Source organism: Myodes glareolus, chromosome X (genome assembly GCF_982192425.1).
Source record: "Myodes glareolus chromosome X, mMyoGla1.1, whole genome shotgun sequence".
Taxonomy (NCBI): Eukaryota; Metazoa; Chordata; class Mammalia; order Rodentia; family Cricetidae; genus Myodes; species Myodes glareolus.
Window position 1 is genome coordinate 52,230,639 of NC_142053.1, and position 71,732 is coordinate 52,302,370.

The 71,732-nt window shown below is 41.4% G+C and overlaps 4 protein-coding genes and 2 pseudogenes across 6 annotated transcripts; 3 read left to right on the forward strand and 3 right to left on the reverse strand.

Moving 5' to 3' along the window:
- Positions 1-1,709: 1,709 nt before the first annotated feature.
- LOC148117313 (heterogeneous nuclear ribonucleoprotein A3 pseudogene) lies at positions 1,710-2,857 on the reverse strand (annotated as a pseudogene).
- A 19,880-nt stretch (positions 2,858-22,737) lies between these two features.
- Tceal9 (transcription elongation factor A like 9) lies at positions 22,738-24,853 on the reverse strand. Its single transcript, XM_048428183.3, has 3 exons — positions 24,699-24,853; positions 24,135-24,200; positions 22,738-23,568 (listed from the first exon to the last, which is right to left on the reverse strand). The coding sequence occupies exon 3, from the start codon at positions 23,506-23,508 to the stop codon at positions 23,176-23,178; it is 333 nt and encodes a 110-aa protein (XP_048284140.1). The 5' UTR covers positions 23,509-23,568; positions 24,135-24,200; positions 24,699-24,853; the 3' UTR covers positions 22,738-23,175.
- A 7,454-nt stretch (positions 24,854-32,307) lies between these two features.
- Positions 32,308-33,058, forward strand: LOC125396418 (small ribosomal subunit protein eS6 pseudogene; annotated as a pseudogene).
- A 6,576-nt stretch (positions 33,059-39,634) lies between these two features.
- Tceal7 (transcription elongation factor A like 7) lies at positions 39,635-41,710 on the reverse strand. 2 transcript variants are annotated; one of them, XM_048428202.3, is made up of 3 exons: positions 41,635-41,710; positions 40,809-40,853; positions 39,635-40,463 (listed from the first exon to the last, which is right to left on the reverse strand). In XM_048428202.3, the coding sequence occupies exon 3, from the start codon at positions 40,447-40,449 to the stop codon at positions 40,153-40,155; it is 297 nt and encodes a 98-aa protein (XP_048284159.1). In that variant the 5' UTR covers positions 40,450-40,463; positions 40,809-40,853; positions 41,635-41,710; the 3' UTR covers positions 39,635-40,152. The 2 variants fall into 2 exon arrangements, with proteins under 2 accessions (XP_048284159.1, XP_085540526.1); XM_085684400.2 differs by having other exon boundaries at positions 39,635-40,471; positions 41,635-41,674.
- An 11,441-nt stretch (positions 41,711-53,151) lies between these two features.
- Positions 53,152-54,731, forward strand: LOC148117314 (protein BEX2-like). Its single transcript, XM_087902870.1, has 3 exons — positions 53,152-53,310; positions 53,706-53,779; positions 54,105-54,731. Exon 3 carries the CDS (start codon positions 54,110-54,112, stop codon positions 54,491-54,493), a length of 384 nt encoding a protein of 127 aa, XP_087758996.1. The 5' UTR covers positions 53,152-53,310; positions 53,706-53,779; positions 54,105-54,109; the 3' UTR covers positions 54,494-54,731.
- Positions 54,732-64,965: 10,234 nt separating this feature from the next.
- On the forward strand, positions 64,966-67,932 carry Tceal5 (transcription elongation factor A like 5). Of its 2 annotated transcripts, none has more exons than XM_048428196.3 (3): positions 64,966-65,122; positions 66,386-66,452; positions 67,067-67,932. In XM_048428196.3, exon 3 carries the CDS (start codon positions 67,093-67,095, stop codon positions 67,693-67,695), a length of 603 nt encoding a protein of 200 aa, XP_048284153.1. In that variant the 5' UTR covers positions 64,966-65,122; positions 66,386-66,452; positions 67,067-67,092; the 3' UTR covers positions 67,696-67,932. The 2 variants fall into 2 exon arrangements, with proteins under 2 accessions (XP_048284153.1, XP_048284154.1); XM_048428197.3 differs by lacking the exon at positions 64,966-65,122 and adding an exon at positions 65,181-65,423.
- Positions 67,933-71,732: the final 3,800 nt, after the last annotated feature.

The following is a 71,732-nucleotide window of genomic DNA, read 5'->3' on the forward strand; positions in this document are numbered from 1 at the left end:
ACAGGCACACACACACACACACACAAACAAAACAAAGTTGAAACAGGCTAGAGAGATGGTTCAGCTACTAAGAGCAAGAACTGAACTGCAGAGGACCAAAGTGGGATTCGGAATACCCATGTCTGGCCTGTTTCTGGGGAATCCGATGCCCTCTTCTGGACTCAGAGGGCACTACACTTATGTGTGCACCACCACTATACACATAATTAAAAATATACTCTTAAAAAAATTGCAAACACATACAAATCAGGACCAACTAAAAAAAGTTTAACATGTGAATTCTGGTGAGAATCCTAAAAAAAACTATGGATTTTGTATCTGGGAACAGAGGAAGGCCATAAACAGTTGGCAATTATGCTGGATTTCTGGTTTATCTGCCTGCAAAAAAACTTCAACTGGATGACTTTTTCTTCATTTTCCTGTCCCCCAAGTTTTCCTTATCTTTCCATCATGCTTCAGTAGCCTTTGAAATTGCACACACACAATATATGTTATACATGCACTCAGTGCAATTTTTTACATAAGAACGTCAGATATTATTAAAATTTCCCTAAATGTGACGCATTTACAATGAGCTCATCCAGAAAAATAAATCACATTTAAAAATGTGCTTTCTACAAACCATGTCAATTGCCCTATTTATTTGTATGTGTGGAGATCAACTGACAGCTTGAAAGAACTGGTTTTTAAGTGGTTTTAGCTGCTGAGCCGTCTCACTGGCCCCATAAAGTCACAATTTTTAAAACAAACTTTTCAATTGGACTGCTATGTTGGAAGGACTGTTTGACGGTTCTGATGCTTGGTGAGACCCTGCATCCAGTGGACCCTATTAGTTTGTGTTTTGGAACTAGCAAGGTGAGAAGTACCATATATGTGCATGAAGGCTGATCAGGAAGACTGGGGTTGATTTGGAGAGCACATGCCCCATGAGAATGAGATGGTTTCTGTGCACCTCAGGTCAACTGTCCTGCGGAAATTCAGGCCCAGGGTTGTGAAACATCCAAATGGAGATATCAGAAATGTAAAAGCTTATATGAAATTCATTCTTTAAAAAAAGTTACAAATTTGTAACTATGAATTGATTTCCTTACCATTTCAAATACTTCTTCAACTCTTATTTCTTTGAGGCGATCTTGCTACGTAGGGCAGGCTGACCTCATACTCATGATCCCCCTGCCTGTTTACCAAGTGCTGAAAATACAGACTGCATTACCATGTCAGCTGCCCCAAACACTCTCTTATTGATTTGGTTATAAATAGGCGTCATGATTGTGATGTGGGTGTGGTGATTTGAATGAAATGTCCCCCATAAGTCTCGGGCATTTGAATGCTTGGTTCCTAGTGATGGCTGGGGGTGGGGTGGGGTGGGGTTAGGAGGTGTGGCCCTTTTTTTGTTTGAACAGTTAAAATTTCCTTAACTTTTTATTCTTGATATCACTACCACAATTTACAGGGCAATAAACCTGATGCAATGAAAAGAAAAAGAAAGACAAAGCTACAACAGATAAAAGACCTATTAGGAATGTACATCTAATTGACACTATATTGTATTAATCAATAGCCGCACTTTCTGCAAACTGTGGCTCTGACAGTCCTGAACAAGAAGGGCCTCCTGTTTAAGCTGCGGTAACTTTTCTGACTGTGGATCACCGCTCCTTCTGTGGCAAATTTTTACAGTTCCTCTAAGGCATTTAGGACAACCGTCTCAAAGTAACCTGCAGCTTTCCTGACAACTCCTCGCTCTCTCTCCTGCTAAGAACTGTAGCCCTTTTCTGCTGTTTTTTTTAAACCTCTGCTACCATATCCACTGCTTCCACCACCTGATCCATAGCCACCACCATAGGGACTGCCTGAGCTTCTTCCACCAAAACTGCCCCCTTTCATGGGTTCATAATTTGATTGCTGTTGTCCACTATAATTTCCAGTCATTATAGTTCCCACCACCATAGTTACCTCCACCAAAATTTCCTCCTTCATTGTAACCGTCATATCCTCATCCTCCACCACCACCATACCCATCACCTTGGTTTCCATAGCCTGGTCCACCACCACCATAGCCTCCTCTACTGCTGTAACCAGGACCACCACCATAGCTGCCACCATCACCTCCAAATCATGATATCCACCATCACCACCTCCATGACTACCTCTGCTGCCACCACCTCCACCACCATACCTTCCTCTTCCACCAAAGTTTCCACCACGATCAAAATTACCTCCTCCACCTCCAAAGTTCCCTCCACGACCCATAAAATTGCCAGATCCACCTCCACGGCCTCTCTGTGATCCAGCAGACTGCATTTCTTGTTTAGAAAGGACCTTTTTTTACTTCACAGTTATGCCCATAAATAGTGTGGTATTTCTGAACAACAATTTTATCAACCGTGTCATGATTATCAAAAGTTGCAAAAGCAAATCCTCTCTTTCCCACTCTGCCTGGCTTCCATAACTTCTATGGTTTCAATCTTGCTACACTTTTCAAAGTAGTCTCTCAGGTTATACTCTTCTGTATCCTCTTTAATACCAACAACAAAGATTTTCTTCACTGTTAAATGGGCACCAGGCTTTACAGAATCCTCTCTAGAAACGGCTCTCTTTGGTTTCACCACCCACCCATCAACTTTGTGTGGCCGAGCACACATTGCAGCATCCACCTCTTCAACACAATAGTAGGTCACAAAACCAAAGCCCCTGGAATGTTTTGTTTGGGGATCTCTCATTACCACACAGTCTGTAAGTGTGTCCCATTTCTCCAAACGTTCTCTTAAGCTCTCATCTGTGATTTCAAAGCTCAGACCACCAATAAACAGTTTCCTCAACTGTTCTGGTTCCTTTGGATCATGGCCCTCCATTTTGAGACTGGACTTGCCTCTTCCAACTCGAGTCCAACATGGGACTGAGAGCAGGAGGTGTGGTCTTGCTGAAAAAAGTCTGTTACTGGGGGTGGACTCTAGGGTTTCAAAAGACTTAGATCATTTCAAGTTATCTCTCTCTGTTTCCTGTTTGTGATTTTATATGTGAGCTTTCAACTGCTGGATCTGCCCCATGCCTGACTGCCCATCTGCTGCACTGCCATGTCCTAGACATGATGGTCATTAACTCTTATTCCTCTTATAAGCTCCCAATAAACCTTTCCTTCTGTAAGTTGCCTTGGTCATGGTGTTTTATCACAGCAATAGCAACTGATACAGTGCTATTGCTTGCAGAATGACAGGTGACTCTACCAGTGACCTACTGGTGATAACAAACCACCTCAGAATTCACTGGTGTGCGTGTGTGTGTGTGTGTGTGTGTGTGTGTGTGCATGCAAACATACACACATGCACAGTCAGTGATTGTGTGGTCAAGTAGTCAGAAGTAATACAGTAACCATAGAGTGAATCATGGTTCCTAAAGTGAATCACTTTAGACTAACTTGAAAGTCCATAGATGACACAAACAGTCTGATGCTGGAAGTAAGCTAGCCAAGAGACAGAATTCATGTGTAGCATATCTAACATGGTCATCTTAGGGTTTCAATAGCTAAACTCTCCTGTGTGTAAGTTGGAAGTTATGTGGCCTTTTATGATCTGGCCTTGGAAGTCCCGCTGTGCTCAATCAATAAAAGCAGTGATAAGACCTCTTCCAAGATTCAAGTAGATGGAACTTAAATGTCACCTCATTCAAGAGAAGTGCTCAATAATTCTAGCCATGTTCACAAGCTGTCATGCCCCTTACTGTTAGAAACCTCTTACCATCCATTTCTCGACCTCCTGCTAGGCAATAGTCAATATGTTAGTAACACATGTTGGAGTATAATGGTTAGGTGCAAATCACATTTACTATGACCTAGAAGAAAATCACCACAACTTTGCTCCATTGATATTATTGGTCCATGAAGGATTTCTAAAGCATTTATAAATAATTAGCATAGCCACAGATACTCACTTGTGTACTGATTGGGAACCAATGTGTAAAGTCACTGCAGTGGGCTGGGAAAGGAAAGTACAATAAACCATGAGTTGAAAAAAATAAATTAGTGGATCTATCATTTTTAAATGAACACTGGGTTTTATAGCACTCTTTCCTGGACTTTCACCTAGTTTTAGATTTGTAGAGTAGGAAATTGTGGTCTAGAGTCTCATTCCTTCACAGACAATGTATTATGAAAAACAGAATAATCTTAGAAATAATCCAGTCCCAGGGCTTTACTTTACAAATTAAAAAACAGACGCAGGCAAATGCTCAGGTTGTCAAATAGAGTAATTGCAGGGCCAGGGAGATGGATCAGCAGGAAAAAATGTTTGCTATGCAAGCCTGACTATCTGAATTTGATCCCTGAAATCCACAGAACTCACATAAAAAGATTTGTAAACCTAGCACCCCTATGCATAATAGGAGACAGAGACAGGAACACACAGTAAAGCAGCAGGCACAAAGGAGTCACTGCCTCTGGGTTTGATATCTAGAATCACAAAAAATAACACTATTTTAAAAGGCCTTATAAAAGAGCATATACAGGACCTGAGGAGATGCCACAGTGATTAAGAGCACAAACTGTTCTTCCAGAGAACCTGAGTTCAATTTCCAACACACACATGGCATTTCATAACTGTCAGGCAAAACACCAATGCACATAAAATAAACTAGCATATTCAAGTTAACCTATTTTTCTTGCACATAAAGAGCAATGAAAAATAAGAGCTAAGAACACGTTACTATATGTGAAGCATTATTGTATGTACCTTGATGGTTCCATATTATCCTTTCTGCAGTCCTAGAAAGTAGGTGCTAATGGCACCCTCCATTTAACAAACAAAAGAATTGCATGATGGCAAAGCTAAGCAACAGATAAGAAAGAACAAAATAGGAATTCAAGTTCCTGAAGTCTAGTTCCTAATATATATTTTTAAACCACCGCTCCGTTTTCCTTTTAGCAAGTTCCAAGCTATATAATGTATTCATTCCTGTATTCGTTAAAGACTTTTAATTTGATGACATTTGCGCTTTCTTTGTGCTAGTGCCACATGCCCACATTTATCATTAATTTTCAGTACCTAATTTAGAGTTTTAAAGAGGGGTTGTGTGAGTGTGTGTGTGTGTGTGTGTGTGTGTACTATGCACATGCTGGCAGGTACCCACAGGGTCAGAAGAGGGCATTGACGGCATTGGATCCCCGGAAGCTGGAGTTTACAGTCATTTGTGAGCTGCATGATGTAAGTGTTCGGAACTTCACTCTGGTTCTCTAGAAGAGCAATGAGCACCCCTAACTGCTGAACCATCTCTCCAGCCCCTAATTTAGAGTTTTAATACCCTGGATTTAGCTCTTTGCTAAAATTATACATTCAGATCAATTACTCTATGTTTTATATTATATGTCTGGTAAGACAGTGGAAATATGAAAAGGATGAGGAAAATGTGGCACTCATATGTACATGGAGACTAACTAATGTGAGACAGTAGATATTGAGTCTGGTATGTACTGGGCCACAGAGCAAGAATACCTAACCTATATGCTACTGATGTCTTCTTGGGACAAGTAATATCTAGGAGATACTATTAGCATGGAAACATAAGTAGCTCTGAGGTCTTTCTCGCTCATAAAGCTAGTAAAGACTCTAAAATCAAACTGGAACAAAATGCTCAAATATCCCAAACCTGTTTATAGTATTAATGACATATATCAATAAAGAATCATGAATTTGACAAATTTGAGAAAAAAATTAATAAAATAGGGGGAAATCTGTGACTTGTGATCTATACCTTTCTCCAGCAACATCCTTAGCTCGGTTGTATGTGGGAGGATGAGGCATAAACAGCACTCTACCAGGCAAATGAAAACAAGCCCCTTTCAACTCCAAGACTGGAGTTTTCTTCTTGGGGAGGGAAGACTATCTGCTCTGCTCAGGATGGCAATGCTGACCCTTGACTAAGGTGAATGCTGAGTGAGTGCAATCCAAAGGTAGGAACTCCATCCAGCCGCTAAACCAATTAGAAAATGTGGGCTGTCTCTTGGATGTGGAAGTACAGAAAATGCTGGGGGCCTGCTTATCCTTTCCTTGTTTTAAAAGCATGGTTCCCCAGAATTATCAGCGTGGAAGGAAAGTTCTCCAACTGTGGTGCGTCTGTGATAACAATTCTACTGGCTGTTTGAGTCTTGTCAAAATAGAAAAACATCTTCATTGTGAAGAGATGGAAGGCTATAGGTCAAGGGACAAAATTACCTTGGTTATCTTTGTCCTTTAATGGCCACATATTTTCAGCTTCTGCGTCTGTCTTAACACCCTCCTGCTCATTAGGTAAAGCTTTTGGAATGTTATCAGGGAGCTAAGGAGACATCTAGGCTCCACTAAGTCTAAAGGTAAGACAGCTAAGAATGCCGGGAGATAATATCTGAAAGCAACGTGTTTGTTGAACGTGTTCATTTCAAACATTTTTCTTGTGCTTTAGCTATAAAAGTGCATGTAACCTCTCTCACTTTGAAACATGTCACTTAAATTCATTTCAGTCCATGTTTCTGGACCATTGTCATGCATATTTGGCCGAGAATAAGCTATTTTCTTACATTCTTTAAAGTAAGGTATTATTTTACATTGACAGAGGTAAGCTGAGAGGACTTCAGACTGCTATACATCTCCAGGAAGAGTACACATTTTAGAATAGGAATGTTGCCCAGAAAGCAAATTGCTATGCTCCTTGACCCCAGATCCACAGCCCCTTTTTAGACATTTCACCCTTGGAGATATACAAGCCGTAAGGCAAGCAGCTTCTACTATTCTCCCAGTAGAACCTAGTTCATTTTCAACTGGAGAAATTCAAGTCGTTTCCCCCAAGTTGTGGTGGGAGTGATTGGGAAGTAATTAGATAAATTTGGTAAAGAGAGTTTACTATTGTCTGGCTAGACTGTAGAAGAAAGCAAAGGAGATGACTGAGAGGAAGTGTCCTACGGTCAAAGCAAACTAGCAACACCTGACCTTCACCTAGACATGGTGGCACACACCTGTAGTCCCAGCACTCAGAAGGCTGAAGCAGAAATAATTCTATTTTCTGGAAAACTTGGTCTACGAATCAATATCCTGACTCAAAATAAAGCAAAACGAACTAAAGCCTCTAACCTTGGAATCTATTCCTTTATGAGAGGCCATATTTTACTAGTTTTCAGAGAGATTGATAACCAATGGAAGGTCTGGGAATAGACCAACCAAAACATTATTAGAGGATTCTAAAATGAGCATGGTTAGTGAAGAAGTAAGAAAGTCTTATTAAAAGCCATTATCATTAAGGTGATACTACCAGGCTGGGGAAATGGCTCAGTTGGTAAAGTGCTTGCTCCTTAAACATAAAACCTGAGTTTACTCCCCACCCACATAAGAGTCCCACACTTGTCTGTAACTCTGGTGCTGTGAGTAGGGACAGTGCTGGCATCACAAGCATGAGCCACCAAACCCAGGTTTTGCATAGGTTTAGGGGATCAAACTGCTGAAAGTGTCTTCCAAAGAAACTGAGCCAGGCTGCATTCCTACTAGCAATTACTACGAGCTCCTATTGCTGCCTATCTTTGCCAGTGCACATATCAAAATGTGGACAAAGCATAGAATAGAATAATGGCATTTGGCAATAAAGAGAAATGAGGTACTGATAGATACATTGACTGTGGATTAATGTATGTGGATTAATTAACTAATTAACTAATGTATGTGGATTAATCGTCAGAATGTTAGGATAAATAAGCCACAGGAGACCATATTTTACACATCTAAGAAACTGAACAAATAGAAGGTATATTAAGTTTTGCTTAGGACTAGGAGGACAGGGACTTAAATATGTTATTCTGCTTCTTTGAATCTGTAGAAATGTACAGAAATCAATTACAGTGGTGGTAGCACAGAACTCGAATATACTCAAAAATCATTAGACTGCATTCTTTAAGTGAGTGAATTGATGGACATTCAAATTATATTCCACTATATCCTCTATTAGTTATAGTTTCTATTGCTGTGATAAAACACCACGAGCTAAAGAAACTTGGGAGATGAAGGTGTATTTCCGCTTACAGTTCCACATCACAGTCCATCACTGAGGATAGTCAGGGCAGGAACTCCAACAGGAGAGAGGTAGTGATGCAGAGGCCATGGAGGACTGTTGCTTACTGGCTTGCTCCTCATGGCCTGCTGAACCTGCTTTCTTATAGCGCCCAGGACCACCAGCTCAGGGGTGACCCCACCCACAGTGATCTGGATTCTCTCACATCAATCATCAATCAAGAAAATGAACCACGGTCTTGCCCACAGGTCAAACTAGATGGCGGCCATTTTTTCAACTGAGACTACCTCTTCCCAGACAACTTTAGCTCTGTCAAGGTGACATAAACTCGCCAGCACACTTCCCAAAGGTATTATATAAAAAGATGCTATCTAACAAGAAGGAAAATGTACCTTGTAATAGATAGATGAATAGATAGATAGATAGATAGATAGATAGATAGATAGATAGATAGATGTTATCCAGACTAAGTATATAATGGGTTGATTGAGAGATTTTTGTTAGTGAATCACACCTAATTTATCTGCACAGTAACTGAAACTGAGTTTTTTCAAAAGAGAATAAAATTTTCACATGTTGCTTAAGTGTTGGGGTAAGACAGCTAAGTCTCAAATTTACTTTCTTGATAGGGTTTAATATCAGGTAGAGTTAAGGCTTGAAGAAATGTGATTAGAATTTTAAAGTAATCAGCAGGATGGAAAAGCATACTCAGTTTCCATGGCTCTTCAAGGGATTTATGGTCAGAAAATGATGCTGGGCTGTGTCAGCTCAGCGACATTCCTGACCAGCAAGGGGCACTGACTTCTAGCAGACATTCATCGGAGGGGTGAGTTTGCTTCTGGCCCATGGCAGAAGCCCGGCGAGGAAGAGTTCAGACTTTCCCTGACCCCCTTGATTCCCAGGTCACCCTGCAGTGGTGGCTCCACCCTGCAAAGCTCTCCCGCCTCCCATCCCAGCTTCCATCCAGGTACACCTTCCTATATTTCTCCCTTTCCCCTGGGGCCATAAAATTTCCCCAGCTCAGCTGCCTTGCGCACTGGGCCTGGGCTGTAGGCGCAACCCAGAAGGAGGGAGTGCCTGTGTTTCAATAGCCTGCCTGAGGAAAGATAGGCCTTCTGTCAGTGAAGTCCCTGCCCAACAAGGGAACCTGACCCTGTACCAGAAGATCCAATAGAGAGCATTTGAAGGAAGAGATGGGCAGACGCCAAGGCAAGACCTCCTCCAACAATCTGAAAAACGACATGAAAACACCAGATCCCAACGACCCTACAATAGAAGGTCTGGAACACCTTAATCCAGAAGAAGTGGAAAAAAGTGCCATTATGAAAGCAATAGAGTCCCTTAAACAGGATATGAATAACTCCCTTAAAGAATTGGATGAGAAATATAACAAAAAGTTTGAAGAAGTGAGTAAAGAAATGGAGGAGAAGTATAACAAAAAGTTTGAAGAAATGAGTAAATCCGTGAATGATACCCTGGGAAACCAAGAAAAAAACAATCAAACAGGTAAAGAAAACAGTTCAATAATTGAAAACTGAAATGGAGGCAATGAAGAAAACACAAACTGAAAACCAGCTGGATATGGAAAACCTAGGTAAACAAACGGAGACTACAGAATCAAGCATAACCAATAGAATACAAGAGATAGAAGAACGAATCTCAGATTCTGAAGATACCATAGAGAAAATAAACGCTCTGATCAAAGAAAATGGCAAATCCAACAAATTCTCTTCACAAAACATTCAAGAAATCTGGGACACAATAAAAAAACCAAATCTAAGAATAATAGGGATTGAAGAAGGAGAAGAACTGCAGATCAAAGGCACAGAAAATATATTCAACAAAATTATAGAAGAAAACTTTTCCAACCTAAAGAACGATATTCCTATGAAGGTTCAAGAAGCATACAGAACACTGAATAGACTGGATCAAAAAAAAACATCCCCTCGCCATATAATAATCAAAACACAAAACATACAAATTAAAGAAAGAATATTAAGAGCTGCAAAGGAAAAAGGTCAAGTAACTTATAAAGGTAAACCTATCAGGCTTACACTGGACTTCTCTATGGAAACCATGAAAGCCAGAAGGTCCCGGATAGAGGTATTGCAGAAACTAAGAGACAATGGATGCAAACCAAGACTACTATACCCAGCCAAGCTATCGTTCACTATCAACGGAGAAAACAAAATATTCCAGGATAAAAATAAATTTAAACAATTCATAGCCACAAATCCAGCCTTACAGAAAGTAATAGAAGGAAAATTGAAACCCAAGAAATCCAACATTGCCAACACTGCCTACAATAACCCAGACAGCTAGCGACCCTTCACAACCACAACTCAAAGAAGAGAAACACACAAACTCTACTATACACACACACACACAAATAATAACCGGAATCAACAACCATTGGTCATTAATATCACTTAATATTAATGGACTCAACTAACCTATAAAAAGGCACAGACTAAGAGATTGGATACGAAAACAGGATCCAACATTCTGCTGTTTACAAGAAACACACCTCAACCACAAAGATAGACATCTACTCAGAGTAAAGGGTTGGGAAAAGGTTTTCCAAGCAAACGGACCTAAGAAACAAGCGGATGTGGCCATTCTAATATCTAACAAAATTGACTTCAAACTAAAATTAATCAGAAGAGATGGAGATGGACATTTCATACTCATAACAGGAACAATTCATCAGGAGGAAGTCTCAATCCTTAATATCTATGCCCCTAATATAAAAGCACCCACTTATGTAAAAGAAAAACTTTTAGAACTCAAGGCAGTCATTAAACCACACACACTAATAGTAGGAGACTTCAACACACCTCTCTCACCAATGGATAGGTCAATCAGACAGAAACTCAACAGAGAAATAAGAGAATTACTAGAGGTAATGAATCAAATGGACTTAACAGATATCTATAGAACATTCCACCCAAATAGTAAAGAATATACCTTCTTCCTGCAGCTCATGGAACCTTCTCGAAAATTGACCACATACTCGGTAACAAAGCAAACTTCCACAGATACAAAAAAATATTAGTAACCACCTGTGTCTTGTCGAATCACCATGGAATAAAGTTAGAATTCAATAACAATTCGAACACCAGAAAGCCTACAAACATGTGGAAGTTGAACAGTCAACTACTGAATCATCCCTGGGTCAAGGAAGAAATAAAGAAAGAAATTAAAGTCTTCCTTGAATTTAATGAAAATAAAGACACAACATACTCAAACCTATGGGACACAATGAAAGCAGTGCTAAGAGGAAAGTTCATAGCACTAAGTGCCCAATTAAAGAAAACGGAGAAAGCACACATTGGCGACTTAACAGCACAACTGAAAGCTCTGGAAAAAAAGAAGCAGACTCACCCAGGAGGAGTAGAAGACTGGAAATAATCAAACTGAGGGCTGAAATCAACAAAATAGAAACACAGAAAACAATCCAAAGAATCAACGAAACAAAAAGTTGGTTCTTGGAGAAAATCAACAAGATTGACAAACCCCTAGCCAAACTAATCAAATGGAAGAGAGAGAACACTCAAATTAATAAGATCAGAAATGGAAAGGGGGACATAACAACACAGTGGAAATTCAGAGAATCATTAGATCTTACTACGAAAGTTTATATGCCACAAAGTTGGAAAATGTACAAGAAATGGATTGGTTTTTAGATAAATACCATTTACCAAAGTTAAATCAAGACCAGGTGAACAATCTAAATAGATCTGTTAGTCGTGAAGAATTAGAAGCTGTTATCAAAAACCTCCCGACCAAAAAAAGCCCAGGGCCAGATGGTTTCAATGCAGAATTCTACCAGAACTTCCAAGAACTGATACCTATACTCCTTAAGGTATTTCACAATATAGAAACAGAAGAGTCATTGCCAAACTCTTTTTATGAAGCTACAGTTACCCTGATACCAAAACCACATAAAGACACAACCAAGAAAGAGAATTACAGGCCAATCTCACTCATGAACATCGACGCAAAAATTCTCAACAAAATCCTGGCAAACCGAATCCAAGAACACATTAGAAAAATTATCCATTATGATCAAGTAGGCTTCATCCCAGAGATGCAGGGCTGATTCAACATGCGCAAATCTATCAATGTAATCCATCATATAAATAAATTGAAAGAAAAAAACCATATGATCATTTCATTAGATGCTGAAAAAGCATTTGACAAAATTCAACATCCCTTTATGGTAAAGGTGTTGAAGAGATTGGGGATACAAGGATCATACCTAAATATAATAAAAGCTGATTACAGCAAGCCGACAGCTAACATCAAACTGAATGGAGAGAAACTCAAAGCCAATCCATTGAAATCAGGAACACGACAAGGCTGTCCACTCTCCCCATACCTCTTCAATATAGTGCTTGAAGTTCTAGCAATAGCAATAAGACAACATAAGGGGATCAAGGGAATTCAAATTGGAAAGGAAGAAGTTAAATTCTCGTTATTAGCAGATGATATGATAGTGTATATAAGCGACCCCAAAAACTCTACCAAAGAACTCCTACAGTTGATAAACACCTTTAGTAATGTGGCAGGATACAAGATCAACTCCAAAAAATCAGTTGCCCTCCTATACACAAAGGACAAAGAAGCAGAGAGGGAAATCAGAGAAACATCACCTTTCACGATAGCCACAAATAGCATAAAATATCTTGGGATAACTCTGACCAAGGAAGTGAAAGACCTATTTGACAAGAACTTTAAGTCTTTGAAGAAAGAAATTGAGAAGGATACCAGAAAATGGAAAGATCTCCCCTGCTCTTGGATTGGGAGGATCAACATAGTAAAAATGGTAATTCTACCAAAAGCAATCTATAGATTCAATGCAATCCCCATCAAAATCCCATCAAACTTCTTCACAGACCTTGAGAGAATAATAATCAATTTTATATGGTAAAACAAAAAACCCAGGATAGCCAAAACAATCTTATATAATAAAGGAACTTCTGGAGGTATAACCATCCCTGGCTTCAAACTCTATTACAGAGCTACAGTATTGAAAACAGCTTGGTACTGGCATAAGAACAGAGAAGTCGACCTATGGAATCGAATAGAAGACCCAGATATTAACCCACAAACCTATGAACACTTGATTTTCGACAAGGGAGCTAAAGGTATGCAATGGAAGAAGGAAAGCATCTTTAACAAATGATGCTGGCATAACTGGATGTCAACCTGTAGAAGAATGAAAGTAGATCCATATCTATCATCATGCACAAAAATCAAGTCCAAATGGATTAAAGACCTCAACATTAATCTGACCAGATAGAAGAGAAAGTGGGAAGTAGTCTACAAGATATAGGCACAGGAGACCACTTCCTAGGTAGAACCCCAGTAGCACAGACAATAAGAGAATCAATGAATAAATGGGACCTCCTGAAACTAAGAAGCTTCTGTAAAGCAAAGGACACTGTCAGTAAGACAAAAAGGCTACCTTCGGACTGGGAGAAGATCTTCACCAACTCCTCATCCGAAAAAGGCCTGATCTCTAAAATATACAAAGAACTCAAGAAACTAGACACTAAAACTCTAATTAACCCAATTAAAAAATGGGGTGCTGATCTGAACAGAGAATTCTCAACCGAAGAACTTCAAATGGCCAAAAGACACTTAAGGTCATGCTCAACATCCATAGCGATCAGGGAAATGCAAATCAAAACAACTATGAGACACCATTTTACACAGGTCAGATTAGCTAAAGTCAAAAACACCAATGATAGCCTATGCTGGAGAGGATGTGGAGAGAGGGGAACTCTCATCCATTGTTGGTGGGAATGCAAACTTGTGCAGCCACTGTGGAAATCAGTGTGGCGGTTTCTCAGGAAACTGGGAATCAACCTCCCTCAAGACCCAGCAATTCCACTCTTGGGAATATACCCAAGAGATACCCTATCATACCACAAAAGCATTTGTTCAACTATGTTCATAGCAGCACTATTTGTAATAGCCAGAACCTGGAAACAACCTAGGTGCCCCTCAATAGAAGAATGGTTAAAAAAGGTGTGGAACATATATACATTAGAGTTTTACTCAGCGGTAAAAAACAATGACATCTTGAATTTTGCATGCAAATGGATGGACATAGAAAACGCTTTACTGAGTGAGGTAACCCAGACCCAAAAAGAGGAATATGGTATGTACTCACTCATAAGTGGATTCTAGCCATAATTAAAGGTCTTTGAGCCTATTATTCGTGATCCTAGAGAAGCTAAATAAGAAGGTGAACCTGAAGAAAATCATGTAGTTATCCTCCTGGAGATTGGAAGTAGACAAGAGTGCCAGGCAACCTTGGGTGCATGGGGGAGTGGGGGGGTTGTTGGAAGGGGAGAGGGTTAGAGAGAAGGGAGTAGAGGAGGAATGGGGGAAGTTCGGGGGATTGGGATGGGGGGAGCGAGGAAGGATGGATATGGGAGCAGGGAAGTATGCTCTCAACTAGGGGAGTCATTTTAGGGTTTACAAGAGACTTGATTATAGAGGGGATCCCAGGTCCAAGGAGAGATTCCCAGATTGTTCGCTGGACAGAGGAGAGGGTGCCTGAACCGGCCTTGGCCCATAACCATACTGGTGAATATTTTGCATATCACCATAGAACCTTCATCTGGCGATGGATGGAGACAGAGACAGAGACCCACATTGGAACACTGGACTTAACTCCCTAGGTCCAAACGAGAAGCAGAAGGAAAGAGAACGTGAGCAAAGAAGGCAAGATCAGAGGGAACCTTCACCTGTTGATGGATGGAGATTGAGAAAGAGACCCACATTGGAGCACTGGACTGAGCCCCCAAGGTCTATCTAAATGAGGAGCAGAAGGAGGGAGAACATAAGCAAGAAAGGCAGGACCGCGAGGGGTGCTTTCACCCACTGATACAAAGGGACTGATCTAATGAGAGTTCACCAAGGCCAGTTGGACTGGGACTGAACGAGCACGTGATCCAACCAGATTCTCTGAATGTGGCTGACACAGGGACTGTGTGAGAAGCCATTGACAATGACACTGGGACTTGTTTCCTCTGCGTATACTGGAATTTTTGGGATCCAGTCTGTTTGAATGCTCACCTTCCTGGATCTGAAGGGAGGGGGGAGGAACTTGAACTTCCCAAAGGGCAGGAAACCCTGACTGCTCTTAGGACTGGAGAGGGAGGAGGAGAGGGAGTGGGGGGAGTGGGAGGGTATTGGGAGGAGGGTCGGAAATGGAAACTTTTATAAATTAATAAACTTTTTTAAAAAAAGAAAATGATGCTGAACTTTACAACCTCCTGACAGTCAAAGTTACCCAGTAGACATCTCCACAGGCACAAGTGAAGAGTTGATGGCCTCTACAAAAGTGATCTTCAAGTCCCTGAAAAGTAACCTAGGCAACCGTTATCCTTGAGACCCGCACACCAGAGGTGTGGTAGACAGTAAAGCTGTGTAGCTCAGCTGCTCGACCTCCAGAACTAGTGATTTCTAAAGGAAAGCAATTTGGGACTGGAGGAAGGGGCTCAGTGACGTCACTGAAGTAAAAGGTGGAAAACACTGTTTAATACAAGGAGACAAGGTCAGGTTTGACTCTTTGTTTTGTTTTGAGAATGTGCTGGTAATTATCAAAGTTAGGATTCTGTCCTTTTCTGTCTTGGAGCCAAAGGACTTCTTTAGATGGCTAAATTCTTAACAGTTGTCATTATGTTCTTGAGAGATGAGTTTTAGATGCAAAGAAACATATTTGCAACTGTAAACCTTTCTTCAATAAACACTCAGAAGATGACTGTGGCCTATCAAGGGGATAGGTTTTAGTTTTAGGGAAGACAAAGTGTGGGAACCAAGACCAGGAATTGAAAGAACAAAGACCTTGGGGAAACTGAAAAGAATTTATTCGGCGCAGCGCTGCTGCTACTATTTATTAAACGCCAGCTGTTTGGGGGCAGTGAGTGAGAGCAAGGGCTTTGGGGCTGGGAAGATATTCCAACACTAAAATGCATGCTGTATGAGTCTGAGTATGGGGGTTCCAAGAGCAGAGCTCACATAAAAAGTCAGGTGTGCCAGGGGCGGAAACAGGAGACTCTCTAGGGCTTGCTGGCCAGCCAGCCTAGTCTACTTGATGCATTCCAGGCCAATGATGCCCCAGGAGCAACAGCCAAGATTGATCTATGGTGTGCACACGTATATGAATGCACATCCAGCTGCATGGACACACACACACACACACACACACACACACACACACACACGAGTAAATATTTTGACCTTAGGCACGCATTTCATTTAACAGCTTTGTGAACTTGGCTAAGCCTCACATTCCATTGATAGATTAATGTTATGACATCTGGAAAAGAACTCAGAGTTCACAGAAGTGAGTGACTCTGTGTAAGTCCAAGCAATAACTTGAGTTTTATAGTGCAAGGGCAATAGACTTGCCTGTTAGAAAATTCTAAAAAAAAAAAATATTATTATTTCCTAAACCACCAGAGGGAAAGTAGAGGCCTGGTAAGACACCACACTACTAGTCTATACCTTCTCTCCACCACCACCCCCAGTTTGTGCAGAGGTTTATTTAGCAAAGCTGCATAGCAGATAGTCCACAAAGAGAATTGGAGCAGCCTGGTGGGTTCTCCCTTGTGATTTTAAAGAAATTGTATAAATATTTATGAAGTACATATTACAGCATCTAGGTCTTTTAGACCCTAGCAAAGATTGCTCTAGGGAAACCCTGCCCCCATAGCTCCAGTCACCAGCAGCAGAAAGCCCAGCCCCCCACAGTGGGGTATGTGTCCAAGGCACTTGAATTGTAGTCACACATTAATCAGCCCTGTCCCTCCTCTTATCTTGGTCAGCTTGACTATCTCATACCCAGCCTCCAGCCCTTTTATTTCTCATCCTCAGTGATCCTGGTGCAGCCGTTTAATACTAGCATTCATAGCATTCATTTAAACTCCCACAGCGCTTTCTACACAGTAAGCCAACGTCTTTGCTAGTTTGAATATTTTTTCCTAATACAGAAAAGTAGGTACACTGTCCATAGAAAAATCCTCTTATGAATTGCATTTTTACCTGGCACGGGGTGAGCTGTTTTTTGATTTTTGTTTGTTCATTTTTTTTTTGTCTTTAGGAAATAAACGTGTTGGATTTTTGTGCTTCTTTTATTTTAAACTGGAATGGGACTGGGACATTGATTTGTTTGTTTGTTTTGTTTTTATTTTTGGTTTTTTTTTGAATGCCCAAAGATTCTAGGCCAGGAGGGGGCCACATTATTTGAGGCAAACTGGAATGGAGATCAGTACAAAGTACTTAGACGGGTTGTGGAGATAGCTTAGCAGTTAGAGCACGTGTGGCTCTTTTTACAGAGAGTTCAGTTCCCAGAACCCACAGGGCAGCTCACAGCTGTCTGTAACACCCAGGGCCCTCTTCTGACTTCCACAGGCGCCCTACACACAAGTGGTGCAGATACATGCATACGTGCAGACAAAAACTCTCAAACATATAAAATCAATAAGTCCTTTTCTAATTAAAAAAAAGTACTTACAGTAAGATTTGGGGGTGTGATGGCATTCCTAGGAAAAGTAGCACATCTCCCTAGTGCAAAAAGCACCTCATATCTCTTACCCCTCTTATCCTTCTGAAGGGGAAAGGAGGCCAAGGTAACTAACTGTATATAAGAGTGAAGGTCAAAGGTGAAAAAAAAAAACAAAAAACCACAGCATCAAATCCCACATCAGCCAGTGTGAATGAATGCTCTTGGAAAGAGCCACACCTATACCTTACACTGAGCCGTCTGCAAAGCTGACCCTGATTAGAAATTCCACCGTTTTGGAGAGGTTAGAGTGTTGCAGGCCCAGAGCCTAATTGCAATTCATCTTCAGCTACCTTTAGCCCACTTAGCCTCTGGTTCGTTTCTGTGTCTGTTCTGACATACTTGTGACTATTCACTGAAGCTTTTGGAAGATTACTAGCTTCCATTTACCAAAAGCCTAAGAATGCCCTCAGATGGCATCTAAGGCCTATAGTGGAGATTTCTTTACTGATGACAGCGAAATCAGCGTCCAATTTAGTCTCTTTAATAAAAGAATTTAAGAATGGGATCTATGAAAAGCTCAAGAACAATTTGATTAGATTTTAAAAGGAAAATCTCAGGGAAAGGGGAGAAAACGCCCTGCTGTTTGAGTTAAGCTGCCGTGGAGGTCAGGCACGTGTTGGGGATGGGAGCTTTAGAGAGTGAGTGGGGACCCAGAGTGTTAGGGAAAACAGACTTAGAAAAGAGAAGAAAAGATCTGGGGGCGGGGGAGGGGAGAGTCAAAGTCATGACAGGGGAACCCACAGAGACAGCTCATGGACTCTGAATTAACAGCTAGGGACCCTGCATGGGACCGACCTATGCCCTCTGCGTGTGGGTAACAGTTGTGTAGCTTGGTCTGTTTGTGGGGCTCCTAGCAGTGAGATCAGGACCTCTTCCTTTTGCATGCATGAGCTGGCTCTTTGGAACCTATTACCCCATGCTGGCTTGCCTTGCCCAGCCTTGATGCAGCGGGGAGCAGCTTGGTCCTGTGCCTCAACTTGATGTGCCAAGCTTTGCTTTGTTGACTCCCATGAGAGGCCTGCCCCCTTCTGAACAGAGACAGAGGAAGAAAGGATGGGGGGGGATGGGAAGTGGGGAGAGGGGTCAGGAGGAGAGAAGGGAGGGGAAACCGTGGTCTATTTGTAAAATAAATGAAAAAATGTAAAAATGTAATCAAAAAAGAAAACAAAGAAAAAGAAAAAACAAAAAAAGAAGAAAAGCTAAAGTATCTGAGCAATTCAGAAAAATGAACAGACTTAGGAACGTGCTGCCCTGTAAGTCACTGTACTGGGGAATAGGCCTGCTTTTTGTTTTAACAATGTATGGCAAACAGATACTATATACAAACCTACCTCACTCCTTTCACTAGCTACTTTACCACATATACTAAAAATAGCAAGAAAGATGTGAACAGAAGACTCCATGAGTACTTTTCATTTAAAAATAGACAAATGGCAGGGCATGGTGACATACGCTTTTAAGCCCAGCACTCTGGAAATAGAGGCAGACAGACAGGTCTCTGTGAGTTCGAAGTCAGCCTGGTCTACATAGCAGAGTTCCAGGCCAACCAGGGCTACATAGTAAGACCCCCATCTAAAAAAAATTGCACACATACACCAGCACACTTCTACACACACAATTGGTATGTGGAAAATAACTCCATATCCAACTGTCCAATAAATTAACATCGATTTATTTTGGTTTTGCTACCTCTCCCAGCACCCTCATGGAGGCTTACCAAAAAAAAAACACCTTCAACTCTAGTTACAGAGGATCCAATGCCCCCTTTTGGCCTCTGTGGGTACTACATGCATGTGGTGCACAGACATACAAAGGCAAAACACCCATCTTTTTGCAGAGTATGTGATGTGGGGACTGAATTTTAAACACGCTTGTCTCTCATTTCTCTAGGGAAATATTTACCCAAGTTTAGCCCTGTCTTTAGTATCCTGGTGAATCCAATGGCTTTACCACTTCTACCTCGGTTATTTTGAATTAACATGTTACTGTATTGACTGTGTGTAATGTATGTTATATTAAACTAATAAATTGTCACATGATTTGGAGATCACTGAGAATCTGGCTCCAAAAGTGGGTTGCTCCTCATTTCAGACTCAAGCATGCTTGTCTCCGAGTGCTCTTCCAAAGCCTCTTGTTTGGGGATGGGCTTGTCCTTCCTGAGTCTGTAACAGGAGAGAGTACAACAAAACAACCCAAACCAAAACATGGTGTCCTTGAAACAACTAGAAGGTAAACAATTTCCAACAGATCTTACTATTGCTTAACCAAAGATAAAAAAGTGCCTGCAATAGGAAAAAGAATCCTGAAGTTCAGCCATGGGAGTTCAGCCATGGAGAGGAAGCGTATTCAAAAACTTCAGTTTAAGCTGGGTTTTGATGGATGTCATAAGCTTCTGATTGGCTATCTCTGCCTCTTCTTGTTTGTTTTTTCTCTTGAAAACCTCACCTGAGGGAGCATACTCTGCCCTGCCAGGGACTCTCCATAGGGTGCTCTCTGTATTGAGAACTCTCTGGAATGAGCTAATTGCCTCAAGAGCACTTCCTCAATCTGATTCTGCTGGATATTTTGAATGTCTGATTTGATGACATTTTTCTATCTATCTGTTTTTCTGTCCATCTATTTACATCTGTATGTCTGATATTGCTTTTTATTCTTTTACTTCAGCTTGCTGTATAATTAATAAATTCACTCATTCAAAACCCAAAATATGGCTATTGTAGATCATTCTCCAGACCATATAGCAAAGTATGTCTTAGAGTAATTTCTTTTGAGATGAGGTCTTGAGTAGTTCAGTCTGGGCTTGAAAATGACCATGTTGCCCAGATTAATCTTGATCTCACGATCTTCCTGCTTCTGCTTCCTGAGTGCTGGGATTTTAGGCACACTACTTTTAGTATAATTTTTAAGTTCCTCAAAGACTTTCTCCTAAGACTTGACATCACCATGATATATTGTACAGAGCAAACTGCTATTAGGAAAGGCAATCTGCCAAAGGCCCCGAGTGTCCTTGTATGTTCTTACTGCATATGCCAAGAATGTAGGGCTCTGAGCACTCTCTACCCAGGCAGATAATTTTTCAGTTGTACTTACAGTAAGCAACCTTGAAGTATGAGGTAACATCTTTCCTTGGACACAGAACAGGCTTATGATTTCTTTGAAAATAGTAAACTCTCCAGTCTCGATGCATATTTATTTAAGCGTCTATCATGGGCCCTTTGTCACCCCCAAGAGATTCAAGATTCAGAGAGAGTACAAATCAGCATGACGTTCTAGTTGGTGCTTTTCTATAATAATGTCCTCAGTCTCTAAGCCAGCACTCCAGTGTCTTCTGCCAGCATCCACTGAAAAACAGCAGGCGAACTGTCAGCTTATATGTAGGATAAAACCTTAGGCTTGGTACAGTTTCTGACAGGTGCTCGCAGATATTATTCATAAAGCAATTATGCTTTGGGAATTTTCCCTACCAGTATAATTTTAGCATGTCTGTGTACCACCAAGGCCATTAACATTGCATTCTATTTATTTTTTTCTTCGAACTGACTTGCTTATATCATTTGATATAACATGCCCCTCCATGTTTATGACTTATCTTCATATACTTTAAGCTAAAATTATTCAACACATGTTCAAATAAATACCTGGGGATGACAATGTAAAATTCGTACATACTGTCTAAAAATTCCATTCCCCCTTCTACCAGGTCCTTTTGCCTTAAAATACGTTGTCTGATTACATGTAAAGTTCTTGTGTCTGGGACAAAGATTCCCACAACCAATGTTTCTGTTTAGTAAATTCTGAGCTAGTGCTTTGTTTCTTTTGAAAACTGCTCTTTAAGTTCCCCAGATAAAAGAAGGAAGTCTAGTGTTTTGATATGCAGTGCAAAAAAAAAAAAAACTGCCCTCTTTTAGTACGTTTGCCCATGACAACCAGCCATCATCCCTACTAGATGCCTAGTGCAGATTGGAGTAGAGAAGCCAAAGGAAGGGCCACCTGGAGGAGACTGTGCTCTGGGTGAGCCATTCCACATTGTGCTCCAGGGACCACCTTCCGAGCTACAGAAACCTAGATATACTTCTTCTTGTAAAATTGGCACTGTTGTGCCCCTCAGTTCTCACCTTACTCCAGTCAGAATTCCAGCCTCATCAGTATCTATCCAGCTGTCATAACCTTGGAGGAGAAAAATGAAGAGCTCCCAAAAGGAGCGTCATAAAGGAAAAATTATATACAGGTGGCATACTACCATCACTTGCTCTTTCCAGCCAGGGGTGGGAACATCCCCAAATCTTTCAGCATCCCTATAAAATTTACCCAAGTATTGAGGACTTGTTGAACCTGAGAGAACCTGTCATCAACCTGCAGAAGAGAAATCCCTCATTATAAGGAAGCAAAGTCACTAAGACCAAGTGGCAACTTCACATCCAGGGCTGAAATTCTTATGAAAATTCTGAATAATTTCATAAAAACTAGTCAGACTTAGCTGTTCTGCTCAAACTCTCAGATAAGCCCATTCTATCTGAGCCTTATAAAAGGAATTAAGACCCCAATGCTGTCAAGGTATAGCCATAAGACTCTGGGACCCAAGTAGCACTGCCTAAGTGTCTATCAAAATGGAAGACATGGACAAAATGTCTTTCCATCACTTTTGATGTCTGCAGATTTGGCTCACTAGAGGAACCAATGAAGTGTTCTGGGCTTTGGTATTTGAGAATTTTATGTAACACCAGGGAACTAAAATTTTCAGAATGGGGGACAGGGGCTGGAGTACCAGTTAGCATCATAAAACAGCTAGATGGGAGTCTAGACAGGTATAACGGGCATGCAGCACCTGCCGAGCAGTTGCTTGAGTTTGTTCTCAAGCACAGTATGAGTATGACTTTATGCTTCTAAATGACAAGAACAAATCTCTAGCATTTGGATCCTGCGTGAGCAAATGGTGATAAAACCCTGTCAAACAGCTCTCAGTATCATATTTGGACACCACAAAATTCCTACAAGATTATTATGGTTATTATCACAGATGAGAATCGATGTAAATTTTAATCTTTTAACTCAAAGGTTCTAACAGTTTTGTCAATGAATAACAAGTGACCCAGTGTTTTAGAAGTAAATTAATAAGTGCTGTTAGATGCTTATTTTTAGTTATAAAACCTTTATTATTTTTAGCAAGAATAATGCATGTTCATTTTAGGAATATGGCAAATACAAATAAGCAGAAGAAAAGTCATTCATCTTTCACAAGTTTATATGTGCATATATGTAACATACAAAGGTACTCTTGTCTTTCAAAATACGATATTCTCATATTATTTTGTAACCTTTTTTCATTTTGTATCCCATCAGAAGCTCATTTTTTTTTACAAATCAGTAAACCTCTCTTATTAAAAGCCAGAGACTTGTAAATTGGTTCATATATAATCAACAGTAAGATGCAGACAAGAAGAGAAACATCTAATCTACTAACAGCAACAGATTCAAAGTAGATGGGCAAAGGTATATCAGAAAAATGCTAATAAAAAGAAAGCTATATTGCAATGACAATTCCAGCTCCAAACAGAAACCAAGGCAAACTACATTAAATAGGGGTAAGGATGGCTTCGGTTAGCCTTCCAACGCATCACGATAAGTTTGTTTCTCACTCTCCTAATCTCATCTGTTTCATCCACTTCTCTAAACATATCTTCACTGCTCAGGTGCCTGTTGTGTATATCCTCTTTAAAATCCTGAAGAGACTGAATCAGCCTCTCCCTAAAAGTTTCTTCGGATTTTTCCTCCTCTCCTGGTTCTTGCCCCTCCTCCGGCTTTTCCTCGGGCTTTGGCTCTTCCTCAGGCTTTGGCTCTTCCTCGGGCTTTGGCTCATCCCCATTTTCTGGGTTCCCTTCCATTTTTTGGCAGGGTTTCATCTTGTGTATGCTTCTCTTCCTTCTATGCTCTTTCCTGCCTATTGGCGAATGCAGTTATTTCTAGGAAGCAAGTAGGAGACGGTAAGTGGAAGACTTGGTACGTGTACAGGTGTTGTGCACAAAAGGTCTTACCGTTTGCTTGCTTTACCGTATTCTCTCTCTCTCTCTCTCTCTCTCTCTCTCTCTCTCTCTCTCTCTCTCTCTCCCTCTCTCTCTTTCTCTCTCTCTCTCTCTCTCTCTCTCTCTCTCCCCCCACTCCCCCTCGCCTTCCTTCTTTCCCTCTTTCTCCCCACCCCATTTTGGTCCAACTGTCCTAAGCAAATACCCTCCACCTGAGAAGCCCAGTCCACAATCAATGTTTTCCTGTCCCCGCCCCTCTTACCTCCATTTTCCACCCCCTCCCCTCTCTAGTCCCTCCCTCAAGCATTTTCCAAGGCCTTCCTTCCCGCCTCCCGCCCCAACCCTCCACAAATCTTTCTCCCTTACAGGCCTAACACAGGGCCCTCAGAAAGGGAGGGGGGTAGGTGGCTTAAGGGGGAAGGGAGTGGGAGAGTGTGGCCTTCAACCTCTGCCAGCCTTCACCAACCCACACCCTGGGAATCTTTTATAAAGTTCCCTTCACTTACCAGGTACTGATCTGGTCAGTTTCTTTCTCCTACTTATTTTAGCCAACAGCAGTACAAAGAACAAACCTGCAGGCAAACGGAGAAGGGAGGGGATGTTGGGGGTGGGGTGGGCGAGCCTTCGGTGCTGAGCAGAGCAGCACCACAGATCAAGCTTACGGAGCTTTCCTTATTTAAGGTCTCGCTTGTGGAAGTTTCCCACCCTTTTGTTTCCCACAGGACGCCTCCTTCCCACCCCGCAAGTTAGCTTGTTAGCTTGTCTTTCTCATCAGACAGGGGTAAGAAAGGGATATCGTTTCCCAACTATCTGTAGATCCAAGACGAGGTTTGGGAAGCCGAGCGGCTGTCAGAAAAGAGGTTCCAAATCTCAGAGTATGACTATTTTTGAGCCGTCAAAGGTCTCCTTGTCTTCCTTTGGGGAACCCCCTAGTCCCTTTCACAAGTGTCCTTTCCTGAAGAATTGAAGGTAAGGAAGGGGTTGAGGGACGGACTTAACTGGAACTCAAGTCTCTGCGCTAGACCACCCTCTGCTAGAAACCCCCAAGCAATACCCCTTCTGACACCAACCTGGAGAATTCAAGCAAGCTGTCTCCTTTGGCTGGCCTCTCTCACACCGCCGCCGCCTGCAAAGCTGAAGGAAGCTGGTACCCAGATGGAAACAAGGACCAGACTAGCAGGATTTCTGCACACGTCGACTCCTGGTCACATGAGATCTACGTCACCAGTGAGCTCGGGTCCCCAATCTCCACTCCCACAAAAAGCGCGGCAGATGTGGGCCCGCCCTCTGCTCCTTCACCTACCCCCTTCCCAAACACACACTTGGCCTTGTCAGTCTTTTCTGGAGGCAAAAGAAAAATATGCGGGTTGTTTTTCTGTTGCTTTTGCAGGTCTTTGATGACTAAAGAGGAGTGACTTATTTTCTAGAGCTACGAACTTTTCTGCTTCGGTTAATAATTGGCCTTTCCTGTCTCCCACTCCCAACTGCCTGCCAGGATAGCTACCTCCCAAATCTCTTTTCTTAGCTCCTCCCCCTTTCGTGTGAAATGTACTCCTTTGTTGTGTGGAGCCAGGTAGGCAGGGCATGAATAGGGACAAAAAAGGATCTTGGAATAGGAGTGGGATTGCTTGAAAGTAAATTAAACTTTATTCTTAATACTTCTGTAGTCTTTTCAAAAGTAGTGCTGTTTTACAGTCAGAAGTAACAGCCAAATTATTTTCGGTACATACATAAATTTATATATGTACGTTACTTAGATCAGAGCCTGGTATACAGTAAATGCTCTAAAAGTATATGCTTTTTAGGACTGGAGAGATGACTCAGCCATTAAAGGCTAGGCTCATAACCAAAACTATAAAAGTCTATGCTCTTTAAAAGATTATCATTTTGCGATGTTATTTAGGGAGAATGATTTAAAATAAATAAAAATAATGTTTGACTCTAGAGCCCTGGTGGTGGTACCTTCAGGAAGCCGTGCTGCCTGAATAACCACGAGTTGATTAATTGTCAGGTACATATTGTTAGCACAGAGTCTTCTCGTCCTATAGAAGGTGATGGTGTGCATACCATGAATTGTTGGGATGTCTTAACATTGTAAGTGTGAGCGGCTTCACTGTTCCAAACCACTTAGCTAAGAGGAAACCTTCAACATTCACCCATTCCCATTTTATTTCACTAGCATATGGTTTGGATAGGTTTCCCCTCAACTGGGAATGAAGTCACTAGTTTTAGGATGATAATGGCTGCTTGGGTTAGGGACTGGAAAGCCTCTTGAAAGTGAAAGTACTGCCTTTTCACTTGGTTAATTACAAATTTCAAACGGGCCCAGATTCGGTACCAGGTTTGATGCTATGTTAGTCCTCCAAGTGCTGGGGACGCTCCACATCTCCCAGGAGCTCTAGCAGTTGCTATGGACCAAGGTGGTGGATCGGTCCTGAATTGGTAACAGTGCAGCACTCAGACGACACCAGACAAGTTTCCTTGCTATTAGTGGTTAATGTGCAACCTGCCAAAGGACAGAGAATAAATGGCATTTGTGTCATTCTGCCTCCCCCAAGGCCCAGGGACCATTGCAGAAAAGGGAGTCAGAGGTCAGGAGGATATGAGCAAAACAGTGTCTTCTGGACATGGCAGGACCTCTGCCTTCGTGAACTCAGAACAGCTCCGGATGCCTGCACATGAGCCAACCAGCCAGCATTCTAGTATGGTTGCTGTAGGAAGGGGCTCCCCAGTCTGTACTGCTAACTGAAGTGTTATTCATAAGTGATGGCCTCTGGGAGAGGAATGCTCAGTTTTCTTTACAGGTGTGGCTCCTGGTAGGGTGACCATGCCCCCACTGGATGGCCCCACACCCATTTTTGGACTCCATGGCACTCACATGAATGTGACATACACTTATACACACATAAATAAAAAAACTAAAAATAAATATTTTAAACATTCAGAAAATCTGTGTGGGGTGGCTCTCAGCTGTAACCCAGTACTTAGGAAAGAGGTGCAGGAGTGTTATCATGAGTTAGCCTGGGCTACAGAGTGAGAGCTTATCTCAAAAAAAAACCCAAGAAGGTCGAAAATCAGGCCTAGTAACTCATTCCTGTAATTGAAAGACTCACAGGGTTAGGCAGCAATGCTGAGTTTGGGGTTAGCCTGAGCTATGTGTGAAATCCAAAATAGTTTCCAACATAAGTTGTAAGAGAAAAAGGAGAACCAAATGGCGGTGACATATGCCTTCAATCCCAGCACTCAGAAGGCAAAGGCAGGCAGGCAGATCTTTGTGAGTTCAATGCCAGCCTGGTCTTCAAGAGCTAGTTCCAGGCTCCCAAGCTACAGAGAAACCCCATTTCGAAAAAACAAAAAAAAAATGAAGAAGAAAAAGAAGAAGAAGAAGAAGAGAGAAAGAAAGGAAGCCTGACATATGGAATTACATTTTTTTGTAAATGTGTGTGTTTGTAAAAAGAGGGTGTAACTAATACCCATTATAGTATAACAAGTGAAACCCATAAAATCCACCCATTTCTGTAAGACTCTAGGTTATGCTGTGATTCAAATAGAATAGGATTTGAGTCTATTGGGTTAGCTGGCTGTAAGTTCTAAATTCAATCAAGGACTCAGCTATGTTTTGGTGCTTGTGTGGTCAATCTTTATTGTGAACTATATTATATTTAGAATCACCTAGGGGACCAGCCCTGTGCATGTCTAAGAAGACATTTCTGTTAGGGTTTACCTGAGGAGGGAAGGCACACCATCACTCCCTAAACATGTGTTGGATGCGTAGCCTAAATAAAAGAGCAGAAAAGTAAAGTGAATACCAGCCCTGACTGCAGAAGCCCGGCTTCAACACATCCCTAAAGCCTTGATGTAAGCCTCCATTACCCTGTAAATTTCTTGTATGGCCAGTGAACCAACATTAAGTAAAGGATTCAAAGTTCTACTGTCTGCTTGAGATGTCAACTTGCCTCTTGTACCAGTCCTACAATAGACTCTGTACTATGGAGACAACCTGGGAAGCCATGTACCTAGGCAGCATTGTTCAAGCAGGATGACACGTGTGTGAGGGGGTCCTCTTCATTCAAACACTATCTTTTCAAATAAAAGCATTCCAATGAACTGGCCTGGCTACAGCCTGGAGATCTAAATGATGGAATCTTGGCTTCAAGGCATGGTTCCTGTTGTCCTGAAGTAAACATTAAGGTTCCCCACTTACTGATGGCAATCTCTTCGATAATCACCAACTCTTTATCTGCACCTGCCCTGCCTTCAGCCTTGGCCAGGTGCACGCTCCTTTCCCCATCACAGTGCACATTTTTTGCCTGTTTACTCCAATCTTTGCTTTTTTTTTTCTCACTCTGAGTCTGACTAAGGCAGAGAGTCGTATTATACCACAGTGAGAATGTTATGTTGCCTGGAAAATTCCTCCACCAAACAAATCGGTGTAGTATTTAAAACTTCAGCCTCACTTGGGTTCACAGGAGATTGGCAGGACGTAGTCAGATTTTTTTTTTTCCAAAAGAAAGCATAGATAACTTCCGTCTAGTTCCCAAAAGAGTTTCTCCTCTGAAAGCTCTGGCCTTCCTATTGGCTTTTCCAGCTTCTAAACTTACGGAAGAGCTACCTACTCCCCCACTAAGTTCCTCTTATGCCATGCTAGGGCTTCTCTAACTTTTATGAATTCTTTCCAAAAGCCTACAAAATGTGGTCAAGTAGTTATAGCAACCACCCTACTTCTCAGGATCAATTTTCTATATTAGTTACTTTTCTTGGTGCTAGGGAGGAAGGGGATTTTGGGGACCAGTCCATTATGGTGGGTAGTGTTAATGGCTTGTCTCTAACATCCAACAGGAAGCACAGAAAGTGAAATGCCAGGCATCAGCTAACTTCCCCCTTTGTCTCTTTATTCTGTCTGACATTCCAGCCTGTGAAAATGGCGCTGCCTACATTCTGGTCATCTTCTCTGAAAACACTCTCTCAGAAACACATTCAAAGGTGAGTGTCACTCATGACCCAGGTGTCTATTAATTCAACCATGTCACACGGGTAACAAATACTCAGAAGTGCAAGAAGAAACAAAAGCAACATCCCTAATATTAAGGACTGCAGAGGCCATCAAAGGAAGTCCAAGTTAGGAAAAATTTTCAATGTAAGAGAGAGTAGAAACTGAAAAGGCAAACATCATAACTCAGAGCTGAAAGCTACCCAGTAGAAAATTCGAATATCTTCTAGCAATGAAAAGAAGAGATAGATATTTATTGTGTAGGTTCAAAAAGAAAAAGAGAAACGAGATGTCCAGGTAGAATCCTTCCTCGAGTGCTTTGATGCATATACATCTTCAAGAATTAATATGAACTATTTAGAAGATAATATTCTCTGACTTGTAAGAACGGATTTTTTTCCTCGACAGAATTTGGTTATCGAGTGTAGAAACTCTAAGTTTAGAGTAAAGGGCCACCTTGTGACCAGATCAAGTACTGCAATTTGAACAAACCTGAGCAGGGTGTCTGGGTCAGAGAAACGGGCTACTTATTATTTTATTTTGGTTGTGAGCCTAGCCTTTAACTGCTGAGACATCTCTCCAGCCCTGGGCTACTTATTCTTGATCACTACATTTTCACATGATAATTCTGAGGTGACCTTGAACTATCTTGGAAGACAGTCAAACTAGACAACTAGGTAGAGATTCAGAAAGTTTTGAGTTTTAAGTTCTAGACTTGGACAATGTGGAAGATGAAAATAGAGGACTTGGCAAATTTCCACTCGGCAAATTCTGATTCTGAACAGTGTGAGGACAGTTGTACTCTGTTTTCTGGCTCTAGGACAAACTGCCTCTTTTAAAACAGAACTCTAAGTCCCTTATTAAAACCAAGACTTTTGCCAGGTGTGGTGGCGCATGTCTTTTATCCCAGCACTTGGGAGGCAGAGGCAAGCGGATCTCTGAGTTCTAGGCCAGCCTGGTCTACAGAGTGCGTTCCAGGACAGCCAAGACTACACAGAGAAACCCCGTCTCAAAAACAGAGTGAAAAAAGAAAAGAAACTAACGCTTCTCCTCAGAGAATCCATACACCTTAAGTCAATGGATATGCACACAGACAACCTTAGGTATACAAGTTTGAGTATTAGTTTTGGAGATTCAAAACGAAACACTTGTAGTTTTGTTTAATCAGTAAATACAGAACATGGGAATCCATTGAAAAGCAGAGCACACATAATATGAACAGAGTAGATTTAAGCTGAATATTCTAAATATAATTAGATAAAATAATAAATTCCATGTTACTTATAAGAGTGACACTTTAAATATAAGAATTGAGAATGATAGAAAGTCAGATACTAGAAAAAACTTGCCTGTAGTATCCAAAGAAAAACTGGTATCGAATCACTACAAAAAAAAAATCTAATAAGGTAAATGTTAAGACAAGAAACTAAATGTTAGAGTTTAAGATACATATTTCATAGTGTTAAGCTGGCCAACATAACTGCACAGGCTGTAGCTCAGTCAATAAAACAGCCAAGGCTCTAGACTTAATCCCTACCTAGTACTGAAAAAAAAATCAATCTAAGAAGAAAATATTTAAGTCCTTTCTGCTTCTATTAACACTGTGCTCACCCCAGTTTCCACTGCTATAATAAAATTCTTGATCCTGAGTGCTTTCTAGCAAAAAAGAGGCTTATTCAGTGCCATTTTAGAAAAGTCCAAGGTTGGTCTCCCTCATTTTGGGAGTGGACTCTTGACAGATGGACTGACAGCAGCATGGGGCAGACATCCATAGGTAAGAGTAGTCATACGTGCAAAGAAGGAAGTGAGGCAGTGTGTGTGAGCTCTTTTTTACCTTAACAGCGACCCACTCTCCAGTGAACTAACCGGATTCCCGTAAGAAGCATGAGAACTGCCAGATGAGATGCCAGACCCACGTGCCTTTAATTTCAGCATTTGGGAGGCAAAGGCTGGCAGACTTCTATGAGTTTAAGGCCAGACTGGTCTACACAGAGAGTTACAGGTCAGCCAATGCTGCATGGTGAGACCTTGTCTCCAGAACCAAAAACAGAAGTATGAGAAGCGCATTAAACCCTAAGAGGGGCAGGGTACTCTGCCAATGAGCTAATATAGTTCCCTGAAGTTTCACTTCTGAGATGGTCCACTGTCTGTATTCATTCATTTATCACATATGCCACACACACACACACACACACACACACACACACACACACACACACTGCCATGCCATAGTGTGTATGCAAGGGTCAGAAGATGCCACGCAGAGAATTATTTTGTCCTCTAGTTCTACCATGTGGATTATTGAGACCGACCTCAGTTCTTTGGGTTATTAGAGTATTAGGTCTGGTAGCCAGGACTTTTGCTGACTGAACTATCTCACTGACCATAAAAGGCTTACTTACTAGGTTGGTTTACACAATACAGTGGATAAGAGGTCGAGAACCGACTAGTTGTTCAGTGCTCGAGGCTGTGATACGTGTCTCAGGAGCACCTATCTGCACCGAGGGCCTGGAGGATGCCTGGGAGATACAGGTCTTCAGTTCATGTTGGAAGCAGGAAGGCGCCTGGCTGCTCTATTATCAGTGAAGGAATCGAAGGAATCAGCAGCTGCAGCAGCAGCAGGGTAGGTGAAACCACCATGGAGAGTAAAGGCCAAGCCAACAAGGAAGAGAAACTATTTTTCTCCCACTTTTTTTTTTTTTTAAAAATCTGAGCCATTAGCAGAAGATGCTGCCCACATCTAAGATGGCTCTTCACACCTTGAGTAACTAGCAATACATTTCCCCAGAAGATGCCCACAGGCTGACCTGGTCTAGACCATTCCTCATTAAGACTCTCTTTCCAAGTGATTCTAGATTGTGTGAAGTTGCCAGTTCAAACTAAGCATCCGAATGGGAAACGAATCCCAAGGTATTTTCAAATTAAACAGACTTGTAATCTAATCACATTAGAAGTCCAAATTCGAGGTCAACCTGATCTTCATACTGAGTTCCAGGCCAGTCAGATGGCACTGTGTCTCAAAAAGTCAGTGATAACATTAAAAAAATACACTTATCAATACATTGTAGGCAAAAGAAATGATATTCAAATGTGTTGATATATTTAAAGGAGAGACTGTGAGAATGAAAACCTGTGGGGTTGCAGCTGTGTCTGTGCTTAGTGTGGAATTCGACAGGCTTAAATACATCAAAAGAAACTTTTGACAGAGTCCAATATCTAAGTTGTTTTACAAATACACAGAGAGAGAAGTATTTTGCTTTATGTTTGGATTGTAAACTTTTCTAGTGTTTGGATAAATATGTATGTTAGAACACTAACTAAAGACAGACTAAGAAAAAAAGATATTTCCTTGATGTCAAACAGTAAGAAACACAGAAATAATTTGTAAATTTCATTAAACAAATAGACAACTGTATTAATCAGCAATCCCCCACCTCACATAGACACACACATAGACATATACATCTTGGAGATGAAGGAGAATCTGATCACTAAAGTTGCTGCATCATGTTACTCCAATGCTCAGCTTTCACCAGAAGGCATACGAGATGACAGAACAGTGTATCTCACTGAAGGGACGACACTAAAGCCTGAGGCCTTGTGAGAGACCTTACCAGGTAATGCTTTATATTTGTTTACATTAAAAATCGTATTGCAGCTTTTTTTCATGGCGTCTCCTAGGTGGTCGGCTGTGCGAAAATGAAGCTGAATATCTCCTTCCCTGCCACCGGCTGCCAGAAACTCATCAAAGTGGACGATGAATGCAAGCTTCGGACCTTCTTTGAGAAGCGCATGGCCACGGAAGTGGCTGCCAACGCCCTGGGTGAAGAGTGGAAGGATTATGTGGTCCGAATCAGTGGGGGCAATGACAAAATTTTCCCATGAAACAAGGTATCCTGACCCATGGCAGAGTGCGTCTGCTGTTGAGTAAGGGGCATTCTTGTTATCGACCAAGGAGAACTGGAGAGAGGAAGCTCAAGTCTGTCCGAGGATGCATTGTGGATGCCAATCTGAGTGTTCTCAACTTGGTTATTGTTAAAAAAAAAAAGGAGAGAAGGATATTCCTGGACTGACAGATACTACTGTGCCTCGTTGGTTGGGACCTAAAAGAGCTAGCAGAATCCAAAAGCTTTCTAATCTTTCTAAAGAAGATGATGTCCACCAGTACGTTGTCAGAAAGCCTTTAAACAAAGAAGGTAAGAAGCCAAGGACCAAGGCACCCAAGATTCAGCGTCTTGTGACTCCACGTGTCCTGCAACACAAATGCCGGCGTATTGCTCTGAAGAAGCAACGAACAAAGAAAACCAAGGAGGAGGCTGCAGAATATGTTAAACTTTTGGCCAAGAGAATGAAGGAAGCCAAAGAAAAGCGCCAGGAACAGAGTGCCAAGAGGAGAAGGCTGTCCTTGCTGAGAGCTTCTACTTCTAAGTCTGAGTCCAGTCAAAACTAAGTCTATAAGGGTAATAAATAAATATGATCATTGAACAAAAGAAAAATGAAAATAGCGTAAGAACAAGACAACAAGAAGAAGTCATGAAAGATACTAAGCAAAATAGTTGTGTAGCTGCACAGTGAAATGAATCATTGACTGGACTTGAAATCTGTTCAAGTATACACCCAAGAGGCTCCCAAACTCCATGAGCTGCAAGTCGAAAGAGAGTTGCACTCGGATGTCTTGTGCTCACACTGCTTAGAGCCTTGGAGCCAAAGACAGAATCTTGAAAGACAGACGAGAAGTGTCTCGTTGAGTACAATGGAAGATTATTAGCCATGTAATTCTCAAAAACCTCACAGACTCCAGAGCAGCACGACAGCGTGGTTAAGGTTCTGAAGGAAACAAATAACCCCCTGCCAATCGGCAGTTCAGCGGTCTCTAACTGTCTTCAACAATGAGGGCTAAAGTAAGGCATTCCTAGACAAACAAAAGCTGAAGGAGAGTTTTCTTCCAGAAAAACCTGTCCTACCAGAAATGCTAAAGGGTAGCCATCAAGTTGAAATGAAAAGAGACCCGACTCTAACTCAAAGTTTCATGAGGAAATGAAGATGTCAGATGGAATGAACTGAACAGACATAAAAGCCAATATTTATATTGGGTTTGTAGCTCCACTTTTTATTGCTTGCTTGATTTAGAAAACAAAAATATGTCCATATTCGTGTATCAGAAAAGTACGGCACCTACATAAAGTGGAATTTTACTCAGTCATAAAGAAGGAATTCTGAACTTTTCAAGAAAATAGAACTGGAGCATATTGTATTAAAAAATACTCCAGATATAGCTTCCAGTTTTCATACCTATGTGATAATGGCTGTATTTAGAGGCCAGGAAGCTAAAAACATGACCCTTGAGATAAGAAAAGGGGAAGGGAAAAGAAATGAGGCAAATTTCACTACACTACCACCACCCCAGATTTCAAGATTTTTTTAAATCATATAGGAAACAAGAAGGCCACTATACTTTGATTAGAATGTTTAATTTATCAGTAAAGTATAATAATATAACCAAACAACAGAGCAAAGGTTTAAGAGAACAATAGTGTAAATTTCTTTGGCATTCGACTTTCAGTATTAGATAGGTGGTTCAAGCTCAGGTAAATAAGAAAAAGAATTTAATAACACTGTCAATCGAATATAGAAGACATATGCAGTAACTATCGCAAAGCAACCATAGAATATAAGTTCTTGGGGCTGGAGAGATGGCTCAGAGGTTAAGAGCACTGGCTGCTTTTCCAGAGGTCCTGAGTTCAATTCCCAGCAACCACATGGTGGCTCACAACCATCTATGATGAAATCTGGTGCCTTCTTCTGGTGTTCAGGCGGAATGCTATATACATAATAAATAAATAAATCTTTTAAAAAAAACAATAAGTTCTTCTTACATGCTTGTGAAAAATCCCCTAAAATTATAATTTTATAATTATTCAATAATTTTTTTAAAGATTAATATTATACAAAGTGTTTTCCCTAACCACAATCAAACGACTAACACCCAAATATATAAATAACTTCTGCAACTCAGAAAAAGGACAATAAACTTTTCACATGGAAAATAAGTATTTGGATGGTTGTGAAGACCTGGAATCTTTATGCATTAAAATAAGAAGGTAAAATGGTAAAGTTGGTGTAAAAAACAGCCTTGCAGCCTTGTACAGTGGTTCGTGACCTTCCTAATGCTGCGACCCTTTAATATAGTTCCTCATATTGTGGTGACCCCCAATCATAAAATTATTTTCATTGCTACTTCATAACTGTATTTTTGTTACCATTATTAAATGTAATATAATGTAAATATCTGATATGCAGGATATCTGGCATGCAACCCCCAAAGGGATTGCAACCTATAGGTTGAGAACCACTGACCTTGTAGTTATTCAAAAATATAAGCAGGGTTATCATATGCATTAGCTATGTCTCTGCTGTTGTGATAGCCTGACAAAATCAAGTAAATGAAGAAGGGCGGAAGGAAGGAAGGAAGGAAGGAAGGAAGGAAGGAAGGAAGGAAGGAAGGAATAAGGGAGGGAGACAGAAAGGTAAGGACGGAGGGAGGGAGAGGGGAAATGGGGAGTTTATTTTGGCTAACGGTCCCAGGGTATAGTCCTTCACGGTGTCAGGAGCTAAAGGAGGCTTATCATATCATATCCACAATCAGGAAGTAGGTAGTTCTTGCTCAGGTAGCTTCCTTGTTTATACAGTTCAGGATCTAAGCCCAGGAAAAGGCACTGCCTTTCTTCAGAGTGGGTCTTCTCACCTCAGTTAACCCTGTCAAGACAGTTCCTCATAAGCATGCCCAGAGGTAACCTAATCTGATTATCCTTACAGGTGTGCCTGGAGATTTATCTCCCACATGGTTCTAGAGCCTGTCAAGTTGACAGTTCTAAAGATCACAGCTCAACCCCTTGTCAACATGACATCCAAGCCGGTCACTTATAAACTGTCACCTTCTACCTCTTAGTTCCATAATCTTACCTTACACTGCAAAAACATATACCACCCAACTTCAAAAGTTTCCATAATCTTTAACGATCCAAAGACTTTTTAAATTTGAATTCTCTTCTGAGAATTGAGGACGTTTCTTAACTGTGGATTCCTATAACACCAAAAAAAAAAAAAGAATGAAAACAATCAAATTGCTCAATTCTCACACCCAGCGACACAAAATGTAATCATTAACACAAAAGGAAGGCGAGAATCCCAACAAGGAATGATCAGGGCAAAGCAAGACTAAAATGCAGCAAGGCAAGCCTCAAATCCTGAAACTCCATGGCCAACATTTAGATCGTGCTGGATCTCCAGAGGGCTTGAGTAGCCCCATCTGTCTAGTTCTGCTGCTTGTAGCAATATATCTTCTCTCTTGGGCAATCTTTACACTAAGTCTGCAGCTTTCCTCAATGAATGTCTCACTATCCTAACGTCTGCAACATTCTGGGATCTCTCCAGTCATTCCCCTTCAGATCTTCCTGCAGTAATGCTTTAGGGCCACCTTGCAGGTCCTTCAACACTGCTGCATAGTTCTTGGTGTCAGGGTCTCTCTGAGATTGTGGGGAAAGTCTTTGATGACCACACCACCGTGCTTCTTCTATGCCTGCAGACTCAGCACCCACATGCATGGCTAAACTTTTCTAGATTTTTAGTAGTAATCAATTAATTCTTTGGTTTCCTTAATGTATCTGTCAGATTTTATACCACCACTCCTAAGTGGCTCTTTGTGTCCTGGGTGTTAAACAAAGAATAGTGACATCTCAAGATTTTTGAAGGGGGAGGGGGGAGATGAAACAGGGTTCTTTGTATAGCATTGCCTGTCCTGGAACTCACTTTGTAGACCTCAAACTCATAGATATCCTCCTGCCTCAGATTCCTGAGTGCTGGGATTAAGGTGTGTGCCTAAAGTGTACTAAACATTGCAGACACTGTAGAGAGACTGTTTAAAAATCTAAGCATGACTTGGGAGTCAGAGGCAGGCGGATCTCTGTGAGTTCGAGGCCAGCCTGGTCTACAAAAGCTAGTTCCAGGACAGGCTCCAAAGCTACAAAGAAACCCTGCCTCGGAAAACCACACACACACACACACACACACACACACACACACACACACACACACACACAAATCTGAGAATGAAGACATTTCAAACAGCAAGCAGGTCACTCAGCTTGGAAGTTCAAAACAGTTTTCTGAATGGTCAAGCCTTCTAGTGGGTTTCTCAAATTCCTCCTATTCCTGTGGTTGGAAGAAAATCAAATCCTTATGAAGAAGTAGACTACTATTTCCTAAGGTGTGGCTTGTTGTTCAGAGGTTTGGCCCTGAAGCCTAAATCCTTGTCTGAGGAAGACGCTTTACTTTTTGGACCTGTGGTAAAAGAAAAATGCCAAAGCACAATGGGGTGGCAAGGGTTCCATGAACACGGCTCCCTTTTATCCACGCAAAGGGAAGTATAAGACCAAACAAACACAAGTGAGTCCCCCCACACCCTTTGGAAACTCCTTTGCAAAGGACTGTGGTGCCAAGTACAAACGTCAGCAGACCAGTCATGACATTAGAAAACAAATTTTCTTTGCAAAGAGAAGGAAACAAGAGATAATTCTGGAGTGGGGAGATTTTTGACTCTACTTCAGATATTTTTTTGCAAGGGAGTTACTTGGAGGAAGCCTTGCAAAGCATCATTGTACCCCAGGGGAACTTTTATTATCTCTTTGAATATGGCCGCACTGAATCTTTCAGCATATTTCAAAAGATGACAGTGGAATGTGAGCTTCTGCTGTCCAACGTAAGGTCATCATGCATGCGGAGTTCAGGACCACGTGGTTAAACAGCAGGCCAAGGTTTTTCAGTATTTCTAGACACCAGAGAAACACAAGTGCTTTCCCTAAAATACGCATGACAACCCACTAGGTATTACGGCAGACATGGGTGTCATAGACCATGCTGCCCACAATAGTGTTCAGAGTCTGTGTGACTCAAGTGTAGTGGTCTACAAAGATGGACCCCTGGCAAGCTACAGTTCGTGGATGAAGAGCTTTTTTCCCAGTACTGGGCAAAATATTCTTTGACTAGAAAGATAATAGAGAAAAGAGAAAGAACCAGAGTAGCAGGTTACAGACCGAGACATTACCTGGGGGCACTTGGCACTTCCTTGCTCGTTGGGAAGATTATTGCTGTTTACTGTGTTCTAAAAGTGACAGTGACACCAAATTTGAGAGCTTTGTTCACAAAATCAGAAGGATTAATTTGTGGCAACTAAAAATCCGAAAAGCAAAAAGCCTTGATTTAAGGAGCTAGAAGTCAATTCATGAAATGCCAGCCATGCTTTCTCTGCCTATTAATTATCTAAAAGGAGAGCAAGGAGGGTTGGTGGTCACGTGGATGACTCTGAGATTCCCTTACATACCTTTTTATGTCCCTGGCCGGCTGCCCAGTCTTTGAATTGTGATCCAAATGTAGTGAGGCACTGTTTGCCAAGCATTTCCCTAGTGTTCACAGAGAGGAAAGGAGTCACGGATTCCCAGGATATGTGTGTGGAGAGAGAACACACGCCAGCCACCACTGCCAGTATGGTTTCCTAAAATTTGTTTTGTATGTTGGGGTTCTATATTACTTCAGCTGGGGGGTGTCTGTGCTTAACATTAAATATATGTAATTCTTCACCAAATTGTGAAAGTTGTGTTCTTTATTAACAGTATCCCTTTGCATTCCAGATAGCGCTCAAAATAGCCAGGCTCCAGTGTGAAAGTCATCAGTGTGGTGATGCTGGCAGTTGGTTCCCATGTCAGTCAACACATTATGTACATAGAACAAGATTCCTGCTCCTTGAATTCTCCAGCTGTCTGGGGCAATGATATAATCCATTTTTATATTTAATAGGCAATCAAGTGTTCAATTGTTTTTGCACTTGGGAACGTCAAAGGTGTCCATTGTTGTTATGAGAAGAAAGGTCTTGTATTTTGTAGCATTTAATTTCCAGCTGTTAACTTAAAATAGCAGATTGCTACATTAACACATTTTCATTAATTACTTATTAAAATAAAATAAAAGATGGGAGTAATGAAAAGAAGAGAGGCTGGGAAAAAACACACAGAGGCATGACTTCATTTCTAGTAGGGCGATTATAATCAAAAGCATTTAGGCAATAAAACATGCTGGTCTGGGGAGATGGCATAGTGGATAAACATGCTTGTTGTTTAAGTGAGAGGACCATAGTTCAGATCCTCAGAGCCCACATAAAAGCCTGGCAGGTGTGCAGCGGCCTGTAATCTTAGTACTTCGGATTCAGACATAGGATCCCTAGGGCAATATATAGAGTACCTGAAATTGGTGGGTAAGGTTTACCAAGAGACCCTGCCTCAGTAAATAAAATGGAGGCAAATCAAAGTAGACATCCATCAACTTCAGGCCTGCACAGGCGCACTCACATATACAAGCAAAAAAAAAAAAGTTATCAATGATATAGAGAAATAAGAAAATTTATGTGTCCTTGATGGCCATAATTGAAAAGCAGATCAGAAATGCCTTCAGCAATTGAACAGAATTTACATATGATCCAATGATTCTACCTCTCAAAATGTGTCCCAGGACAGTGTGGAACTGGCAACGTTCCAGCAGGGCCACGTGTTTTAAATGCCACAGCCCAGCAGAGACATAAGATCGCGAGAAGTCAATTCACTGGCAATTCAGTGAAGTTTTGATCCATAAGGACCCCCAGTGCATCCACAGCTTCGGGGCTATCAGAGAGCAAAAGACCAAAGCAGGATGGGGTGGAGACAAAGGTGGGCTTCCAAAGCTGAGGGCTGACATGCAAGGCCCTGCCCCTGCCTTCCGGCCTTGTTCTTGAGCATATATTGAAATCTGCCGTGTCCTCCCTTAAATGGACGGCACTATACAAGCTAAGTTTCTGTGTGCACAGGTGCAAATGAGGTGTCATCAAACATGGCCCAGAGCTAGTGTCCCACAGTAAGTCTGTGGGACAAAAAGTCCTGTGAAGCAAATATTTTCCCCATGAAATGATCAAGTCTTAAACATATGTGTTTTATAATGGTAAAGTTTATTCCTCTGGCTAAGAAATCCAAAGGTAATTTGCAATTGGCATGCCTTTTTTATACTTCTGCTATTAAAAATTTACTGTTCCCCTGCTTTCCAAAAGCAATTGATAAGTCTGGTTTTCATTTTGTGATACCAAATTCATAATACAAATACAGATGCATATGTATTCATTTTGTGGAAAATAAGAAAGAGAATACAGATTGACCTCTTTGACCCAGAATACGACTTTACATGATATCATATAAATGATCACATACATGCTGCTTTGTAGCTTGCAATTTTTGGTTTATAACGAACTGCCAGATGACTGGCCACTCATGCAAATAAACAATACTTCTAATTAAATCAGTGGGATAGAATTGAGATGTGTACAGCATGAATTTTATGTATGACTGTAACCAATAGTGAATGATTAAAGTGAAATGATAGCAAATAGCTATGAGGAAAAATGGAAACAGAAAGCAGTGGAAGTATTAATAACAGAACATAATTCCTGAGGCTACTGATTAAAAGGGGCGTTCCCGAGAATGGGTATGGTTAGAATGCAGAGCCCTAAATTTTTTTCTCAGACTTCTTATTTCTTCCAAACATCTTTCCATCTCGTCTTCCTCTCCTGTCATTTCTTCACCTTTAAAATGCCTATAGTCTATATCTTCTTTAAATTCTTCAAGAGACTGAAGCAGCCGCTGTCTGAAATTTCCTTCCATTCGCTGGCCTGCAAATGCTCCATAGGGATGTTCCTCCTCCATCTTTGGCTCACTGCACTTGGGCTTTCCTTCTTTTTCACTACAGGACTTTTGCATGATGTTGTTGTTTCCTGCTCAACTCCAGGGACAAAATGCAGAGACGGATTACTTTGTTACTTTTGAATTGCTTTCTCTTTGAAACATGGTATTAGGCCATTTCCCCACACCTGGCTGGTTCACAGTTCCAGCCTCTTTGAAACTGAGCCTGTCTCAGCTTCTTCAGCTTTCTGTCCAATCTCCTTTTCCTCTTCCCCACCCTTCAACCCTGAATCCACCCATTTGTCAGTAGATAAACTGAGTGGCTAGCAAAGCTGCAAGCTTTACCCAGTATTGTCCCTTCCCAGCTCCCACCCTAAGAACCTAGGTCTAAATGATCATCACACATCACCCTGTACAAATGCAGGATAGTTTCTCACTTGGTCTTCCCTCCGGGTGATCTCTGTGAACACAGATGCCTGGACCTACGGACAGAAACAAGGGGTCAAGGGAGAGAGAGTGGAATCTGGGACTTTCATCACTGTGGTAGTTTCAAGTAATCCACTGCCTGGTTCTTTTCCTGTCCTCTAGAATTTTCTGTGCCTGTTCCCTGCTCCTCGTTCTCAGGAGAAGTAAGAGTAGGTATCTCCTATCTCCCATTTTGACCCCACCATTTCAGGTTAGCATTAAATGAGGTGAACTCTTTTTAAATTATCTCGATTTTTTTTTGTTCCATCCCATGCATCAGTCTTTCTCCATCCATTAAATCACATTTCAGTGCTACGGTGTTCTCCAGTGAATTGTGGAAAGACAAAAAAAGGAGGCCAAGTTTTTCAGGACAAGAGAAGCCTATTGTTTCTCAGTTATCACTAAATCACTAGGTGTTTCTCAAGCCTTTCCCATGTTCCCTGGTTCTTTTCCAAATACGCAATTATTGGCAGCAGGATAGCTCAGTGGGTAAAGGCGCTTGCTGCTGCTTAGCTTGAAAACCTTAGTTCAGTCTCTGGGATCTACATGATAGGAGGAGAGAACCAACTCCTGCATGTTGTTCTCTGATCTTCACGTGTACATAGTGGAACATGCACTCACGAACATGCATGCAAATAGATACACTAATTGAAAATTAATACAAATGCAATTGTCTATTCCCCAATTAGAGATCTGGGGAAACAAGTTTAGACAGATTCCTGTCTCGTTCAGCCACTATCACCCCAAGGGGTCCTGGTGGTTTCTGCACACCAGTCTGCTGGGGTTTAAGGAATTTACCTTCTCTTCTCCTTGGCCACGAGTCTTCAGGGCAGTAAAGAGCTCGCACCCAGAGGAGAAAGAAACCTGGATATATAACGACTTGGGCTCACGTCAGTTTCTAATCACGTGAGGATTATGTCATCTTCCAAGTCTGGTCTCCACTTTCCCCTCCCATCAGCAGTGCTGCAGAAGTAGACCTGTCTCCTAACCTCCCGCCCCCGCCACACCAGGCCCTGTCACTCATTTTTGCCTTTGCTAATTTCAGAGGTCAAAAGTGGCCCCTTCTCCTTATGGATGGAATGTGCCTTTCTCTGATTACCAGGGAGGGGCTGCATCTTCTCATGGTTATATTAACCATCATGCCTTTTTTAGGGATTGTGTTGAGAGAAAGGATTACTCGTCCTTGTCTTGGTTGCAAGAACAGGAAAGTAGCAGTCTTGCCTCTACTCATCCTTCTCTCAGACATGAATAAGTATCATTTTCCTTATAGTCTAATATTTGAAACCCAATTGGAGTATACAAGACAAACTAGAAAACGAGGTAACAATTGGGTTTGCGTATTTTCACTTTTTTTTTTTTTAGGTATCTTCTTAGTTTTCAACTTTCCATAAACACAAGTCTCATAATTTGAAAGAAGGTAAAGATATGCATATTTGGAAAAAAAGACTAAAAATAGGAAGATAAAAAGACCCAAGCACCTGTTTCAGCTAATGAAGTCAGAATATAAATATAGACCTTTCAGGCAGGCACATTTTTAGAAGTTCAAAATGTACAGAGCAGTTGGAGCAGGCCCTTTCACAGAGACTTTAGAGCAGGTGAAGTCTTCCTGTCACATGGACCGCTAAGACTATAATCCCACAGCATTCTATCCTTAGATATGCAGATCTCAAAAGTCAATCACAAATATTTACTATTTTGATTCCACACTTTCAGTTTGTGCCATGTCATGTTCTTTTATTCCCTTGAATGTTGTGCCCCAAATATCCCACTTTTAAAAATCTTTACCTTTGCTCAGAACTTTTCTTGTTTTCTTCTCTCAAACGTTTCTGTCCTGTTTATTTTCATGGACTTTATTCTGTCATTTTAAGGAAATCTGTTACGGAAACCACTACCCATCATACTAAACACATCTTTCTTTCTAAGGATTTTAGTACTTACACAGTGGATTTGTTTACCTGAAAATAACCAATGGGGAAAACTATGCAAAGTTCTTCTGTCTTGTTTATTAGGAAGTCTGTAGCTCATTGCAAATGTAATAACTACTAGTAAGCTTGATGGAAATGATTCCAGAAAAAAAGTTAACTGAGAAGAAGAGCTCTTTTTAAAGAGTAGAGCTTCGTGGAGCCCATTTTAAAGGAATCATTAGCTTTAATAGAGAACCCAGCTAGTGAACAGTCAGAGAAGAAACAAGTCTCTTAGTCCAAAAGCTCACTAGAAACTAAATCCTACTAACACATTTGTAATTTAAGAAGTGAATCTTCTTGAAAGTGAATGTTAATGTGACACCAGTGTTATCAACACCTTTATTTCAATCTTGTAAGAGAGCTTAAGGTGAAACCATCCAATCTAAACTACCTAGGTCCTAGTTCCTTGGTCCACAGAAATTGAGATGATAAAAGATTGTTGTTTTGCATTACAAGTATAAGGACAATTTGTAATCCAGAAATAGATAACACAAATAACTAGCAATTAAGTTTGTGCACTTCAGATGTAGTTAACAAATTGTGGTCCTTTAACCTCTCTGAGATCTGCTGCATATAACATTTAAAATGTTTTAAGATTTCTGCATTGAACTGTGACCATTCCTAACAACTGGGCGCCATTTATGGGCAGAGATTTTGTCAGTACCACAGACTCCAAAATGAATACAGAGACTTAATATTAATTATGAATGCTCAGGCAGTAGCACTAGTTTATTACTAACTAGCTCTTACATTTTTCTTATTTACCCTCTACCACATGGTGGTACCTTCTTTCAACATGGCATGTTCATCTTGCTTCTCTCTGTATCTGGCTCATGACACCCCAAACTCCAACCTTCTTCCCAACATTCTCTCTGCCCCCAAAATCCTGCCTAGTATTGGCCAATCAGCTTTTTATTGACAAAGAGAGCAACACATTTTCACAGTGTACAGAAGGATTATTCCATTCCATAGCATCCTCCCCCTTTTCTCCAAATAAAAAGGAAGGTTTTAACTTTAGCATAGTAAAATTATATACAACAAAAATGATTATCAAGTAAGAATTAGAGTTACAATATCCAATCGATTGGTATTTGGCAAATTTAGAGATATTCTATCATTTATCTTATCTTTGTGAGTCTAAAGTTTTATACTTAATTTGCCTTTTTATCAGAACTAAAGAAAACTTTTTCTAATTATTTAGTCTTTAACTTTATCAAAGACCCCGGAAGGGTGAAATGTTACCTAACGACAGGGCTATCTGGCGCCGAAGTTCTCCTGTAATGTTGGGGCATCCAACTTTGGCCTATAAACCTAGTATATCTGACAAGCATTTTTGAGAAGCAGAGAATTTTGAACAACTGTCTTAGAAAATTTTGACAGACACTTTTTTTTGCATCCTGCTGACCCAGTCAACAATTGAAGCAAGGGTAGTTTCTTGCTCAAATGGGGTAGTTTGAAAACATATCTAATATGACTATAAGTTTGATTAGTATAGAAGATTATTAACCTGTAGTTCTTAATTATACATTACATATTTAAATGAGTTGCATAGGCAAAATGTCCCAAACATGAGTAGAAATATACATATAGTATAACAAAATTAACTTTAAATTTGCATCAATAAACCAAAATTCATTCCATTGTAAAATATTTTGAGATTAATAGCTGCTTTTTTATATTAGAGTAGATTCAATAATCTACCCTTTATCTCATCATGTCTTTTTTTTTCTTGTCAGTACTTCAGTGTTGTGTACATCAGACTGTACTGTAGTGGAGGCAACTACAAATGCCCTTTTGTGTTTCTGCACAGCATCCACATTACAGCAAGCCCAGCTTATGTCCACCATCAACTGTGACTCACCCATCAACTCACTTTGTGATGGATCATTAAAAAATCCTCAAAACCAATGGTCTCATCATTGACCCTCAAAATATCCAGTGACAGGTTTGAGCTTGGAAGGAATGGAAGACACTGAACTTGCTGTACCACCTTGAATTCCATCCGTAATTTCAAGGGAGCAAACAATCCCGGCGTGTTCCTCAAGGGGGAAAAGTTCACCTTGTATTGGTTGAGCTGGAAATTTTTTCCTGATAATTCAAGAGGGTGGCTGGGTAATCTAATAAATGTGACTTCATGAGGGTATATGTTTATTAAATGTTATTAATCATTTACTTTTAGAGCTATTATTTAAATACAAGAAATCATACACATATGAAAAAGACATTTCAAATGAGTAAAGAAAAGCATCCTTGTGAAATCACACTATGTGAAAAACTACATTACCCAAGAAAGTCATGCTCTTCTGTAGACAATACCTGAACAACCACACATGAGGAGCTTTATGCCTGTGCAAAGTAGTAGAACTCTTTTAGACAGTGAAAAGCTATATGGAATCTTCTTGGTCATATTTGCTCTGTTTTACTTTTATCTTACATGGGTATTACCTGAGGATGGAGGAAAAATTGGAATGAAATATTGAATGAATGTATGCATACCAATATTTATGCACATATATTTTAATATATGTCAACAAATGTATACAGATATTTACATGCATGAACACATATATACACTTTTAAAATAAAGACATGCATAAACAATAGCAGTAGGACTTTATTAATTTATTTACTTATTCATCTATCTATCTATCTATCTATCTATCAATCTATCTATCTATCTGTTTATTTGGATTTTCAAGACAGGGTTTCATCTGTGTAACAGCCCTGGCTGTCCTGGAACTCACTTTGTAGACAAGGCTGGCTTTGAGCTCATAGAGATCAGCTTGTCTCTGCCTCCCTAGTGACTTGTATTAAAGATATGTGCCACCATGCACAGATAAGCCATGGGACTTTAAATAGTGACTACAACAAAGATTTTTTTCCCCTGTCTTGATGATGTTATTTGGTGTTTTTAGGTCTACAGGAAACACGTTTAGCTTTTAGTTCTCTGTTAATACTGACCTTCATCTTTAAATGAGATCTTGTGCTATTAACGTTAATTAACCCAGTCTATCTGGTTAATTTTTGGAGTCACCCTGCTTCCATACCTTATCTGGTTCTCATGTCTTCCATATTCAGCATGCCTTGTGTCTACTTTGACAGCTGCTGCTGTCACTCTCCCAGTTTATGACTGTTAGGACAGATGATTCCCTTGTGTTCTTTCTCTTATTTTCTCCCCCAGAGATACCTATGTAAGATGTGAAAGGCCACTTATCTATTTAGTGCTATGCATAAAAGTCACCTTAAGATTTAAAATGAGGTCTGTGTTAATCTGCTGCTACAGTCTCATCCAACAATTGCCACCCTTTCATTCATGATATGTTAACAGTTATTCTTTGACTTTCTGGATGCCCAGTACTATCTTCTTAGAGGCAAGTTCTACACTTCTAAGAAATATATTCTCCTTGGGTGGTGGTTTAGAGGAAAGTTGAAAGGAGGAGTGGATTGTTGGGGCCAGTAGGTTATAGGAGAAGGCAATGGGTATGTTGGCCTAAAATAGAAAACGCTTTAAGAAATATATGGACCAGCTTTACAAAGGGTAGGAGGATATAAAATTAGGATGAGCTATATGGAGGAGACCTGTTAAAGGAACCTGAACCATAAAACCTTACAATTAGTTATTTTGTAGGTAGAGGTTCCCTCACTCCATTTTTAGGGGTGTTTATTAGTATTTGTTTGAAAGTGTTTCCATATAAGTATTTTATGACACAAGCCTAGGAGATCTCTTCTTTCTTTTAGGGAATTTTGTTAAAGGCAGGATCATATGTAGCCAAGGCTGGCCTCAAGCTTCCTATGTAGCAGAGACTGACCTTAAAATCCTGACTCTTCTGCCTTGATCTCCCAAATACTGAGATCACAGGCATATGCCAAGCCAAGCAGTCCTCTTAAGAATTTCCCTTACTTATGTCCAGATTACAGCATAAAAGTTCATCAAAATTCCTGCATAGAAGTATGTTAAAATACTCATCTACTATTGAGTTCATACCTATACTACTAGACATTCTTCCAAAGAAATAATAAAAATTATTCTGGGTATATATAAGTAGAACTCAATAAGTAGAATGCTTACCTAGCATACACAATGGCCTGGATTTATTCCTTAGCAGTACATGGTGGTACATGCCTGTAATCTCAGTACTTAAGAGTTAGATAAGAAAGATCAGAAGATTAGAAATTCATGATCATTCTCAGTTACATAGAGAATCTATGGCCAATCTAGGATACATACAAACTTGTCTCAAAAAAATCAAAATTACAAAAATTAAGCTATGACAGAATTATTCATTAAATGTTGGATGTTCAGATTTATTTTATGTACACTGATATTAACCTGGTCAATATTGAACACAAATGGAGAAGACTTTGTGTTTCATATTATATTTATTTGTGTATGGATGCACACAAATGTATGAATATATTCCAGAGTTTGGGAATCACTCCTATTAACCAAGACTTAATTGTTCCCAGTGATAATTTCCCCTATCTTCCTTTACCTAATAGATCTTCATTAAATTCCCCTTTCCAGTATATTTTCTACTGTTTTATATAGATTATATTAAAGGTAATAATTTATACAAGCCAATTAATCTTTATTTGTGTATATTCCAATGTGTTTCACTTCCTTTTTTGTTACTAAAAGTGTGTTTTTCAAAAGAAAGGGTCTCATGTGGCCCATGATAGCCTCAAACTCACTATGTAGCAAAAGGCATCCTTGAACACTTGATACTCCTGCTTCTATCTCATGGATTCTGGGGTTCTAAGTGTTTGCAAGTACAATCAGTTTTATATGGTGTTGGAGACTGAGCCCAGAGCTTTGTGCTCTGGAAGTAAGCATTCTACCAACAGAGTTGTACGTTTGTATCCATAAATCTTTTCAGATATGTAGATATTTTTCTGTATTATAGGTTGTAAAATGTGAAGTAGCTGTATCAAATACTTTGAATGTTTGTAAGAATTTAGAAAATTGCTATTAAATTGCCCTGTAAAAGGAAGGTATAGGTTGGAGAAATTGCTCAGTGGTTAGAGTCCAGAGGTCCTGAGTTCAATTCCTAGCAACCACATGGTGGGCTCACAACCATCTATAATGGGATCCAATACCCTCTTCTATCATTCCGACATGCAAATAGACAACTCAAATACATAAAATATATACATAAATAAATCTTTAGCTATGTGGTGGTGGTGCCTGCCTTTAATCCCAGTCCTCAGAAGACAAAGGCAGGGCGATATCTGTGAGCTCAGGCCAGCCTGGGCTACACAATGAGTTGCAGGACAGGCAAGGTTGTTACAGGGAGAGACAAACAAAAAAGGTACAAAGTTATTTGTCTCTGATAGTTTCTTGATTTTTTTCTAAAAGAAATCAGACTGAGGATGAGTGAGATGGCTCTATGGGTAAAGCAGCTTGCTGCTAAATCTGGGAACCCGAGTTTGACACTCTGACCACACATGGTGGGAGGAGAGAACTGACTCACAAAAGATGTTTTCTGACTTACACACACACACACACACACACACACACACACACACACACACACATACACACACACACACATACACACATACACACAAAGCAAAAAATAAATAAAATCTGGATGAATATACTGCAACATGCTAGGCAGTTGTAAAAGTACTGCCTGCAGCCAAGATTTTTTTTTTTTGCTTTAATAATTTACGATGACAATAACATTACTGGGCAGATAAATGTACGCCAGCGGGATGCAATCATATATTAACTCATATCACTTTCTATGGCAGAGGCCTCAGGATACTCTGAGATTGTGAAGGTCCATGTGACTGTGAGGCTCGGGTGTGACCCAGCTCAACACAAGCGTGGAGAGCCAAGGGGTTGCCTTTCTGAACACTACTCATCCTAAGCAACCATCGCATGAAGCAAGAGCACATTCTCTGGGAGCAGGACAGGATAGTAAGGAGAAGATTTTGTTCTGGAAATTCATGCTGAGTACTGGGGAGATCCTAATATCTTCCATCCTCCGTCCTGCCTCCAGATGGATCCTCTGAAACAGAACCACTGCAGAGATAAGACATATGGCTTTATCTTTTAGATTTCTGTCTCCAGCTGCAATCACGTGGTATTGATTGCACCTGGGTTGAGCCACAGTGAGTCCACCTCTGTAATAGTGCATAACAGCATGGGCCTTGGTCTTATCCCAGTATTATGATGGTCTTGGAAAACCATGGTCCCAGGGGTTAACACAGTTTGGGGGCCCTGGCAGCCACAGCAAAACATAGGAGCCTGGAGCTTGATCTGTGGAGATTATGAGAATGGGTGTCTGAAATAGCCTGGAAAGTATGAATAGGGTATCTGGGTTCTACCCTGGACCCAGGAAGAAACTTATGGAGACCGGCTACTATTTGAAGGGACCCTCCTGTCTTTGCCTTCCCATCTGAGATTACGGGTTCACTCTTCTCATCTGCCTTTTTTACATGGAGACTGGGGATCTGAACTCAGATCTTCATGATTGTGTATCTCTCAACCCTGCGAGTGATGCCAGTGTCTCCTTTTTTCTACAATTTTGGTATAGATATTATGGGAAACAGTTTGGAGACTATGCAAAAAATTAAATTATTAGTGATTTCTAATGTAATAGTCTAAAGAAAATGAAATGAGTTACAGAGATGTCTGCACACACTGTTCACCGCAGCATTAGCCAGAGTCAATAAATAGAACCAACTTAAGTGACAATCAACTGATGAATTAGAAAAAAATATAGTACACACACACACATACACAAGTTAATAGTATTTTGTCACGGAAAACAGTGGGATATTGTCAAAGAAATTGTGTTCACAAGGATGAAAATGGTGATCATCAGATTTAACGGAAAAAGCTAGGCATAGAAAGATGCACACTGCATGATGTCTAGCGTATGCTGAAATGTTAAAAGTTGATGCTGAAGAAATTGAGAATAAGATAGCAGAAAGGGGGATGAAGGTGCGGGAGAGATAGGGAAGATTTGATCAAGGGTTGCTAACTTACAGTTAGAGAGAAGCAAATAATTCTGCTGTGTTATTCAACAGCAGGGTTTCTACAGAAAACAATAATATAATGTAAATCTCAGTGGGCTAGAAGAAAAGATTTTGAAATTTTTAAACACAAAATACTGACAAATGTTTGTGAAGATAGACATGTTTAACCTAATCTAAATATTACTCAGTCTATGTGCTACTAAAATGGTACATGTCCCAATCTCCTAAGTGCTAGGATCCTAGGACGATGCCACCACCCTGCCTACTTTAATGTGGTGATGGCGTTGTAATGCAGAGCTTGGTGGGTGACTCTACCAACAGAACTGCATTTCTAGACTCAGTGTTCTAGAATGTGGTGTGTGTGTGTGTGTGTGTGTGTGTGTGTTTTATTTACGGTGGGATCAATGTGCGTGTTTTTTCTCGTAGGGATATCTAGTTGGTCCAATACCTTTTTAAAAAGAAACTCCCTCTGTCACAGTATATAACCTTCCTTATATATCAAATGACTGAATGTATAGGTATGTTTTCCAGGTCTATAAAATTTACATATGCTCACATTTTAACCTTTGTGACAATATATTAAGATTTCAGTATATATAGGATTTCAGCCACCTATGTTGTTTAAATGGCAATGTTTTAGCCAGACAGTGGTAGTGCATGCCTTTAATCCCAACAGAGAAACCTTTTCTTAAAAAAAAAAATATGTAAAAAGGTAAAACAAAATGCCTCTTTGGGATAGCTGCTCCCCCCCCGCCAATGGGCAGCAGCACTCAGGAGACTGGCCCCAACAGCATACCTGGGCAACACAGTAGAGCTGGCCCTGAAGGTGGAGGTGTGAGAGATCCAACCCTGAGTTCAGGAAAGTGGGAGAACTGGCCCTGCTTCTTACTGAGCAGTGGAAGGGGTGAGCTGGCCAGGACAACACAGGAGAGCTCACCCTGGTGGTGAAGACAGGGGAGAGCTGACCAACCCTGCGACTACCCAGGCCCAGAGCCTGGGCTATGTGTTGGCTCACCCCAACATCCATCCCATCTGTGATCTTTTGGAGCACATGAAGAGGCCGGTCCTGCAGACCCAAAGCTGCAGAGTTTTCACAACACAAGACCTAACAGCAGGATATCCAAGGGGAATCCCAGTGAGGGCCCAGCATCAGTAGTGTAACAAAAACCAGAGGTCTCTAACTAGACCAATGACTCTCTGCAATGAACACTTGCAAGTAAAGATATATGGCTAAAAGTATTTACTGTGTGACTCGCTGTGTCACACTACAGCTTCCATGACGAGATTGATTTTTTTCCTTCTCTTTTTTTCTTTTCTTTTTCTTTTTTCTCTAAAATTTGATTTTATTGGGGGTGGGTTACAAGGGCACAGGGCGTATGTGAAGGGTTGCGGAAATGAATGGAATGGAGATGAATGATGTGAAAGACACAAGGAATAAATAAAGAGGAAAAAAGAAAAGGTCTCTTTTGTTCCTGGAAAAATTTTCATTTGTTTCCAGACTCGTTTGTTGAAGAATATACTTTGCTTAATGGATTATCCTGGTACCTTTGTGAAGAAATGAATTGACAGCATATGCATAAGCCTATTGCTGGATCCAATTCTGTTCCAGTTACTGGAACACTCCTTTAGTAATATTCCAATGCTACCACTCTACTAAGACATCTGAAGCCTTAAAATCGTGGTTATCAATTCTCTAGATGTTTTTCTTCAAATTAGTTTATCTATTCTAGGTCCTCGGTTTTTCTACATAAAGTTTAAATGTAAGCTTGTTTGCAATTTATAAAAGAATAACTGCTGGCATTGGGGGTTTGATTAAACTAAATGCGTAGATGAGTTTGGGGTATCAAATTCCAGAAAAAGATTAGCGTTGTGTAGTTTACATTTGTTTTGGTCTTTAGTTCCTTTCATCATTGTTTTATACTTTTAGTATACAGCTTACTTTTAAACATTTCACATTAGAAGCTCATAAAGCATAAGAATGATGCTTCTACATTTCAATTTTCAATTGTTCCTCATCAACATATAAAATACAAGTGTATTTTGTATGGTAACCATGTACCCGAAACTGTCCTACACTGAATTCCCAGCTCTCTGGGGGATTGCCTTTCCCTGTCCTCTGCTCCCAGGATGTTATGCCTTCCTCCTGCTGCCCTCTTAGACACCAAAGCTCGTATGGAAACAGATTTGCTGTATATAAGCAAAGATTATTTACATATGTGCTCATTGACTTGCAAACAGATATGAACCATTTGAAGCATACATTTCTGAAAGAGACTTCCCCTTTTCTTTTCATTCTGAAAATCTCACAAGGTTTTATAACGCGGTATATTCTGGCTCGCCTCATGAAAATGCCTCTCATGGCTAGGGGCCCCTCACAAGGGGAGCCATCAGCTGCCCTATCCTTTTCCAAGGTCCAAAAACAGCAGCAGCTGCCTGTAGTGTCTATATTTATATAATGACTTAGCAGAAGAGACAGATGGTTGGGTTTTTTTTCCAAATTTAATCCTGTTTTTCAAATAAGACTATGATTTCTTTTTTTTTTCCTGAAATGTGACAGGATCTCCTCAGTCTAAGCCAGTGTTAAACTAGAGATCCTCCTGTCTCAGTTCTCCCGGTGCTAGTTTTCTTTTTTATAGGCAAGAGACGTCGTTCCCCCACTCTAAAAAAATTAATTTAAATAGAATTTCACCAATTTTCCACCCGAGGTCCTTTCTCTCCAAATGCTTCCATGTTCCCTCCACTCTCAAACTGAGAGCTTCCTCTTCCGCATAACAATCATTACATATAAAAGATGCATGCTTTGCATTTATCATCAAAAGAACAGTAAAGAAACGCACTGTTTTGTTTTGTTTTGTTTTTTTTAAATTAGCTGGCTGGTGGTGGCCAAGTGGATCTCTGAGTTCAAAGCCAGCCTGGTCTACAGAGCGTTCCAGGACAGCCAGGACTACTCAGAGAAACCCTGTCTTAAAAAACCAAATACAAGAACAGAACAGAAAAGAAAAAAAAAATCTACAGAAGCTTCTTTCCTGGCTAACTTCTTCACACGTTTTAGTGAAGGGAAAATGGACAACTTTGGTGACGGAGGGGACAACAGGAGAAAAGAGGGGCAACCTTAGAGCAGAAGGAGAGAGGGAAAATCAATCCCCCAGAGATCTGGGAATGGCTAACAGCCCTTGGAGCACACACTGCCTATCTCCATCAGACAAAGAAATGCCCCAGGGCTCAGAGTGACAGGGCCCAGGCTGTAGAGGCCACGGGACCTGCAGGTGAGGAATGGACCTGGACTTTGCCAGGCAAGACCCTCAGGGCAGGAGGAGGGGCGGGGCCGGGGCGGAGCTTGGCTTGTGACGCAGTCTCACGTGACTGGTCCACGCAGGCTCACGCCCCTCTCTGGGTCTCTGGACCTGCCCGGCTCACTCCCTCCAGCCCGCCATCCCTCACAGAGGCACCTGTTCCCGGTCTCTCAGCTGCTGGCGCAGAGCGCGGGTCCGGACAGCGCGGACGGCAGGAGCAGAAGGAGCAGGTGAGGGAGGCGGCGGTCCGGGCCTGCGGAGCCCGTCGTCGGGGCGCGGCGACCCCCGGCCCCGCTGTCGCAGCGCAGGCCGTGGCAGCAGGTGGCCATTCCTGTGCGCGCTGCGGCGCGGCGGGCCTGACGGGGGCGGGCCTGGGCCGAGACCCTCGGGGAGTAGGAGCCTGCGCCCCGCGACAGCTTCCCCAGCCCCAGGCCGGCTCCCCTGCAGCTCTGGTGCCCAGGGCTGGTCGGTGGGGCGGGGCGGGGGCGGCCGTGGCGGCGGGAAGAACCTGAGCTGGGGCGAGGGTACCCAGGGAGGCGCCGCAGGTCCTCTCTTCTCCCCTCCCTCCCTCCCTCCGTCCCCCCCATCCCATCACCGACCCCCCTCCTGCCCGGTTCGTTCGCAGGTCCCAGGAGTCCAGCTTTGCAGCGCACCTGGTGGTGAGCATCGCCCCCCAGGAGAAGGCAACGATAGGCCCAGGTGGGTGCTGGGACAGGCCTAGAGGCCCGAGAGGGGGAAAGGGCACCTGGGCGAAGCTGAGTCTCACATCCCAGAGCCCAACTTGCCCTCTACTACACCAACCTCCTCTCTCATCTTATCCTTCCATTTTAATGACGCAGATGCCTTGGAGATGGATCTGCGGAAAAAACAGTGGGCTTTGGGGAGAGATGGGCTGGAACGGGCCCCCAAGAGAGCACGTGGGCTTCTTTGGTGGGGAAAAGAATTTTGAAATGTGCGTAGTAGGCACTCCACCCTCATTGCTGATCAGTCCGCCAAGATATCTTTTCTTTCTCTTGCTTCTTAGGAATAATGGAGTCCAAAGAACAAGGAGGAAAAAATTTCAACATGGAAAATGACCATCAGGGAAAGGAGGAAAAGGAAGAAAAGCCGCAGGGTGCAAGGAAAAGGGAGCAGCCTGTGGTCCTGCCTCTTGAAGCCGAATACTCTGCGCCTCGAGGAAATCGCAGGCGCTTCCGCGTTAGGCAGCCCATCGTGCACTATAGATGGGACCTGATGCATAGGGTTGGAGAGCCCCAGGCAAGGATGAGAGAGGAGAACAGGGAAAGGTTTGGGGAGGATGTGAGACATCTCATGGAGAAGTTGAGGGAAAGGCAGATGAGCCATACTCTGCGGGCTGTTAGCACTGACCCCCCGCACCATGACCATCATGATGAGTTTTGCCTTATGCCCTGAATCCTGGTTTCCTCTGAAGATAATACGGGGACCCCTGCTTCCAAAATTTAATGTTTGTGATGTACGGTTGTAAAATTTTGGGGGTGCTTCTTTCATGTGGATCTTTTCCTGTGTCAGCTTCTAATTGCATCTTGTGTTCTTGACTCAGTCTGTAATTCTTTTGTTAGCAGAATTTATCAGTTGCATGGAAAGATGCGCATTACGTATTGTGAAGTTAATAAAGCAGATTAAAAAGGCATTCTCTGCACTTTTACTTTTTTATATATATAAGGGTACGAACGGGCTGGAGACATGGTTCAGAGGTGAAGAGCACTGGCTGCTCTTCCAGAGGTCCCGAGTTCAGTTCCCATCAAACACACGATGGCTCATAACCATCTGTAATGGGATCTGTGCTTTCTTCTGGCATGTAGAAGATACATACATGCATGCAGGTGAACTACTATGTACATAATAAATTTTTAAAAAGTGTAAACAGTCACATAAATGGAGTAAGTGATGTTGATCACTGGAAGAACTGAAAAAAATCTTCCATTATATTTATTTTTCAAAATTAACACATTACTTAATGAATTTGGTGGCTTAAGAGATTGCTTAGCTCTTAAGAGGGTTGTTCTTACAGAGGATCCAGCTCCAATTCCCAGCACTCACAGGGTAGCTCACAACCATATGTAACTCCAGCCCCAGAGACTGGTGACTTCTGGACACCACGCACACATGTGCTGCAGACATACATGCAGCCCAAACTCTCATACTTAAAATAAATCTTTAAAAAATTTTTAAAAATTATTTGGTTTCTTAACCTTATAAAATGATAATTTTAAAGGTTTGTCGATATAATCTCAGATTTAGTTTACCATCTGGCATGTATTACTGGGAAATAGAAGTAATATCGATCCTTACACTTATCAGTAAGGTGGGAATAACAGTCACCTCCGGGCTGCTGTACGAGCTAGATGAGATAATTAGTTTGCGAGCCTTTTCAGTTTGTATTCTCTTGGCACGTTCATAACTATACCCTGAAATGTTTTCAGTTCCTAGGGGTGTTCATGAGATGAGGTCTCTACTCCAAAGGTCCTGTGAGACCAAGGGTAGGTGCACACTTCCTTACCGTGCGCTATTCCCATGCTTTCCCCTAGAGAGTCATGTACTAGATTACAGTTAGTACACAAGACCCTTACAGATACTCAGAAATCCTTCAAGCAAAAGATTCTCCCTGATTTCTCTGGAATGCCCATTGTGCTGAATCCTGCTCCACGTGCATAGCTGGATTTCTTCCTGTTTCTTTTTGATAAAGACCATTTATCTGGGACAATTACCTCTTTAGTTGAGCAGGTTACAAAAGATGTATGAGGCAACAGCTCACTGAATCTGAGACAGCTGTTCACAACAGCCCACATTAACCTGAAACTTAGGAATGTGCACAGTTTTGGTCTATGTTGTGCTGACCATCAGAGGATCATGTCAGTGTATGAGGGTTTTAATTACATGGAAAAAGTACATTTTACTTAGGGGAATTGATTTTATTTTGTGGTGCTGGCTGGTGAACCACAGTCTTGCATATACCAGGCATGCCAGTGTTTTGCAAAATTAAATTTAAAATGTCAGATTCTGGAACAGGTTAGTAAATAACTCATGACCAAACCTGGCCCACTGGTTATTTGGGAAACTCTAAGGATGGTTGACAAAATATTGTGTAACACAAAAATACGGAATTTGAATTTGGTGCCTATAAAGTTTTATTGGAGCTTCAAATGCTAATTCATTTACACATTGTTTGTGGCTGTTTTTTATTGCAGTGGCAATATTGAGTAGTGGAAGTCATCGAAGACTGTCACCTGGTCATGATATACAATGGCTGTCACCCTCTGCCTCAGACTTTAACATAACAGTTGCACTTGGAAAAATGAGGGGAAGTTAACAGGTAAATATATCCGTCATGAAAGGTAACAACCCCCAATATAAACTATGTGCTTAATTCCAAAGTGTCCTAGCCTCTCACAGGCACTTGAAATATAAGGCAAACTCAGGAAGACAGCAGTTAATATAAAGTGTGTAAGACTTTGGTTGCATTTTCTTAAGTATCATTTCTGTGATATAATGAGTTTTTTCCACTTTTTTTTTTTTTTACAAAAAAAGATAGGCAATTAGATTCTGGCAGGGTACATGCAGTAAGATTAGGGGTGTTCATAGAGAAAAAGAATGTTCAAAAAGAGGCTTGACCCCGATCCAGTAAACATAAAGTCACCATGATTGTGATTTTGTCATGTAATATATTTTAACGGACTCACTCCTTTACTTTTAAATGTATTCCTATTCCTGAAAGAATTATTTAATCTTAAAGATACTCATATTTGAAGCTTTTAGTTTGATATAGTTGAAAATACTGTGGGTGTTGTGGCTTTTAAGACAGGTTCTCAGTCAGGCGGTGGTGGCACATGCCTTTAATCCCAGCACTTGGGAGGCAGAGGCAAAAGGATCTCTGTGAGTTTGAGGCCAGCCTGGTCTACCAGAGCCAGAGCTAGTTCCAGTACAGACACCAAAACTACAGAGAGAAACCCTGTCTCGAAAAACAAAACAAAACAAAACACACACACACACACACACACACACACACACACAGAGAGAGAGAGAGAGAAAGAGAGAGAGAGAGAGAGAGAGAGAGAGAGAGAGAGAGAGAGAGGTTTATTTAATGGTACTCAAAACTAATCCGTATACAGTTTAGATGCTTGCTTATTTCTAAAATTCTAGCAGAACCAAAGTAATGCAGATGGTCACTCATTATATATAATTTTTCTTTTCAAACATAATTCTTTATTGATTCTTTGAGAATTTCACATCATGTACCTAAATCCCACTCACCTCCCAATTCCTCCATATGTCCTTCTCACCCCTGCAGCATCCCTTCAAAAGAACCCCCCCCCAAAATGTCAACTAAAAAGAAACAAACAGAAAAACACCTCGATCCTCCATCTTTCCAACACCTTTCATCCTAGTGGCACTGGGAGCTGCAGTGTGACATGCAGTACACCCTTTTGTCCAATCAGCCCCACCCATAAAATGTTCATTGAAATGAGTCATTGGTCTGGTTCCAGGCCTCTGGTTCACATCATCATCACTGGACCCTCACCAAAACTCCTCTCACATATCCTGTTCTTGCCTCTACTCATGGAGATCCTGTGGTTATCCTTCATAGGACCAGTTCCTTCACGCACTCCAGCAGATCTTAGATGGGGTAGATGCTTGAGTGAATCAACTCAAGGGCCAGGATGTGGGTTTGGTTGATAGCTGAGCTGGTTGATCCAAGCCGTTGGGACCACCCCTAACAGAACCAGCTCTCCTTGGGCCCAGCTACCAGGGCTAGCTCTCCCACACCCATGGTGTCACTGCAGCAGGAGAACTGCCCCAGGCAGCAGCATGGCCTTTGATAGTATCAGGAGCCAGACTCAGGCTGCTGTAGGGTCACAGATCCTCCAGCTACAGCCTGGGTTCAGCTGTCACCATGGCTCTATGGCAGCACAGAACACTCAGATTTGTATGGCCCTCTCTGCAGCATGACCCTCAGAGTTACCAGGATCCACCAATATCAACGCAGACCCTGACTGCAGTAGGGTCATGGACCCAGAGATATGGCAGCATGTCAGACTTTGCCATGGCCCCAGGTGGCAGCACAGGCCATCCAGATTAGCATGGCCTTGGTAGTAGGGTGGCCCTCAGACACCAACATGGACTCGGGTGATGTTTGATCAGACCCCGGTCATCCATATGGCCTTTAGCGTTTTCTGAAGTTGTAGACATCAACAGAGATCCTGGCTGCTGCAGGACCAGGGACCCAGACATGTCCCCTCCCCCAGCAGCTTGGGTCCCTGTATCATCATGCCCCCTGGTGGCAGTACAGGCCACTCAGATCAGCATGGCCCCAGTAGTGACATGACCCTCTGACTCCAAAATGACCACAAGATGCAGCCTGGACCCTGGGCATGCTTGTGACCTTGGCGGCAACATGGATCATGAACATCAACACAGACCATTGCTGAGGTGGGACCATGGACCCAGAAATGGCTGTAGTCAGCACCTCAGTCCCAGAGGTGGTCCTGGTCCTAGGTGGCAAGCAGGCCACCATTATTAATTCCTTACTGATCTCCCTCTGCAGACCTGCCTCTTACCACAGCACATGAATCATTCTGCCCCTCTTTCCCGTTTCTCCACCATATACACGCTCATCATAATGGTACCTGCCTGCCCAGTGCAGCAGATGCCTGGCAGAGCTGTGGAATCCTTCAGGCAGTCAGGACCAAGAGGACTCAAGCTGCCTGTGGGTGCCTTTCTCCCACCTCCACTCACTATATCTTAATAATTTTTCTTGAAATTTGCAACTCACTGGGGAAAATTCTAAAATGAATACAGGATGACTGTTTAGGCCCAGAAAGTGTTGCGGAATGAACTTTCTAGTTTAAAGCAGAGAGGTGATACAGACAGCCTAAAACTCCATTCTGTGTACAAGGGAAATAAAGCTCTCATCATTAACTATCCTTTAAACATCAAGCTACCTTTATGGAAATGAAGTAGCATCAGTGAAAATGGAGAATCATGGACTAGATTTACCTCCTTACCTGAAATTTAAATCCTGGACAAAATTCATGAAATGATAAATATTGATCATTGGACATTAGGCACAATAAATTATAGAAGGCCAAGGATAAATGCAATTACTACATAATTTTAAGTGGTAAATTTTCACATATTACAGTATTTCAAAATACATGAAGCAAAAATTATAGTTAAATGAAAAATAATCAAATCTCCAACCAACATCAAGAATTAAATATTGTCTCTAGAATATTAAAAGAACAAATAAACAGGAAGCAGACTTTAGTAACATAAGACAATTTAATCTATGATGATTATGTAACTTCCTGCCAACAGTCAAATGTCCACGTGATTTTCATGTGCACAGCACATTTACCAATGTAGTCCATATTCACTGTCATACAATAAGTCTTAGTAATGCTAACAGACTTCAAATGATATTTGAGACTGTGTTCTCAGAGCACAATGAAGTTAAATGAGAAATCACAATAACTCCATGGAAAATGCTAAAATCTTTAAATGGGAGCAATTAACATATGTCTAAGTAGCTCGTGACCCAAAGTAAAAAGAAAAAATGGAAATTAGGCCATTTGAAAAGTTCATGGGTAGACATTTGCACACCATGTCTGAGGCTCTGGGATTAATTCAAAAATGCAAAAATATTTCAAAAAAACTTATCATTTTCAAACCCTATTATTTATTGAAATTTTCATATGGGTACTGTATTTACATCATTCTCTGTTCCTCTCCTCCTTCCTGCTCCTCCTGTGTACCCCCACTATGACACCCATTCAAATTCATGGCCACTTATTCTTTAATTGTTTTTAGTTACACACACACAAATTTATAAATACAATCTACTGGGTCCCTTTAATATCACTAGTATGTATATGTGTTTACATCTGACTCTTGGGACTGAGTAATCTTTAATGAGACTGTCCCTGGAGAATAATGATTCTTCAACTCTTAGTAACTATCTTAGTCACTGTTCTGTTTGTGTTTAGGGAGACCATGACCAAGGAAACTCTTAAAAGAAAGCATTTAATTGGGAGCTTGCTTACAATTTCAGGGTTTTAGTCCAGTATCATGGCAGCAGACATGGCAGGCAAGATGCTGGAGAAGTAGTTGAGAGTTCTACAACCTGATATACAGTGACACACTACTCCAACAAGGCCACACCTCCTAATCCTTCTAATCCTTTCAAGTAGTGCCATTTCCTGGTGACTAAGCATTCAAACATATGAGCCTATGGGAGTATTCTTATTCAAACCACCACAGTAGCTATTAATTGGCTGTAACTCTTCATTTATGAGTGGGGATTTTTGAGATTTCTCTCATTCACATGGACATGCCAACTGGTGTTGTCATTTTTCAGGTCCTTTTTAAAGTAACCAACCAACATTTCATGGGTCCCGCTTCCTTATCAGAAATATAGAACACTAGCTCTCAGCAGACATTCTGTTCTCTCTGACTCTTATAATCTTTCTACTCCCTTCTTCAATGTTCCCTGAAGGTCACGTTGTAGATGTATAAATTGGAGCTGGATTGTTCTAAGATGCTGTCTGTGTTTTTACCAGGTGGAGATTTCTGTAATGAATTCTGTCTACTTTCCTGATTTCTATGGTTGCTCCAGGTTATACATTCAGCTCTGTAGATTCACAGCTAGGAGCAGCAAATAAGAGGGTATGGGCATTTCTCTTTGTGGATCTAGATTACCTCACTCAATGTAATACTTTCTAGTCACATCTATTTATCTTCAGATTTAAGTTACAGTCGAAGAGTATTCTATGAGTATTATGCCATTTTCATTATCCATTTGTTGGTTGAAAGACATTAAAACTGCTTCCATTCCCTAGCTATCATGAATAGAAAAGTGATGTATGTGGCTGAACAAGTGTCTGTGAAGTAGAATGTCTAGTCTTTTAGACCCATGCCAAAGTGTGGTATTGCTGGGTCTTATGGCAGATCTACTTTTAGTTCTTTGAAACTTCTCTATACTTATTCCATAGTGGTTGCATCTTTGGAAATCCCACCAACAGTAAATGAGGGTTCCCTTTCCCAGAATCCCCCGCAGCATTTGTAGTTAGTTGTTTTGTTGATTTTGCCATTTTGACAGAGAGAAGTCGAGATATTGAAGTTGTTTTGCTTTGCATTTCCCTAGTTGCTAAGGATGATGAGCACTTTTAAAGGTATTTCTTAGCCATTTTTGTTTCTTCCTTTTTGCGAACTCTCCATTCAGATCTATGCCCCATTTTTCTAATCAGGTCATGTGTTTTATGTGATGCTTTGTTTTCTGAGATTTTTATGTATTCTGCATATCAATCCTCTATACCTGGCAAATATTCTCTCCCACTCTGGGTGCTTCTTTCTTATTTAGTTAGTTATTATTGCCTTTGCTATACCAAAGAAGTTTTTAGTTTTATGAAGTCCCGTGGGTCATATCTCAATTGTTTTATCTGAGATGAGAAGAACTTCTCACTGTGAGTAATGCCATTTCCTGGCAGGAATCCTGTACTATATAAATGGAGAGGCAATTGAACATCAATAAGTGTTCATTCCACTCTGTTTCTTCGTCAAGGATGGAATGTGACCATCTGCTTCATGCTCTTGCTGCCTTGATTTCCCTCCTACGAAGTACTATACCTTGAACTGTAAGTTAAAATAAACTATTCCTTGCTGGATGGTGATGGCGCATGCCTTTAATCCCGGCACTCAGGAGGCAGAGGCAGGCAGATCTCTGTGGGTTCAAGACCAGCCTGATCTATGAGAGAGAGCTAGTTCCAGGACAGCTAGGGTTGTTACACAGAGAAACCCTGTCTTGAAGATAGATAGATAGATAGATAGACCCTTCCTTCAGTTTTTTCTGTTACAGTGTTCTCAGAAATAAGCAGAAATATCCCAAACACCATTTACACATGAACAAATAAAGAAAATGTAGTATAAATATGCAATAAAACATTCACCTATAAAAGGGATGAAATATCATATGTATTAAAATGTGAATCAATTTTTAAAACACTATGTAAAGCAAGATAATACTTCAGATCAAAAATGTGTGTATTTAATAATTTATTTTATATGAAATGCAAAGACTTCATTAAACCATAGAGACAGAGTGTGGAAATGAATTATTGTTAGAACTGAAAAGAGAGAATTGTGAATGTGCCTACTTGATATAGGGGCTGTTTAGGGCTTAATGAAAGTATTTCATAATGGTAGAAGTGAGGGTTGCACAATTTTTTGAATGTACTATATACTACTGAATTCCACATTTTATAATTGTTAATTTGATATTATATCTATTTTCCTTATAAAGAACATTAGAAGTAATGTGTGTACTTACACGTTCTCTAGACCAGTGACTTTCATTGTTTTATATATTATATACACCTTTGAATATTTAAAGTTTTATTTCTATTTTGTTTGGAGAGAGAGAGAGAGAGAGAGAGAGAGAGAGAGAGAGAGAGAGAGAGAGAGAGGAGAGAGACTGAGATGAATTTGGATGTGCTTGTGCCATGGCAGTGGTCAGAGGAGACATGTAAGGAGTCTGTCCTCATCCACATGACTGAGGCAAGTCTTCTTTTGTTGTTTCTGCCATGCGGTTTGCTCAAGGCTAGTTGTCCCATAGATTTCTGGACAATTCTCCTGTCTCTGCCTCTAAACTCACCTTAGGAGTTCTTGTTTTGTTTTGTTTTTTTTTAAGCTTTCCCCAGTGTGTGTGATAACTCCTGAAAGCTGTCTATCTAGAGTTCCTTGACCAACTTGCAGCAGCTCCACCAGCAGTCTTCTCAGTATGGGTTGGCTCTCTCTCTCTCTCTTTTTGAAATTTCGTGTGCATTAATGTTTTGTTCTCATGTTTGTCTATGTGAGGGTGTCAGATCTCCTGGAACTGGAGTTACAGACAGTTGTCAGCTGCCATGTGGGTGCTGGGAATTAAACCCAGGTCCTCTGGAAGAGCAGTCAGTGCTGTTAACTGCTGAGCCATCTCTCCAGACTCACATCTAGCTTTTTGTTTACATGGGTTCTGGAATTAAATTGAAGTCAAACTTGGGTTGTCAAGTTTGTACAACAGGTAGTTTGGTCTGCAAAGTCATCTCCTCAGCCTAAGCCTTTGAACAGTAAGTAAAAACCAACAGAGTCTATTCTCAGCAAATGTATGCATCAAATAAAAGTTATATATTTTATGCTCATGTATATAATTTTGAATGTAATTTAAAATTACATAGTTTGAAAACTTCATAGTTTGAAAACTGCCTGAACTCAAGGAATAAGTGAGCGTTCTGTTTCTCCTCTCCCCAGTAGCGTTCATGCACAGTGTCTTCTCTTTTCTCAAACTCTTCCTTCCTTCCTGCTTCCTCATTATGTCAACCTAATTCCGTATCCTCATTATCTTTAGAATCCTATGGCAGAGATCTTCCTACAAAAGTGAATGCAATTCCACTAAGTCCCACACATTTGCACCTTGTATACTATCTTGAGTGGTCAGTTTGGAACATGTGGCCTAGATCAAACTGTATGGTCAGGATGTCAAATACCAAGTCAGAAAGTACCAGAATATGAGTATGGATTGTAGTCAGAAACCCTGCAGGATGGCTAGGCACTTTTCAGGTACCTTGGAGGTGAAGATAACAGGGCTGAGAGACCTTGCAAGCTATCCCTTCCTAGTAAAGTGGAAGGGAGAAGGCAGCGTGTAGGGAAGCTTCTACCCAAGCATTGTGAATAACCACAGGAAGCAGACAGGTGTGAGGGCTCTCTCTTCTTGCAGCAATTCCTTCTCCAGGCTTCATGGTAACCTGAGCTGCAGGAGGATAGAGGGGGACCTGTTCTTCCTCTCTTCTCTGCTGGTACTGACTTATCCTGGTGGGAGTTTGGAGGGAATGGATCAAAGACATTTATTAAATTGGCCACCTGTGTCAGCTACCCCATAGCTTATTTTATTTTTTATTTTTTGAAGGTGCCAACACATTCAAGTGCCCGGATGCAGGAAAAAAGAGGAGAAGCTGTGAAACAGGAGCAGGGGGAGGAAAGCGATACCTTCCTTTTCTCTTCACAAGGAATGGATGAGACAAACTCTCTGCAAGCCCCATAACCTGGACTACCTGGGTTCCATGGTTCTTTCCTTTCCCCAAGGTGAATGAAATAACCACAGTCCAATTTTCAAAATTGGCATTGTGTCAATCATTATATATTTCCTATCATTTACTAATTGTTTGGGAACATAAGGTAAATATGTATTTCTAAAATAAAATACACGACAGCACTAGATCCTCATGAAAAGAAGTTACAGGGATTTTTGTCCATAGCCAATTCCATTCAGTTACAAACTGTACAGGTCTTCTGAATAGAAAAGTTGAAAACCTATTTCCCCCTCTACCTCAAACACTTAATTTTAAATGAAATAGTTTTGTGCCTATGAGAATAACTCGTGTTCAGCAGGGTAAGTGAATTTTTTTAAAAGAAAAAACTATTAAAAAATAAAAATCTCTGTTCAACAACTGGCTTCTCTTCCAAAGGATCCACCCTGTGCCCTTTATGTGCAGGTATAAAGAAGACCATGTGCAGAACGAACATTGGTGACTGAGAGAGGAAGTGGAGTAAAGGAGTACATGATTTGGGATTTTAAAAAAGTGGTCCCCCAAACCCTCTGAGATCTTAAGGGCTGGCAGTGTCAGGAGAAGATGCAGCCTCTCTCTAATAACCACACAGGACTAAACACATGCCACTGGACGAACCATATTTGGCCTCTGGGACTTGCAAGTAACAGAATGAATGACAAGGCCTCATGCTGTGGGGGAAGGGACAGAAGGTGGTGGGGGTAGTGAGGGGGAAAGTAGGCTGGCTCCTGACGCACTTTCTGATGCTTGGGAGGGGAACTAGGGACCGGAGCCCACTGGTGACGTTTTTGTCACATGATCAGGAGCAGACGTATGCAGAAGTCCCTCTCTTCCAGGTACCAGCAGCTACCAGATCCTTATCTCCGTGGAGGAAGGCAGGCTTGAAACTGAGCGACAGAGGGGGGGCAGCTGCCCTATAGCCCGGCAGGTTGGTAGAAGCCAGGGATTTCTGAGGGAGGGGTGGTAATGGACAGCGGCTACCGAGCAAAGGATTTTGTCTGCTTTTAAGATACCGCCCCCTTTCCAATCCCATTCATTTTGACGCAGAAGATTGTGTCTGTTGGAGGGGGGTAGCAGCTCTTATATCCTTGGAAAAACGTGGGCTAAAGGCAGAAGGAGTCATTTCCCTGGATGGCTCCCAATCCTTCACTGCCTGCAGACGCTGGGTAGGCATGACAGGAGGCTAAGACCAGAAGTGATTCCAGAACAGCTACTCGACTCCTTTACAGGTGCAGGAAATGGATGGGGACGGGGACAGGGTCATTGGAGGGAGATCGGAGGTATAGAATGCCAATCGGAACAGTGATTGAGTGACAAATGTCATTTTCGAGGAGGAGGGCGGGGGAGGCGACAGCGGGGGAGTGGGGGTGGTGATGGCCTAATCCCTTTTAGGTAGCAGAGGAGGGGCACAGGCCCTGACTCCAGGCTGAGGAAGATGGACTACCCCAGGCCAAGGCTGAATTCTCCCTTTCTCTTTCTTCTCCATCCTTCAACCATTTTGGAGCCCAAAATGGAAGGCCAAGGGGACCAAGGGTGGGGGTTGCTACGTAGAAGGAAAACAGAGGTTTAGGATGATGCTCAGTTCCCAGGTAAGGGGTGACTTCTTAATAGGAAGGGTTCAGAGGAGATATCTCAGACCCAAATGTTAGAATTCAGAAATAATTTGTCCTTTTCCTTGTAGAAAGCTGTTTTTTTTTTTGGGTCTGTGAGGAGGAAGGCATGAGTGAAGTGCTGTGGTTACGTCTGCCCTGCCCCCTCCTCCTTCAACTAGCTTCGTTTTCAGAAAAGTATCCCGCTATGCTTTATCAAGGGCCCCTGGGGCGGGAGGCGGGGCGGGGCCGGGGGGTTGGTCCAGAGAGACCTGAGTGAAGAGGCACCCATCAGCCCAGCCTTCCGCCTTTCACAGGCCTGCCCAGTCACTCATTTCAGTGAAGTCACTGAGAGTAGATTTGGGAAGGAAATTCAGACCCCGAGAAACGGTTTGGAAGTCATTTTTCAGTCCCATAACTCGGGACTAGTTAAGGGGAAACTGTTGAAGGAGAAGGTGTGGAAGAAAATCCGAGAACACCGAGAAATGGGTGATGGGGTGGGAGGAATTGGGAACGTTTTAACAAAAACTCCACGTACTTCTTGCCAGTCATTCAAATTTCTAATCTTTCATTCACCACCTGATTCCTATCTCTTCCCACAGGTCTTCAGGTCTGTGGTTGTGGGCACCGATCCAGCCAAGAAAGGAAAGGCCTGCAGTATCAGCGCAGGTTAGTGGGAGAAAGAATGCATTCTGCCACCCCCAGAAGTAGAGTGAAAGCTGGGGAGGCCACTGCTTACCTCCCTCCAGTCTCCAACTCTCCTTATTGCAACTTCAAGACACATGGCAAGACTCTGAATGTAATCTTTTATCAGAGGCTAAAGAGGAGGCTTTGAAAGTGAGGAGAAAGAATGTATTCTCTGAGGGTATCAGAACACCCCTGAAATCGATGTACACTTTTTTTATACGGGAGAGGGTGAGAAAAAAAATAGAGAAAATGTCCTGCACGATTCCTGCAGTTCTTTGTAAGTTGAAACTACACAGCTTGTGTCTCTGTGGGCAGAGAGAGAAGGAAGTTCAGAAACCGCTGTTCTCTGCGGTTCCTTCTCAGCACATCACTTTAAGAGCTTTAACGGTAGGGAGAAACACCCTTGGAATTTCCTGCCAAGTTGGTTCATATGTATATGTAAGAAGTGTGTAGGGAAAGGAAAAAGAATATTAAGGGTAAAAGTCCACCTGGAAGGTGGATTAGGATGGGTTGGCAGAGCTATGAATCAAGGAAAGCAACTGCTAAAAGCTTGCGCCTGGCTGGAGGCCCTTAGTGTTCTTTTCTTTGTCTTCTAGGACAAGCAGCAAAGGAAAATCTCAACATGGAAAAGTTCTACAAAGAAAATGAAGGAAAACCAGAAAACAAGGGAAGGGCGGAAGATGAAGGAAGTCCCGAAGAAGGAGGAAATGCAGACGAAGACAAGTCAGACTCAGACGGGAAGCCTGCACGCCAGGGGAAGCTAGTGGAGGAGGGAGGGCCAGGTGAGCAGGGACAACAGAAAGGTGAGGGGAAGCCAGAAAATCAGGGAAAGTCTGAAGGGGAGGGCAAGCGCCAAGGGGAGGGCAAGCATGATTCCCAGGCAAAGTCAGCCAGCGAGGCGCGGGCCGCAGAAAAGCGCCCTGCTGAAGATTATGTGCCCCGGAAAGCCAAACGAAAAACAGACAGGGGGACAGACGATTCTCCCAAGAACTCCCAGGAGGACTTACAGGACAGGCATGTCAGCAGTGAGGAGATGATGAGAGAGTGTGCAGATATGACGAGGGCGCAGGAAGAGCTGAGGAAGAGGCAGAAAATGGGAGGTTTTCACTGGATGCCAAGAGATGCGCAGGATGCTCTAGTCCCCAGGGGCCAACGGGGAGTCAGGGGCGTGAGGGGCGGAGGAGGCAGGGGCCAGAAGGACTTGGAAGATGCTCCCTTTGTTTAATGCCTTTGGCCTTTCCTTCTGATTTATTTGATGGGAAATATTGCCAGCCCTGCTTTCCCTGGCAGGCATTTGCCAGGCTCCGTGCTTTAACCTTGTGCTGATATTTTCCTTTAGGTGTCACTCTTGTTACCAGCAGACAGCACTATGTCTTTTAGTAAAGGACTTTCACCCATGTGCATGGAAGAGGTGTTCATGGTATACTGTAAAATAATAAAGATAACAGTTTGCAGAACCACAGATACAGTATCAGTCCATTTTTGAAAACAAAAGCATCACACAGAATATTTACATACAAGGAAAACCGTGCAAGTACATAGACCTAAGAGAAATAGAGGCTGTCTCTGTGCAGTGGGACTTGAGATTTTTCATTTTCTCATGTGACCCCCCCTCCCCATTAAGAACAGAGGTTAATTTTATTATAAAAGAAGCAATAAAAGATAACACAAAACATTGGGTACAGTGGCGCACTCTTTTAGACCTAGGACTCTAGAGGAAGAGGCAGACAGATCTCTGACTTAGTGGCCATCCTAGTCTTTATGGACAGCCAACTCAGGCCAGTCAGGACCACAGAGTGAGACCCTGTCTCATACTAGGCTATCAAAATACCTATTAAACCTGTGAAGGCAAAGGAGACGCTTAAAATTCTTGTCAGAATACATAATCACAGGTAAAACTACACTACCTCTAGACTTCAAGTTGGAGGAATTTTTGCAGTTCCTGCCAGTGATGCTGCTTCCTTGACATATATGAAATGGGGATGAGGCTTACATCATAAATCTATGGAGTGAACCAAATTTGGCAATGAGTACTGCTTGTGTGTACGAGCAGCACCAGATCAGACACTTGAGGGACATCTGGAGGAAGCCTTGGCTCTGCTCAGGAAAAGATGCAGGGAGCTGAGATGTGGGTGATACCTTCTCTTTGGCAAATATTACACCCACTGGGCATTGTGCCTTCTCCCTCATGGATCCTGCATCTTCTTGAGACATCCACATCCAATGGAATTGGTAAGCTGAAGTCCTCGAGGTAACAATGCCCCTTTTCTTTTCCAGAGGGCCCTGTTAGGCGTTCCATTCTGATGTGTTTACAATGAGTCTTTTCTCACTTTAATAGTTACCACTCATAAAAAGAGAAGTGGAAAAACGCTTTCTAAATTTTTAACTAAAAATTACATCCACTAGATTTACCTTTATCATTCATTCATTTGTTTTACTTTGCGACAGGGTCTCATGTTAGTCTCGGCTGACTTGGAACTTCGCTGTGTATACAAGGAATGCTTCGTTTTGTAAATCCTCTGCTTGCATATCCTGAGTGCCTGAATTATAGGCATGCATCTCCAAATCAGGTTTATGAAGAACCAATGATCAAATTTGTGCACTCTAGGTAAACATTCTACTAACTGAGCAATATCCTCATTTCTCAGACTTGCCCTTTATAAAGCCAAGAACTTACCTTACTCATTTTTTTGCTTCCCACAGCACCTAATAGAAACTTACAAAATAAACACACTACCCATCAAGTCAGGAGACCTTAGTTTTGGGGCCATTTCTGCTCCTGGTTGTATGTGTACTCTTAAATATGTAGGCTAAATACTTTTTTATTGTTGCTATTGTTGAAACAAGCATTTCATGTATACATGACTGGACTATACCTGGCTATGTAGCTGTGGCTGGCCTTAGATTCCTGATTTCCCTGCCCTTACCTCCCAACTGCTTGGAATTATAGGCATTAGTTATAACACTTGTCTCATGTAAATTTATTCCTATGCAACTGAAATTTGCCATTTCAAAGAAACATGGCAAGGGGGAAATTATTGTACTATTATTTCCCAAATGGTTTTAACATTTGATATAAATAGTTTGCAAAATTTGAGCGTTATTGGTAGAATATCTTCATGGAAGTCCTATCTGTCTTGCAGAAAATATAGAATCCTGGTTTCCATATCAAATCTAAATCATCAGAATCTCTTCTGATTTGATATTTCTTATACTTTTAATTCACTTTAAAGAACTTTATTGAACCAGGCAGTGGTGGCACACGCCTTTAATCCCAGCACTTGGGAGGCAGAGGCAGGCAGATCTCTGTGAGTTCGAGGCCAGCCTGGTCTACAGAGTGAGTTCCAGGACAGCCAGAATGGACATACAGAGAAATCCTGTCTCAGGAAGAAAATAACTAAAAAAAAGGGGGGGTGGGGGAGAAAGAACTTTATTAAATCCTTTCACTTGTGGAAGGTGTGTGTGTGTGTGTGTACCATGATGCATCATGTAGAGGTCAGAGGACAACTTACACGAGTCAGTTCTCTCCTTCCACCACATGGGAAGTGGGGATTGAACCAGATCAACGGACCCTTTTACTTGCTGCCTCATCTCTCCAGACCTCAATTTCATGTTTCATAAAATAGATACGCACACTGAAATAAAAACATCAACAGTGCAAAAAAGTTTATTAATAATAAACACTGCAGTCTGTGTGCCATTTTCTATTCCCAATATGAGTATGTTTGGCTTCTAATACCTACCATCGTATTTTTTTTAGTGGGCATGTGTTAATATTTTAACAGATTTGGTGAAATGTAATTCACAGATCATAAAATTTACCTACTTAAGTACTTTTTAATATGTTAACGGAGTTCTGAAACCATCGTATTATCTAGTTCTAAATTAGATATTTTCATCAACCTAAAAAGAAACCTTACACTCGTTGACACTGTGCCTATTCCATGTCTCTAGCACCTGGTAAGCAATGATCTCTTTTCTGTCTCTGTGGATTTGTCCATTTACATAAATAGAATCATACACTACATGGCTTGTTATATCTGGCTTCTTTTTCTTGTTATAATGTTACAGCATACATCATCACTAAATATTTGTGGGTAAGGTTTTGTTTCAAAACGTGTTTTTGGTTTTCTTGGGTATATTCTTAGGAGATGAATTTTGAAACTCTATAATAAACCTGGTATAAGTTCTGAAGACCTGCCAAAATGTTTTCTAAAACAACTGCAACACTAGACAGTCTTATCAGGACTGTATTAAGGTTCCAATTTCTCAATATCTTTGCTGACACAAATTTATTATAGCAATCTTTATTGATTAAAAAGTAGCTCATAAAAAACTGATTTGAAATTCCCTAGTGACTAACAATCTTGAGCTTTTTTTCATTTTTGACAACTTGTATATATTTTGAAGATAAATATAGATCCATTTTTTTTGAGATAGAATCTTTCTTTGTAGCCCTGGCTGTTCTGAACTTATGTAAGACCAGGCTGGCCTTGAACTTACAGAGATTTGCCTGCTTCTGACTCTCAAGTGCTGGGATTGAAGGAGTACAACACTATGCCACACTTATTTTGCTGATTATAAAATTAGATCAATAGCCTTTTTATTGTTGAGTTGAAATAATGCCTTGTCTAATTGACAAGAAGTCCCTTATCATATAGAGAATTTGCAGTTGCTACTTTTTAACTTGCTAAGTATAGCCATTATCTATGGACCTTCTGATATGACAATGTAGTATATTCTGCCTTATCATAAGAGTTGGTCAGCTTTCCAGAGCCATAACAAATGTCTGGGGGAAATCAACCTAGGAAGAGGAAAAGGTATGACTGGGGAGATGGCTTAGAAACTGAGAACATTGACTATTCTTCCAAAAGACCAGGGATTGATTCCCAGCACCCACACCTTGGGAACCATCTGTAACTCCCGTTCCAGGGGATCTGACATCCTTTTCTGGTCTCTGAAGGCACTGCACACATATGGTATACTTATATAAATGTTGGTAAAACACTCATACACAGAAAATAAAATAGCAAAAGAGAGAGTGTGTGTGTTGCAAAGGATCTGGGTAGAGAGCTCTGTTGGTAAAGTGCCTGTTGTACAAGAATGAATTCCTGAGTTCAGACTCCCAGTACCCACAGTGTACATCTGCAGCTCTAGAACTGGGCAGGGGTGGGTGGTGGTAGGAGTGAGATGAGTAGATCCCTGAGGTTTTCTGGATATTTGCTAGGTTTCTTGAGCCTCCCTATTCCCCTAGTCGTTGCC

Bases quoted from the DNA above. Each gene is read 5' to 3' on its own strand.
- Tceal9 (XM_048428183.3), bottom strand. From the start codon at position 23,508: ATGAAACCCTGCCAAAAAATGGAAGGGAACCCAGAAAATGGGGATGAG.
- Tceal5 (XM_048428196.3), top strand. From the start codon at position 67,093: ATGGAAAAGTTCTACAAAGAAAATGAAGGAAAACCAGAAAACAAGGGA.
- Tceal7 (XM_048428202.3), bottom strand. From the start codon at position 40,449: ATGCAAAAGTCCTGTAGTGAAAAAGAAGGAAAGCCCAAGTGCAGTGAG.
- LOC148117314 (XM_087902870.1), top strand. From the start codon at position 54,110: ATGGAGTCCAAAGAACAAGGAGGAAAAAATTTCAACATGGAAAATGAC.